Genomic DNA, 72,089 nt, shown 5'->3' with positions numbered 1-72,089 from the left:
AGGGCTTGGATTGCTTGTATATTTTCACTTCTGGAGGCATTTTGTTTGTTATTAAACTCGCTTTCCATACAAGCATGGTATTCTTTTAAAGCAAAGCCAATATTTCCTGCAATATGCCCTTGGCACTTCCACATACACTCTGTCTCTGATTCTTAAATGGTTTTTTACTACTGTTCACTTTTGTGTGCGCTGTTTATTTACTTTCAAATATACTTATATATTATATATCCTAGAAAATGAAAGAAACACAAATAATCACAACTCTAAAAAGATGAAAAGGTTAAGCAATTGCTTATAACTTAAAGGGTATAGAATTTGCTTTATTTCACAGTTCAAAAGGTGATCAAGCCTAAGTAAATACATGACATTTTATTTAAATGTTGTTATTGTTTGGAAAAATATCTAGGAAACATTTGACATACTCTGACTAAAACATTTAAACTATTTATGATAATAATGTACCCCAAGCAGACATCAAAAAGTAAAAACTTCATGGAATGATTAAAGTAAAGGCTCTGATCAGAATTCCTACCCATTGTCACATTCTGTCATCAGCATTTTATGAAGAATGGTGCAGCAGAAAAAGCACCTCCCAGAGGATATCCCTGTGTAAATCAGTGAGATGCTGACATGCATTTTCAACATCTAGACATGCCCCAAGCATATATGAAAGTTAAATAATGATTAAAAATAGTAAAACAAATATTGCTTGTTACATTGAAGCTCAGACATTTTTATAACTCAAGTTCTCAAAGTATTGTTCACTTTTGTAGAAGCAAACATCACTTGCAAAAAGTAAAATGATACAATGACCTTTTAGAAATACCTAAACTTTAAAGAAATACATGTGTTCTTACTTCCAGTAAAATAAATGAAGTGGAATCTTTTTTAGGACGGGTTAAACGAAATAACACATATAACTTTGAATCAGTTATATTATTGCCTTGTTTTTGAGGAAATCAACAAATAGCTTCACAATATTTGATGTTCAGGATGCTCCTTTTATTCTATGGGTTAGCAAACATCCCAACTTTTTTAACAATTAGAAAAAGTCATCCAAACTTTGGACATCTTCAAAATATAGTTCCTCCAGCAAAGCCTCTTTTATAGGGGATATCTTAAACCTGTAAGGAGTAAAGTTCAAAACTCATGTAAATAAAATATTCCTGCCGGAGAATTGTCTATATTCATGTTTACCAGTGCTCAGTGTTTAATACATTAATACCCATCAGGGACATAATATTATGTCACAGAGAAAGCAACACAATATATCATTGTAATCTCAATTCTTCTAATTTATACAACTAACTCACAGCATTTCGTTTCTTCCAATTTGGGTTTGATCTATTTAAAACTCTAATACAAATATAAATATACACATACATTTGAGTTTTCAATTCTTAGACATCAAAAAATTCAACATGCTACGGTTAGCTCCACAAACCATCCATATATACTTATCAGAACAGGTCCACATACAGGATTCAACGTCTTTTTTTTATTACATGCTCAGTATTTCGCCAACCTGATTGAATGTTTTAGCTTTCTTACATGTCTTTCTCTTCTCCCAAAATTCTAAGTTTAGGAGACACAAGACAGACTGGAAAGTAGTCTCATTGTGCACGCATACAGTATTCAGTGCGAAGCATACAATATTATAAACGTCTGTATATGTCTAGTAGGTGGGCCCTGCCCTGTACAGCAGATGCCTTGTCTCCCCAGAATGCCCCATCCACTTTTGTACCTGTTGGTACAGCGTCCTTTTATCCTGTGGTGGACCGCCCCGAGTCCCTTGGGCGCCCTAATGGTCAGATAGTGCTGTGGATTTGGTATATGATTACAAAGATGCTCCTGAAAACATCTGCCTCCTTTTCTGACTGTTCTTGTTAAACAGGATATATTGTTTTAACCAAACAAAGGACTGTATGTGATTTTAATTGGCAGGTTTATTCACATCTTCTGGGTTTACAAGGTTTCCGAACTAAAACAACTTTTGATTTTAATCATTTTGTCTGTTCGCTTTTTGGGTGGTCTTTTTAATATATTTTAGGAGGACTGAGGAGCCTGCTGTGTTGGTTCTTTGAATGACTCCAGTCAGTCCCTGCTGCCGGCTATGGCGATGGGACACATTGGAAGGGAAGCCACCTTCTCTCACTTGCAGCCAGGCTGCCCCCTTTCTACCACCAGCGCAAAGTACGTCTGTGTAGCTTCCTGTGTACCATTCTAGTTGTCTGCTGTGAATTGTCTTTTAGAATGAATCTGTTTTTATAATCCTAAAAGGTATTCAAAATAAATACAAAACTATCTAAAAAAAAAAAAGAAGAACAGGTCCACAAATAGTTACCTATTACTTGCATTCAATCACAAGCATTAATACAGTGATAAAAGTTTCTGGACTTCTCTATGGGATAGTGCCACTAATATTAGTAATCCAGTTATGTAACAAGCCCAAAATAGTTCTTGGGCAATATACAATTGGTTTCTGAAAGTGACAGTCAATTTGAATCTTCAAAAGGTACTGCGCCTTCATCAGGATTAAAGCACAGTTGAGTGGATCTGACATGTTCCAGATTTAAGATTTTAAGATGAACTTTTTCAGGGGATAGAGCATATGCTAATCCATTACTTATCAAAAATCCCTTTTGTTTTGAGTTAAGCCTATGGTAAAGAACCAACTTTATAACAGATAACACATTTCACACATTAAATTAACATTTAATAGATTCATACAAAGAAGGAAAAAAGAATACAGTTTACTGTATTTAATTATAAACACTTGGGTAGTTAGTAATGTCTGTGACCAGGTATATAACCCAGCACAAATACTTTACTTGTACTATGTGTGCCTGATGGGCCCCTATGCTGTTCGGTAAATGGGCAAAGAAATCCCAGAGCTACACGTGGATGCATCTACCAGACCTTGCAGTGTAAATGATTCCTCCTCCACTGAGGGTGGAAAGCTAACTGGTAGATTAGAAAAACAACCTTAGAGTCGAGGTAGACAAAATTAGGGCATATAGTTCATCCTTACTTAATACCAAAATGAGAATACATTGTATGAGGGCACCGACTTAGTGGCAATGTTTTGAGGTAGATATGATTAGGTTATGCTAGCAGCTATTCTCCAAGGAGAGTTGTCTATTTCAGGATAAATTAGGTTTGCATGTAGTCCATTTCTTATCTCCACAGGTAGGACATGCTATGAATATGAAAAAAAGTAATTAACTATGGGCTCTGATGGGTGAGGGCAAGCAAACACTGAAAAAGGTGCGTTGATTATTGTATTAGGTATGGAAATGGGAATCACTGTAACAAATCAAATTGACATATTAAAAATGAATCATAAGAAAGGTCAGCAGGAAAAAAATGACAACATAATATTAAAATGTATCATAAATACTAACAAAGAAGACGCTATTTAAAAAAAAAAAAGCACTCCAAATCATGAGAAGAAGTTGCTCAATGGAAACTATGGGCATCATTAAGAGTTCAGCGGTGCGGTAAAACAGTGGCCCTCATTACAACACCGGCGCTAAACCATGACGCTATTAGCACCATGGTTGGTGCCGTTGTTGTAATGGGTCCGCCATGGTTCAATGGGGAATTACCACCCCATTCCAAGGTTGGCGGGGTGGTAATTCCCCATTGAACCATGGCCCTTCCCCATTCCCATTTTCGCCCCATAGGGCTCTTTGGGAATGGGGAAGGCGCTAAGAACGGTACCGCAAATTGCGGTACCGTGCTTAGCACCAAGGTCCCTTTGCGGGTCCCTACTTTAACGGCTGGTGTAGACCAGCCGTTCAGGTCGGGTCCCGCAAAGGGACCTCGTAATCGGGCGCTAATGGGTTAACGGCGCCGCAGCCTTTTACGGCGCCGTTAACTCATTAGCGCAAGGGTCACAATGAGGCCCAGTCGCAGTAACAATGTTACCACCACTTCATTCGTTTTTGCCACTTTTACCACACCAATGAATTGTGAGTTTGGAGGTAAAGTGGAGGCTTTGTGTCCTGCAAAATGCTGGAGTAAATCCTCCACTTTACCACTAAATTAATGAATTACCATTGCAAATTACCATTTGTGGCAATTCCACCAAATTCCCCCTGAAGTCTTATGTACTTCGCGTGATAAATTCCATGTGACCAAGTTGCGGTATCTGAGTTTGGTGAAAATTCAGCATATTTACCACCAAATGATATCCAAACTCAAAATGATGCTGTCTGAATAGATTATCTGGGAACAAAGAAAAACATTTTTCATGGCAAGGCAGTATATAGTTTCATTTTTTTATGATTGTAGCACAAATAATCTTCAAGGTTTATGTCTTGCCCTGTTCCAGTAGTGCCTGTAGGGAGAACAAGATTGTATGTGAAAAAACATATACGCATACAGAAAATTGGTTTGCATCTGCTAAAGGGACATGTCTTCCATATCATGCACAATGACCAAAGCTTCAATTTATCTACATGTGAAAAAAGTAATGGCCTCCCATCCCACAATCATAAAGCTGAATCTATTTAAAGGCCAAGATGTCCCTGATAGGGTTAGCGATTCTATACCAGTATCAGGCATAATAAAGGACAGATGGATTTGCCTTAACACTGAGTGTCAAATGCTCCTGTGATGTGCTATTCAGTCAGAACAGTTTGAGAACTTGGAGAACAGGTTGAGAACTAATGGCAGAGTTGCTCTCATTTTCAATCATAAGCCCTCCTCTCAATGCACGTATAGAGATGTCTGACATGCTCCTACCTCAGAGACAAATCTAAATGTCATGAAATTATTTTGTTCTAAAAATTGAATCAATCAGGATTAAATAGATAGGTTTTTACAGCCACCTTGAGAAAACCTATCTATTTGGTTCTAAACTTGCTGTGTCATAGAGATGTTGGTATCATAGTTATTGTTGTCCTGTTTTTATGATTCTGTTTGTTGTTATATATTTTTTAGCGCACTGAGGCTCCTGGGTACTTTGCACTCTACAAGAACTAAATACTATTAATACGTTTTATTTTTTAATTTTATTAATTGTTTTAGTTGTAATAGAACCTTTTCAATGTGAATAACAGAACACAACAGTAAGGTATTCTTAAATCTATATTTGATACAACAATAACATGTTTATATATTGATTCTTGATACTAATATAGAATAAGATGAGCTTCAGCCAACAATACATTATCCTGCTAAAATCCAGGTAAAATGCATAATAAACAGTAAATTGACTCTAAAATAGGTATAGTGAGACTTGAGATAGACTGAATATGCTCAATACTATAGGTTTTTGCTAGACTCATTTGAAATTGGATTTCACTTAGCATAAATATTCATCTTTAATTTAAAAATTGAAGTATTAGCTCTGGGAGGTATACAGATGACATTTGATATTTAATTTGTTGATTCTGATATATATTCAGAATATACAATATATAGAAAAAATGTATTCACCCTGAGCATCTAGATTAAGGGCTTCTAGAAATCATATTATTGTGATATTCAAGGATACCTTTGTGTTGTTGAATATATATTCCCACATGTTTTCTTTAGTCATCTTTGTAAAATGTTTCACATTATTGAAATCTTAAATCTGTAAGTGCTATGCATTCAGTAAGTGTTGAAGGGTTTCTTTGTGTTGTATTAACTTGCAAAATCTACATGTTTTACCTAGAATTAGGGTCTTATTATATCTAACGGTTGGCATCTTGGTGGGCCAAATGTTGAATCACATTCTTAGTATGGCTTGTGCATACTTGATGTCAGGAAATATTTTTATATATGGTGGTACTTCATTTAAGGCTTTCATTGTGAATGCTCCTGCTTCAAACAATGAATATTGATTGCACGTTTGCCATGTTTTCAACCAATCCCACCGCCAAAGTTTCAATTTGGCTTTATCTGGTTAATTAAGTAATACTTCTGTTTAAATATTGGTTTGTTCTACGATATTAGATCATGATTGATGTCGAGTCAGGATGCAAGCCTAAGGACCTGAATGATGAAGAAATAAGAGACTTTGTGAAAGCCAGCATTTATGCACCAGAAGGAACAAAGTTTCGGAATCCAAAGAAGCACAGAAATTATGTGGGAAGATGGATCTATTTCAATCCAATTGGAGGATGTCAATTAATGACATGGAACAAAGATGAGCACATAAGAACAGCAGGAAGCTTGAAGGGAGTCATAAAGATATGGACCACAAAGAGATATTTCTTCAGACCTCTATGTGTGGATCCAGAGGATGAAGTGAAGGTGGATACAAAGGAAGAAGTGAGAGTGGTCAATGAATTGCCCTGAGGGTAAACATGTTATTTCCAAGTAGGGCTGAACACTGCAATGTCGTCCAAGTATGCCATTCAGAAGTCCTCCATCCCATTCAGAACCTGGTAAACCATCCTTTGGAATGTTGCAGGTGCATTCTTTAGTCCAAAGGGCATTACCTTAAACTGGTAGAGTCCTGCTGGAGTTGAGAATGCAGTTTTCTCTTTGGCATGGTCGGTCAGTGCTATTTGCCAATAGCCTGAAGTGAGATCAAATGTACTGAGGTACTTGGCTGAACCATGTTTGCCCACCAGATAATCTGTCCTGGGACCAGAATGGGCATCAGTCTTTGTGACTGTATTAAGAGCTCTATAGTCCACACAGAATCTCAACTCCTTGGATCCTGCCTTTGGCTCTAGTACAAGTGTGCTAGACCATGGACTGGTAGATGGCTCAGGTAAACAGTCATCAGTGAGAATATCATGCTGGCCCCAAGGGGTCAAGTCTGGTGATAGTGAACACAGGGAGGCAAACTGAATTAACAGAAACATGCACTCCTCCTGTTGTTCAGGTGTCAAATTAGAAGAGGGATTGACTCCTTATATCTTCTCGTCTAAGGGCTGTCCTCTGAGTAGGTCAGGTAGAGGATCACTCTCCTCCTCCTCTTGAGCTGAAGCTAGAAGCAAATCTCCTACTTCTGGTCTTGAGACATATGCTTTTAGACGGTTGGTGTGAAAGACTATGGGAGCCTCCTTAGGATTTCCTAAATCCACCAGATAGTTGACCTCTCCAAGTTTGCCCACAACCTTGAAGGGTCCTATCCACTTGTACTGTAAGGTCCTCTGCCTTGTATGAACCATAACTAGAACTGGCTAGTCTTGAGTAAACTCAACCATGTTTGCCTTCTGGTCATGCCAATGCTTTACCAGAGCCTGACCTGCTTTCAAGTTATCTGATGCTTCTGCCATCATGTGTGACATTCTCCTCCGGAGACCTATCACATAGTCAGTGAATCTCACTGGCTTGGGGAAGGAGCACTCTCCAACCCCTCCCTAATCAGGGCCAAGGGGCCCCGAACTGGATGGCCATAGAGAAGCTCAAAGGGACTAAATCCAACTCCCTCCTTAGGGACATCTCTATAAGCAAATAGAAGGCATGACAGTAGAAGGTCCCACTTTCCTCTATATGGTTCCTCTAAAGCACCTATCATGCTCTTCATTGTATAGTTGAACCTCTCCACCAATCCATTTGTCTGTGGATGGTAGTCAGTTGAGAACTTGTAAGTTACTCCACAGTTCTTCCACATGGCCTGCATGTAGTGGGACATAACACTGGACCCCCTGTCCGAGATAACTTCCTTAGGAAAACCTACCCTGGTAAAAATACAAAGTAGGGCCTTAGCAACAGCCTGAGCTGTAATAGTCCTCATAGGTATTGCCTCAGGATACCTAGTAGCATGGTCTACTACAACCAGGCTAACCCTGTTTCCAAAAGAGGTTGGAGTGTCTAAGGGACCAACAATGTCGATTCCTACCTTCTCAAAAGGAGCTCCCACCACTGGGAGAGGCATCAAAGGTGCCACATTCTTGGCTCCACTCTTGCCAGAGGTTTGGCAAGTGTGACAGCCCCTACAGAACCTATCTACATCAGACCCCAACTCAGGCCAGTAGAAATATAAGGAGAGCCTTTCCTTGGTCTTTTCGAAACTCAAGTGACCAGCCAAAGGTATTTCATGCTAACTCTAGGAACTAGAGTCTGCTGTCTAGAGGCACTACAAGTCTTCTGTAGTCCCCTGGGATAGACTCAGTCGGTTCACTGTAGAAGAGGCCATCGTCCCAGTACAACCTATGCTTCCCTGGCTCTTGCACATCCAGTTGGGAAGCTCCCTGTTGGCAAAGAAATTCAAGATAGGGCACTCTCTTTGACCTCTGCTGGAGTCTACCCTACAGGGTCCACCTTCTGCCAGTAAAGACTGCGGCTCAGGATGGTCTTCAGGATCCAGAACTTCAATAGGAGCAAGGTCCTCTTCCTGATTCCTCAGCAGCTGATTCAATCACACAAGGTTGTCCCACACACTCAGCTTCAGCTGGTGGAGGGGTCACAGGTGTGACTTTGGACAGTCCTCTCAGAGATGTCCTTGTTGGTAGCACAGGAGTGCTGGCTGTTTTCTTCCTGGAGGTTTTAGGTTCCCCCTTTTCCTCCTTCCTCTTAGAGATTGAAGTCAGTAAATCCTGTGGACTGGTGGTTATAGTTTCCTCTTTAATCATCCCTTTAGAGCCCTGGGGGTGCTTGATACAACTCCAAGAGTTTTGTAAGTCATTCCCCAACAGGACTCTCCCAGGTACTTCACTCTGCACACTTACAGGTATCTTGACAGTCATGTTATTGCACTGGATGAGAGCTGGTAACTGTGGAAGCATTTCGACAGGGCCTCCAGCAAGCTTAGTGAGGTATTTGGGTGCCTTAGCAACATCCTCTACCTTGAAGTATCTCTGATGGCAGGGGTCTCCTGACCATTCACAAGAAACTGTCTTTGTAATACTCTTTAATATTATCTGGAATGGAATTGTAGACATCTAAGTTCTGCTGATCCCACAGACCCAGGGATACTAAAGAAACACTGGCTGAGACTTTCATGGGTTCCTCAGCCAGTAAGTGAAAGTTTCCACTTGCCATTGGTACTTCATCCTCTGGGGAGAAGGCTAAGGATACAGTGTGGATCCCTGAAGGTTTACCCTCACATCTGGCATCCCCTTTGACATGGTCAGTTGACACACAGGCATAACATTTTCCAAATGTCTTTATGAATGGGCGTTTGTTCTGACCTCCTTCTGGTTTGGCACCAGGAGGTACACTAGCCTGATTCGGTTTCCCATGTGGCTTACCCTTGTTATGTTTGGGGCCCTCTTTTGGAGTAGAGGTATTAGAATTATCTTTGTTGTCTCTCTTGTGCTGCTTTCCCTCATCCTTCTTCTGAGGTACCCCAGAATCCTTGTGAGTAGCCCTGTTGGCAACCCACAAATCAGCAGCCCTTGCTAACTTCTTTGGAGCAATTTCCTTAGTGTTAGCCAAGTGATGTCTCAGCTCAGGAGAGCAGGCATCATAAACTGACTCCAACATAAACAGATTTCTCATACCTTCATAAGTGTTAACTTTGTAACCCTTAACCCACCCATCTAATTTCTTCAAACAGTTACACATCCAGGTAGCCCAAGGAGTACCATCATGCTTTTTGAGGGTTCTAAACCTCTTAAGATACTGGGAAGGGGTCCTCCAAAACCTAGCTATGAAAGCTAGTTTCACACTTTCATAATCCATTCTATCAATTTCTCCCATTTCCATTACAACATCAGATGCACAGGGGGTAGCCTAGAAAAGAGCGGAGGAATCAACTGATTATCTGTAATGTTCTGAATCCCATGGTTATATTCAAAAGTTGCCAGCCAATCCAAAATATCAAGCTTAACCTCATATATACTTACTGCATCCTTGGGCATGCAAGGCCTCTTAGGAAGGGAATACCTAGAAGACTCTGGGAGAGAACCATTCTCAGGAGACAACTTTTTAATTTCAAGTGCATGATTCAACTCCATGTCTCTGAGTTTACATTCTTGGTGCTTAATTTCAGTTTGGGCTTGGATTCTTTTAAATTCCAATTCAAGTCTCATCCTCTCAAGAGACACACATTCAGGACTTGGAATTGGAACTGATGGGGTCCCTGTGGTGAAAGGTTGAGGCCTATGAGCAAATAGAGGTAAAACAGGGCCTACATTTTGAGACTCTTCTGCCTCACCTAACTCATCCATAACATTGAGTTGGACTCTGAAACATTATCATCCTCATCATCATTTTCCACATTTGCTGCAGGGGTAGGTGTTTCAGACCCACTCCTCGTGAAGGTTATTTGAACAAAGGTAAGAGTAGTACTCTAAATGTAGCAACTATACTTTATCCTCATCATTGAACACCAGTGTTAGGCAGAATCACATGCAGTACCCTTTGGGAACACTACACATGATTAAGACTACAAGTGTCAGTACAATTTCACCTTTGGGACAAACCTGTACTAGACAGTAAAGTGGTAGCAGAGGCTGAGCCACCAGACTTATCTCATGAGTAAAGTGAGCAGTAAAAGAGGTTACACAAAGGGGCAGCAATAACAGTGGTTCAAACAAACACTTACTCAAGGTTTCTTGGTAAAGGAATATACATTTATTTACACAATCATTTTTTAAAACATTCCACTAGTAAGAGCAGCTCAATATCACAATCTAATATAGGTTACCAGACATTTGATCAAAAAAAATTGGTCAACCAGACAAATGGTTGAACCAATTTGGTCGAAAACCAAATGGTCGAATTTTTTTATTTTTTTTATTTTCACCCTTTTTTTTTTTTTTTTGGAGGGGTCCCCCCAACCCCCTTTTTTTTCTAAAAAACCCTTTTTTTAAAAACAACGAAAACCCGAAAAATAAATATATAATTTAAAAAAAAATTCGACCATTTGGTTTTCGACGAAATTGCCTCGACCAAATGTCTTTCGACCAGTTTTCGGTCGACCAAATGTCTGGACACCTCTATTATACTACAATACACAACCAATCAGTTTCTGAACCAGTTCAGCTCCCCTGAAGTGGGAGCAAAATGGCACTTCAGTTACTTTATAAAAAGGTAAAAAGACAAGGTTTAGAAGAATCAAAAGCACACATTCTTTGGTAGGGAAAATAGTTACAGTTCACTGCAACCAGCAATTCAATTCAATAGGCCTGGGCCAAAGTCAATGATTCAGAGTCTTGTATAGGATAGCACAGTTCTGGTAGTAAACGGTTAAGTCCTTGCCACAGTTTTTAGAAGTAGTTGGTCAGACGAAAAGTTAGATGTTGGTTTAGGGAAGGACAAACCTTAAAAATTGGGAAAGATTCACAAAGTTTCACTGCGGCCGAACACAGTTCTGCACCGCACTTGCACAGTACCCTTTGAATGAAGAAGAAGAGCTGTTGCTGAGGCAGTTGTTCCTGGCAGTTCCTGCAGATATCGCTGTTCCGCCGTGGGGACAAGAAGGAGGATGTCAGGAGAATCCTGCACTGCCCAGGGAAGAGGCCACAAGCTTGGCAAAACATCGGTTTAAGGTGTGAGTGCCTTAAAGACCACAAACTGGTATCCTTCCCACTGGCTATCCGGTTTTCAAAAACACTCTGAAGAAAATTCTACTACTATAGGGAAGGTGTCCAGGTGACTTGCGAGTTGGTTGTTCCCACCAAACTGAAGGGAAGAAGCCGGCCAATCATGCCAGAGTGCATTCAAGCCTCCTAGGAGACTAAGCACAGGGAGTTTCGGGCACCGCCTTCACATCCTGTCCACCCCAGACACTCAGGTGCCAGAGGAGGGCTTCAGCACTGAAGCCCACCAAAGGCCAATGAACAAAGGGACCAAACCTGGTTTGACACGCAGAGTTAAACACAAGAAGGACCTTTCCTAAAAGAAACTGCGAAAAAAGTCGACCAGAGTCTGTTTTTACAGATCGGTCTTGGGCGCCATATTGGAAAACATGGCTGACCCGATTTTTAGCTACCAGTGTTCGCGGTTGGGAAAAATCATGGTAGTTTGTTTAAAACCACTGCCACCAGCCATTTCAAGCAGAAAAGGGTAACATCTGTCTGTTACATGGGTGTTTAGGAAGATAGTGTGTGCTGGGTCTGTAAATATAAAAAGACTAGTAAAGTCAATTTAACTTTACATTCTACGGGAGACAGTAGTCAGTCCCAGAGAAGGTATTTAAACCTTGGGGAGTCTGAAAGACACCCCTGTGCCACTGCACTGAAGGTGCTGTGTGACACACAAGAAAAAGATGATGCCTATGAAGTAGGTGAGGCTCCACAGTCTATGAACACAAAAATGCAAAACACACAGCCAAACAAATGTAAGAGTGGGAAAAAAGGCTCACACTCTTACCAGGTAAAAATTAAAATCGTAGAAACCCAGCAAAGTTGCTGGGAGTCTCAAAAGGTAAGAAAATAGCAAATTCTTGAGAATTTTCCCTAACACTGGCTTGTACATCCTAGGCCCATATCTGTATGGTGTGCGCTTCCATGAAATTCATCAAATTCTACTGTCCGAAAAGACTTGGGGACTTGGGGTTAGCCGTGTTTTAGGCTTTCCCCTTTGCCCCCAGGTAGGTGCGCCCACACTTGTGAGTTACTGTTTTTGTCGGGACACCTGTGAGAATGCGGGAAGGGATGTCATGTGTTGTAAGCAGCGTGTTTCGGTTGGTAACCAGAGTGAAATGTGCGGAAATTGTGTTTTTTTCTCCCTAAATTTGGACTTTGCCTGGGGTTCTGGGTAAAACATTCTGTGCCGATTTGCGTAAGGCAGAACTCTGTGGATTCCCACGGATGTCCTCTTTTCAGAAATGCATGGGGTTCCCAGTTTTCCTTGCTGGCTTGGACACCCTAGCCCATATCTGTATGGTGTGCGCTTAAGCAAAATTCATCAAATTCTGCTATCCGGAAAGACTTGGGTTTAACTGTGTTTCAGGCTTTCCCTTTTGCTCCGAGGTAGGTGCACCCATACATGCGAGGTACCATTTTTGTCGGGACACCTGTGGGAACGTGGGGTAGGTAGGCCAGGTGTTTTTAGCAGCGTGTTTCGGTTGGTTCATCAGAGTGAACCACACATGTGAGGTACCATTTCCATCAAGACACATGTGGGAATGTGGAAAGGTATGACATTTGTTGTTTTTGCATGGTTTTAATAACATTTAGACCCATTTGTTGCTGCCCTTTGTCACACAACCCTTTCATTTCCCAAATGTGACCTACATTTAGTTGCTGCTTTAGGAACCATACACTTTGGTACCCTGCACAAGTCATCTAACCTTGAAAAGGTCTGCCTGTGCTCTTTCAAAAAATGTATGCTTGCCCTTCCTCACCACATTGGTTTTCCTAATTTACACATGCTAAATACGTCTGTTCAGGCCATAAGCATAAAACCCCTGTGTACCATGGCTCAGTTTTTGGCTTCTGGTATTGCTTGTTTTGTGAAACATTACAAAAAATGTTTGATTTCGTAACTGCAAGAGTCAGGGGAATGTAGCGGAGGGTTGTTTTTCTCAAAATTCATAAAAACCATTGCCGTACCAGGCCAACCATGTCCACCACATACCTTTTTTTGTGGTCATTTTCACGCTTTTTTCCAAACTATGGAATTTTCCCCTACCTCGTTGTTGCCTGACCTGTGCAAATCACCCCTTCCTAAACTTTGAATTTTGCCTACTTTACAGAAATGTATGCCTTTCTGTCCTCCAATTAATCTTTCCTACACTTTTCTTCCATTCCGTCAACGCATGTCCAATTGGCAAAAATGGCCAAGATCTCCGACCTATCACAAAACGGTGATAACCACATCAAAATAATTTATTTTTGTTTCAACTCAACCTGTTCCTGAAAGCCAGAAAATTGGGGAATTCAGCACAGCAAACCATTTGTTACTAGCTCTTACAAGGAAAAAAAACACAGGCTTCTTTGCACATCATTTTATTGGCATTTTTTGAAAAAACCCAAACTGTTTGCCCTTTTTGGTTATTTCCTCTCACCCCCCTACAGCAACTTAGGATTCTTGGATGGCGTTACAACCGCCTACATGTGGGGAAAAAAGGGCCAAATTTGGTTGAGATATCTCATGTAACAAAAAGGTTGCAAGGCATTGAATGGCGATATACCAAAATCAGCAAGAAAGGCCTTGGCACTGGGGTGGGGGTAGGGGGAACCATGGCAGTTAAAGGGTTAAAAAGGGGGGAGATGTCATGTTGACTTTTCCGTAGTTACTGGGAGGCAGGACGAGGTGGGAAAGGGAAGTGACGGCAGAGGGCGGGATACAGGGGTTACGAGGAAGTTTGAAATAAAGCAGAGCTCTGTGTCCACGCCTGTTATTCAGTGCGTGTTCCCAGGTAAATGGGTACCCCAGGCAAGCTCACCATAGTAGGAGGGAAAGAAAGGGGCACGGCTTCCAAAGGTGGTCCCTGGATTATGATGAGAAAGGAGAAAAGTGTAGATGTTTTCGCGATAGACAGATCTGCAAAGCACAGTAGGACATTCAATACAGGCTTGTGTAGCACAAGTGCAACCACAGATAGATTGTCCACAGAGATTAGATGTTATTGTAAATGCAATTACATGAACGGTTCTTATTTGATATGGCTAAGGGTGTGAGGCAGACATTCACAATGGTGTCCATTCTAACAACGAATTTGGGTCTACAAATGAACCATGTGTAAGTTCCAAAATGATGTGCTCTTATTTCTAACTGTAGACAGATTTAGGCTATCAGAATAATAACCAGAAAAATTGAAGAAACTTATATCACCTGCTAAGGAGGCACAGAAGACATTGATTTCTAAAAGGTCATAGCGTATATATCCCAATTCCCTCTTGTAGAAGTCTCAGAAGATATTGTTTTTTAAAAAAATGATATTTGCCCTGCTAACAACTTTTTGGAACTGAATTATATTATTTTTTTGGCAAAATGGCAACAGGAAACAATAATACAATAATACTATCACAGAATTGCGAACAACAATTTAGGACGATCATCCATGTAAAATGTATCTTAGTCGTGTGCACCTGTGCTCTGAGTGATGGGTTATTTTAAATACCCACATGTGTTTAGGGGAATAATTTATTTTCTTTAAAAGTACACAAGCGTTATTATGGTTGAGCTTACCATGGTGTAATTGATCTTTGTTATACAATGCAAAATGTAACACTCATTTTCCTTGTCTAGATATTGAAAATGTGTGAGTGTCCATCGAATATCACACCGTCAATTCCTTCAGAGCTTCACCTGATGGGATTATCGTGGATCCAAGACAAGTCACTATGGCTGGCCGTCCCATTGACCATGATGTACTCAGTGTCATGTACAGCAAACTGTGCTCTGATTTTAGCCATCATGCTGGAAAGAAGCCTCCACAAGCCTGTGTACATCTACATCTCTGTGATGGGACTTGTGGATCTGACGTTGTCTGCTTCTGTGATCCCGAAAGTTCTGGCGATCCTCTGGTTTGGTGCCAGTGCGATCAGCGCAGAGGCCTGTCTCCTGCAAATGTTTCTGTTCTTTAGCATCGAAGCCGTGGAGGTGTCGCTCTTCACACTCATGTCGTACGATCGTTATGTTGCCATATGCCACCCGCTGAGGTATACCACCATCATCACCAATGCATTCACAATCAAATCAGCGCTGGTATTTATCACCAGGAACATGATACTCTTGAGCGCCCTGCCTTACCTCACCGTGCGGCTGCAATACTGCAAGTCCAACGTAATTCCCAGTATTGTCTGCGAACACTTATCGGTCATAAAACTGGCCTGCGGAGACGTGACGCCTAACAACGTATATATGCTGGCGTTGGTGTGCATACATTGTCTAGGTGATTGCGGCATGATGGGAATGTCGTACCTTCTCATTCTCAGGGTTGTGCTGAGGCTTCGCTCCGTGGAGGCCCGCAAGAAGGCCTTCAGCACCTGCAGCTCCCACATTATTGTCATTGTGTTTTTTGTGTTGGCTTGCATCTTTTCATTTCTTGTATACATCATTGATTCAAATGCCCCGTTGTACGTCCAAACTATGTCGACCCTTCTGATCGGACTGGTTCCACCCATGATAAATCCAATAGTGTTTGGGGTGAGGATGAAGGAAATCCGACAAGGTCTCAAGAAGCTCACAGTAAGACTTCAACAACAGATGCTGTAGACCTGGGGACTTCTGGGATAACATTTAGATTATTGGCATATTCACAGGAGATCAGTCGACCCAACAAATGTAAAGTAACTTCTAGAGCTGTTTTTTTGCTTCATATTACTATATTTGAGGAAAGTGCTTCACAATAATTTAGAGAAAACAGTACAAACTAAAGCAGAGCACGCGAATGATAAGTACAAACTTGAGGGAAAGGGGAAACTCAGAAAGCAATACCAGGAGATAGTTTCAAGTTGAAGATAGAAGGAACTGAGAGAAGTGGGATATTGGGGAAAGAGGGGAAGGGACTTGTACATTTGAGTAGCAAGAAAAGAAGAGGAGTAAATCTGGATGGGCGCAAGGTTGAACAGGTGAGCGTGAGCAGGTTTTAGAGCTGAAGTGGGAATAAATAGACATCTGAGAAGAGCAATAAAACATCATAACCATGAATATATTGAAAAACATGCAAAGGAAGCAAAAGAGGAGGCAGATTAGTAAAGGTGCTCAGCAAAGGAGGCAATAGAGGGGATGGAATATGCAGAGGGAGAAGTTTAAAAAAGAGATTCATTGTGGCATTAAATATAGATTTGGAAGGGGTAAGAAAACAAGCAAGAAGACCTAGAAGAAGGGCAAAGAAATAGTCAAGATATGAGAAGATGAGTCTAGGGGTGAGTGATTAGAATCTAAGTGATTTGGCCGCGGCACAAACTACCGCAGCCGAAACGTTCGCATGAGAAAGGTGCAAACTACCAAAAGTTTGCACCTTTCTCATGCGAACACACATACATACTCACACCCACACACACAACACACCCATAACACCCTCCCACCCACACCCTCAGCACACCCCAACCCACACCCCCTACATAAACAAACCCCACTTACCTTCATCTTCATGCTGGGTTCCTGCAGCACCAGTTCCCTTTCACTTCCGTGATCGGGAACCGGCGCCACAGGGTCCTTTACTTTTCTTTTTCTTCTTTTTAAACGAAAGGCTGCACGGGTGTCCCCCACAGCCCCCGCTCACTATACCATAAAGTATAGTGAGCCGGGTGATGCAGGGGATACCCCCGCAGCCCCCGTTTCTTTTTTTTTCTTACACGGAAGGCTACGGGGGTGTCCTTCGCAACCCCCGCTCACTATACCATGAAGTGTAATGAGCGGGGCGATGCGGAGGACAGCCCCGCATCCCCCGTTTTTTTTTTTTACAATGCTACCACCAAGGGTTCGAACTTTTGGTGTTCGAACCTTTGGTGGGAGCATTTTTAGAATTTGTGTTCATTGCAACCATTTTTTGTCGGTCAAATCGGCCTATACCGAGTGATTGACGGTAGAGAAGATTAGAGAATTGCACATATTGAGCAGGTTGTAGAGATGGTAAATACTAGTCCAGGCAAGTAATGAATTGTGGTGAAAAAAGCAACAGAGAAATCAAAGATAATGCCTCTGTTGTCAGCAGAAGGGGATAGAGGTCAGCATGAGGGGGAGAGCAAATTAGAAGCAGGAGCACATCCACAGTGGTGGGGCATCCTAAGGAAAAGGGCATGTTCTTTGGGTTTTATCAGTCTTATGATGAAGAGAGTGAGAAATCATCCAGACAGAGTGTTGGCGTCCTGCAAGGAACAGGCGTGCGGGGCACCTCGGTGACGATAGTTCTGGACCGCAAAGAGATGATGAAGAACTGTGGCCCAGCAAGGGCGTTGAGTCGTCGGCGTCTCTGTGGTCCTTAGGTGGCGGGAAACCCACCGGCGGATGCTCCTCAGCGCGTCGACAGTCGGGCCTTCTCCAGCGGGAGAAAAGCGGGTGATGATGCAGACGAGAGCGTCCGATGATCAATTGTAGTTCTTAGGCAAACGGGAGCACAGCGGCTCCGGTCGGCGACGGCGGTCGTCGAAAGTGGCGGACAACAGTCCAAATGCTTCTCTTTGACATTCTGCGTCAGTCCCCGTCTCGGGTCGGCAGCCTGTCGAAGGTCTGTCTACCAGGGAGCTTTGGCAAAGATCAGCTGTGCACGATGGTCCCTCGTAGCTCGGGAAGAGGGCGCCTTACCAGGTCCTCTCTGGGTCAGTCCTTGGAGGCACAGCAGCTTTCAGATTGTGAAAGAGAGCAACAGCAATTCTTCTCATCCAGCAGGGCTTCAAGGTCAAGCTTCAGTTACTCCAGTTACTCGTCGTAGTGGACTTCAGCTTCTGAACACGATTCCTAGCAGTGAGAGGTCCCCAGATATACTGTTGATCTCCCATTCATTCCGCTGGGTCACACTCAAGCATCCAATCACGACTAAGGGCATTCAGGCAGGCAGGCAGCCAATCAGGCACATGAGGTATTCAGGCCATTCACTTCTTTCCAGACACTCACAACAGGTTATGTGTATTGGGACAAGTACCGAGCCATTCAACGCTCCAAGCTGCATTCATACCGGTTTCGGGCAGGGCTGTCTCAGTCATTGTGTCAACCACCAGATACTAGACATCCACAACACAGAATGCATATTCGTCATACACTCTATTCACCCAGGTCCCACCCACAGGAGGTACCCACACCATACATCACCGGGAAGGCTCCAGCTAGTCTGGCCGGGCCTTCACAACAACACCATATATGGCATTTCCACCCACCAGCCAGTCAGGGGGAAGGGACAGAGTCAGGTCTTCCCAGGACTTTGGGAAAACAAGGTAATGGGTAATAGAAAGCAAGAGGCCACAGGGGCCATCTTGTTTTCCATCAGGAATCAACTGATCCCAATGACAGGGCCAGGGTATCCCAAAATGGACGATACTCTGCGCACCTGTCAATTTCAACATGGAGCTGCCACCAGCCCATACCCTGCTCTGCGGGCCACCCACAGGTGCCCAAAAACATACACTAGGGGCACAGGGTTGTACCCCCATCCATGGGTGCCATAAGGGTATCCCACGGGTCCGTTCACCAAACCAAAAGAGAGAGAGCTGCACCGCCAGGAGTCCCACATGAACTCCTGCACGGAAAACAAGACAGAACACACAATAAAAAGCAGTAAAGGACAAGGATACGGAGGCCCTGTCCCTCCGATGCATTTCCAGTATCACACCGGCCCTCTGGGATATCTCAAGTTAGGTCTTCGCCAGTCCATCTTCTTGTTTTCACTGTTCTTCCTTCGTTTTTTTGATATTGGGGATGTTGCATGGTTGGTGTTCAAGGACAAGCTTTTGCACTCATTTCTGTCATTTTGGCTTTGGGTACAGCTCCCCGGAGATGAGTGGAGGGTAATGTTCATGGAAGCTTCGTCTCTCAGGAAGTCTTCCGCAGTGATTGGCAAATGTACTGGTGAAGTCTGTGAGGGACTTCTAACGAAATGACAAACCTGGATGGGTGAATTTGAGGATCCGTGGGACTCACTTGGTTTAGGAACTGACTCTCTATTCCTCAGCTGGGGGTCTGGGTCATTTCCTGAAGGAACTGGTGCCGGTCCTTGAAGATTGTTTTTTTTTTACCCGTGTTTGGCTTAGTTAGTTGGGCTGGTGTTCCTTTTGTGAAGCCTTTGACTGAATTCACCAAAAAAGGAAGATGTGTTTGTTTTTGAAAGGATTCTTCCAAGCATGATTTAGCCGCTCCCTTTTTGGCCCCTTCAAATAAGAATTGGCGGGGGGTTCAGTATTTTTCTTCAGTTTTTGATTTTTTGTTTGCTTTTTTCCGAAATCAAAACAAATTTTGTTGGAAGGCAACTTGTCTGCTGACTGTGTCTGGTCCCGCAGGTCTGTTCCTTTTGGGGTAATAGAATCTGTTTGAGACACAATATCTCTTGAGTCTTTAATTAGAATTGGTTGGGGCAGAGGAGTTGAAGTGGCAAGATTGGCTCGTGCTGGGTCTCCTATAATCTTGTTGTATATCACGCTGTCTACTTTTTCTTTAGCAGTTATGTACCCCTCAAAATATGTCATCTTAGTATGGGTCATTGCGATCAGAGTAGTTTGGTCCTTCAGCGTGTCATTTATGGCTTCATACAATTTTCCAAAAGGAGCAAGCGCAATCGTAAATGCTGACATCAATGTTGTTAGGTCTAATCTTTTGGGCGGTGTATCCTTTTGAGCTTCTTCTGTTTGGCCCGCCCCTCCGCTCTTCCTTCGAAGTGAAATATGAGGACGGCTGGACGGGGTAGATAGCTGTGGTTGGGTCTTAGGAGAGCGCTGCTCTTTACCCAGCAAGGAGGCAGAAGGGTCTAGGGATAGCTGGATTTTAACTGGGGACCCAGGGAGAAGGGTGTCCGGCCTCTGAGCATAATGGTCTTCAGCTCCTTCATTCCTTGTGATGTTGTTTGGGAGATCATCAGTAGTTTGTGGTGCAAGGGGGGGCGCAAAGACCCGTGGGACTAAGCGCCCAAGGTGTTTCAGAAGAGGTGGGAGATAGCCCCATTAAGGAAAGGTTGAGGGTAGTGGTTCGCGAGCCTTCAGGTGGTACAGGTGAACCAGCTTTCGAACTTTGGGATGGAGAAGAGTCTGGAAGGGTGTTTTCAAGATCGCCGGCGTGGGAAGATCTTGGCTCAAGTGGGGTTCCCTCTTTTGGTGTGTAGGGGAACTTGCAGGCTTTTGGACCTCCAGAAAGGTCCGACGTCGCATCCAGCAGTTCTCCGTCTGTCAGTTCAAGGAGGACGTCATATTTCCGTTTTCCTTGGCTGGCAAAGTATGCTTTTAGGGAGTTGCAAATCGCTGAGTTGGACAGGAGCTTTTCCGAAGATTTATTTTGTTTATAATGTAATGACTGGCCGATTGTGCCTTTCTTTTTCCAGTGAATTTTTTGATTATTTTTTGTTTTTTGAAGAGTGTTTTTTTTGGGAAAGGTAAATGTAGGCAGAGAGTCAATTAAAAGTACTTTGCTTTCTTCATTCGGCTGAGTTTGCGGTGTAATAGGTTGTTCATTGTCTTTTGACCTGGACCCTTCACTGTGCTGATCCTTGGCTTCACCCCCTTGAGGAAGTGGATCCTCGCTCTCGGCAGCGTGTACTAGGGCGTGCACCTCCTTCTTCTCTGATGACGCGCTCAGAGCCAGTGGGGCTTCCGATGCGCTCCCCTGTGAGCTCGAAGCAGGGGAGCCGAGCGAAGGCGACTCTTGGTGTCTGCGCGGAGGGGTTGCCTGACTGGGACTAGTCACATGGTCCTGTGTAATCGCCGCCATGCGGAACTCTGCGTTCCCGGTAAGTGATGGAAAGCAAGTCGGGTTAGTTCTTTGTGTGCCCTCTTGGTGCGTTGCTGGTGTCCCGGGCCGGGGATCCCCATGCAGTTCCCTCGCAGCCCACCCTTTGGTCGGTTGCACCGGGAACTTGTCCGCAGGGGGTTTCCCCGGCTCCCGCGCCAATTTCAACTCGCGGACCTCCTGGTCCAGTACAGATGGGTTCTTGTCAGGGGTGAAACGAGTTGGCAAGTCTTTGTCGCTGGGGTTATTTGAATACCGAACCAGTGAAATACAAAGACAGCACTTGAATAAATCCCCATACATGAAATGTCAGTATGGGGAAAGTTGAAGCAAGTGTTTCCCCAAGAAAATTAATTGTAATGAAGACATAAAAAGGCTAAAGTCGAACAAATACTCATACATGAGCTGTCAGTGTGGGGATAGTTGGAACAAGTAGAACCTCAACCCAATGCAGCAGAAAGCACAATGAAGTAAAATAACTGTGTTGAATTAAAAGAAAGTGAAGTTAAGAAAAGTCCTGGTGAAAGGAACAAACAGACAGTGAATATTGCGAGGCAAGATACTTGGCAGGAGAGCATACCAGGGGATCAATACGACTCAGACAGGGTTTCCTGCAGGAGAGTATACCAGGAGGTCCAAACAAGTTGTGCAGAGAATTAAAAGATCCCTGGCAGGAGAGTATACCAGGAGATCAAAGATTCCTGGCAGAGGAGCACAACAGGAGATCCATTAAAGTTGTATAGGGAAACTTATATTTGTTTTGCAAAGTATATGGTAAAGAAGCGTACCAGAGATACTTTTGAATCTTTAATGAATTATTATTTGAAAACAGAATTTTTTTCTATTCTTAAGAAACTGTTATTTTAAAGAGACACTTTTGCCGTTCATAAGAAACTTTAACTTGGAAGAGACATTGATGCCATTCCTATGGAACTGTTATTTGAAAAAGACATTTTCCCAATTCTTAAGAAACTTATTTGAAAAAGACACTTGTTCCATTCCTCATTCCTAAGAAGCTGTTATTTGAAAGAGACCCTTTTGCTAAAATACTTAAAGGAAGGGAAATCACCCTCCAGATCCAATGATTCCTCCTTGGAAAAGACTGTTTCTGTTGGAATATTTTACTTGCCTTGGTTATGAGCACTTTCTGACTAATGTAACTCAGATACATTCCTTGCACTCTTAGTTGTTCATTTTAATGTGAGATTAGAGTAGTGTGTTTTGGACACAAGAAACAGTTTATATATTTTACAACAAGACACAGACTGATTTAGGTTCCTAGATACGGAAACTCTATTTTGGATAGCGACAGAGAGGCCTTTATCCAACACTTTTATTTTAATAAAGATGTCTGATGTTGAAAACATTACAACTTTGTGTCCACCTCTCATTTCTGACCCCTCACATATGGGGTCAGATGTGGGATCTGATTCAGTTGATACAAATTGAAGATCCAACATGAGTATAGCTAATACTAGCCCAACATGTGTTACATCTGACAAAAAGTGGAATAGTGATACACCACCTACTAATGGATTTTATATCCAAGAAAGTGAGATAGCTAATCAGGTACATTTCTCTACCAGCCAATTGGGATATTTTAGAAAAGACCATGCAACTTGTATTCTTGTACACTCTAATGTAGGGGCTATATTCCAATTGTTATCTAGTCAAGCCGTTTTTCCAGCTAGGGAAACTGAGGAGTGTAACATTTACCATCTTTTCTGACACCCGGAAAGGATAAATGATAGTTGTTTTTCAGTTAAGGACACATTTCCCCAACGGGTTATCCCTCTATATGTCATGGCCAGAGCCCCTAGGAAATTGTGGCACCGATGGAGGCTCCACCATTGGCCTTCCCGCTACATTCACATTGAATGTGCCTTACCAGACTAGTTGTTTTTGGAGATGGCATCTGCAATCTGGCTTATCTCGCTTTCGGATCTGCTGTGCCTCGTGTGTCAACCTTCCAGGTTGTGCTATGGGTAAGAAGCTAGTTGTTTTCTTCTGTGCCCTTTTCTCTTCACCCAGCCTGGACTCTCTCTCCTATGCCTGGCTTATACCCGGCTGCCCTGCAACACTTTTCTGCCTGAAGCTTCCCGTGCTGGCTTTGTACCCTGTTTTCTCTTCCGTTTCCCTGTGCTCAAGCTTTCTATTAAGAGCACACCCACATTGTTCATTGCTACCGTTCATCGCAGCCTCTGAGTTCAGCCTCTTTATTACATCAGGCCCTAGGGTTTTTTCTGCCTTCACTGGCTTTTTCCCCATTTAGGCTGTTCCTGTGGTGGTGGCCTTTCAGTCCAGCCAGCCAACCCTGCTGGACAGAGTGGCTGCCTCTAAGGACAGACCTTTTTTTTCTTTGAGGGTCGAAGATCATCTCAGAAAAAGGAGTAAAGCAATCCAAGGAAGAAGACAACCTCGGAGACTAAATCCAAAGAATTAGGTGAGGATAAGGAGAGCATTCTTGAGACTATGCTATCCCTGGTAAAGAGGGGAAGTTAAAACTGTTACATCTTCTCTCTCGTGGATAGAAATTAATATTTATTTTTCTAAATCTTTCTCCAGTCCCTATAAAAAATCTACAGGGGCAGAATAATGGGACATTTGGTATATGAGGTTTTTTGTGAACCATCTACCCAAGAGAAGAATGGAGACCGTTGGAAAATAACAACCCAGATTTATTTTAATCCTTTGGTTGGAGAAACAGATTGTAAACCAGACAGAGAAAAGACTTTGGAGAAGGAGGCTAAATGTCCCAATATATCAATATCTTGGAAGGATTTTATCAAAGAAAAAGAAAATCCAAAATCAGAAAAATTACTGTTTTATATTAGGAGGAAGACTCAGATTCCTTTTGGGAAGACTATCTGTCTCCTAGAAATTACCATTCTTTAGAAACAAGATGTTGTAGTTGTGGGAGTTTGAGACATCTCACGCTGTGCTGTCCATCTTGTAAGTTAGAAATCTCTAAATTGTCACCAGAACAACACAAATTAGGTAATGGATATTCCTGTGGAAGCACTATGAGTGTCCATTCGGGAGAGAGAGAGTGCCTCTTGGGAAATCTAATACGATACTCTGTACTGGGGATAACAACCTTTAAAGAATTCCAGTTGTGTTACAAGGGAAAACCATTTGGCCCCAGATAGAGATGGGAAGTAGGGAATGTGCAATAAGAACTGATTTAGTTCCTCAAGGAATGAGATCACCTGGACGAAAAGACATAGGATGTATTCATGGCCAAACAGATGGACATCCACAAACTCAAATCTGTGTTACTATTCAGGGAAAGAGAATAGATTAGTAGCTGTAGTATCCAATCTACCAGCTCGACTAGTGTTAGGAAGTAATGTTCCATACTTTGATTAGTGGATCTCCGAAGTATCGCAAATAGGCATGAAACTGCATAAAGACACTGTTATTCCAGGGCTGCCAGAAGAAACCATTGCTGGTATCGACATCTCCAATCCTGAAAAGATTCAGAGAAAGGCTAACAAAACATCCCCTCTATATTTTCCCATTTATTCATGGGGGAAACAAAGGATTTCCTTTGACAAGCCCTGTTTGGGATTGGGAAACTCAAACTAAGAAACCTCTTCCTTATATGGGGGAGGCTATTGGTGTTCATCAAACCAATAACCCTAGAGCGGGGGGCCAGATTTTTAGGAGGAAGATATATGATTAATCATAGGTAGTCGTTATTAATTCCACAACAGAGATCTCCTCCCATGTGACCAGAGGATGGCAGCAGATACCTGATCCAGCCCTGGGGTTGGTATTATGATGGAGGATCATGTGGGAGGAGACAGTTGTAGGGGAAAGGTGGTGACCCCATCAGGAGAAACGCAGTATTGTTCTCATCACAGAGAAAATGACTGCATCATTCCTCATACTTTGATGGCTTGATGTTACCATACAAGTCCTTTCGGTTGTCAACCCCAAAAACCTCTTCTTGAAAAGCACTCCACGCAAAACATCATTCATACCTCATACACAGATAATATTACTTTAACATCTTTTATCTCTAATGATTCTCTGAACTGAAGTTTATAACAATATCACATTGGAAGTCACAGAATCTGTATGAACTCCAACTCCTAGAAAGCCTCAGGCACTGAGATGAGGGAGAGGAAGAAGGAGTTAATGAGGATCAAGAGGAACACCAAGTTAAACATGCAATCTAGTGGTTTTGAGGAGGTCAGCATGAGCAGGACATTTAGAAATAGTGTCCGCGTTAAAAATGAGAGACTCAAAGGAGAAGGAAACAAAGCCGGGGATTAGGGTAGCTGAGCCGAAGTAGACAGCAGCACAGGGAAAGACCCTGCTGGAAGGAGCAGGCATTTCTACTTTGCTGCTCACAAGCTTTCCATACCTGTGGGATGCAAGGCCATAAGGGACACTGCAGGCACAGAGAGAGTACCACGGAAGAGATGACAGCCACAGCAGGGCTACCGGGAACGCGGTTGTGCAGAGGGAAACGGTCATGCTGGAGGGTGAAAGTGGAGCTACCCAGAGAGCTGAAAGGAAGTCTGCATTGAAGAGGAGGCCATCCTAGAGCAGGAGCTTCACCGCAGCAACATGCCATGGGTCAGAGACGCTTAAGTACACCGGTGAGTCTACCTAGAGTGATTGGGGACTGCTGGGTGTACCGACAGGAACATTAACTAACAAAGATATTTGAATACCGAACCAGACAAATACAAAGACAACACTTGAACTCATCCCTATTCATGAGATGTCAGTGTGGGGAAAGTCGAAACATGTAGAACATCAAGCCAATGAAGTAGAATGCACGATGAATTAAAATAACTCTGTTGAAAGACAGTGAATTCAGGAAATGTACTGGTGAAAGGAACACACCAAACAGTGAACATTGGAAGGCAAGCTACCTTGCAAGGGTATACCAGGGGATCTATAAGACCCAGAAAGGGTTTCCTGGCAGGAGTGTATATCAGGAGGTCCAAACATGTTGTACAGAGAGTGGTAAAATCCGTTGCAGGAGAGTATACCAGGAGATCAAAGATTACTGGTAGAGGAGCATACCAGGACATCCAATAAAGTATATGGTAATGAAGAGTACCAGAGACACTGTTGCCATATTTAAGGAATTATTATTTGAAAGAGACATTTTGGCCATCCCTAAGAAACTGTTATTTGAAAGAGATACTTTTGTAGTTCTTAAGAAACTCTAACTTGGGAAAATCATTTATGCCATGCCTAAGGAACTGTTATGTGAAAAAGACACTTTCGCCATTCCTAAGAAGCAGTCATTTGTAAGAAACACTTTTGCCATCCTTTTGCCATTCTTAAAGACATTATTTGAAGTGGACCCTTTTGCTAACATGCTTAAAGGAAGGGAAATCACCCTCTGGATCCAAGGACTCCTCCTTGGAAAAGACTGTTTCTGTTGACTTTCTTTACTTGCCTTGGTTATGAACACTTTTTGACTAATAATGCAATCTTGGTTGTTCATTTTAGTGTGAGATTAGAGTAGTGTGTTTTGGATACAAGGACAGTTTATATATTTACCAATGAGACACAGAATGATCTTTAGTTTTAGGTGCCTAGCTGGAAAACTCTCTTTAGGATAGGGACAGAGAGGGCTTTATCCAATCCTTTTATTTTAATAAAGATGTCTGATGTTGAAAACATTACAACTTTGTGTCTGCCTCTCATTTATGAGCCCTCACAGAAGGCTTTTAAGAGGCGCTAGAACTGGGGCAAAAAGAGGGATTTAAGATTGGTACCAGAGAGGGAAGAATGCTGTTGAGGTACGCAAGGAGGGAAGGGACCGTAAGAGTTTAGTATGCACTGAATGAAGCCCCTTACATTGCCCCCGAATTGGCCAATTGTAGACGCTCTTCCCTGTGGTCTGCATTGAACTCGTACGAGGTTCAATATCTGTTTTCGGTATTTCCCAGCACAACCTCTGGGGACCGGAATAGCCATTTCCTTGGACTTTTTCACACAGAAGTAGATTTTAATTTTCCATGTGGCCTGAAGCAGAAAAAGGGGACATTTCGGCTCTGAAGCCCCGTTCACCTGAAACTCATCATAGCACATCAAAGAATTAAAGATTATGAACCCAGTCCAAATAGTTTCCTCTACTTGCTTCAGTTTGCTTTGTTTTCATACTTAAATTTCTCATTGCTTCCACAGTAATGAATGACTTACATGTGATGTATTCTTAGGCTTCTAGGAGCTAGAATATTACATGTGGTGCTGCACTACGAGAACACAAGATCACAAGACTGGTGCTTTGATATTTGCAGATCGTGGGAGCGGGTGCAGGGTTTCATTCCTCACCCAAAACCTGTGTGCAGCGTCCACCAGTGCTAATTCAACCAGGGCGGCTCTTGCTGCGCTGACTGTAGCATTTGCCTAATTCATGGAACGTTTTGAACGGTGCAAATTGACTTTGCACCAGGGAATGGACTGGGAACCAAGAGAGGCCCTGGAAATAATATTTGAAAGTGGCCCCATATCACACATTTTCAGCAAGCTCAGGACTTTTCCTTTGAGAACATTTTGAAATAAAATAGGTTACCACACAGAAGAGGCCCAGGGTGCAGAGGCCTAGCAGGACATCTCCAGAATTCCCTATAGGCCAGTCCAGCCCTGCTTTGCACTGCCAAAAAAAAGTTCCACCAGCCCTAATTTACAGGGCAGTGCAAAATGTATTTTTGCAGAGCAAAGTCACTTTGTCATGGCGATGTGGAAAAAAGTGGTGGTTACGAAATTACCGCCACTTTTCCCACTCCACCATACTATGTGTTTGGTCCTGGAGTGGAAGATATACCTCCACAATCATGCTGGAGGTAAATCGTCCCACTTTCCACTGAAAAACGATCATAATCGGTTGAATTACAGCAGCAGTAATTCTGCCAATGTTAATTTCGTTGCCATCTTCTATGGAATCCTATGGACTCCAAATTAATGAAGAATAACACCTCCACCACGTGTAATCTGGCAGTAAATCCATCAGACCAAGTGGCGGTAATGGGAATTCCATTGGGTAATATTCTGGGGGATTTACCAACAGAATACTGCCCAACTCGTAATGAACCCAATCTCTTTTTGAATGTCTAACAGGCAGACATTATGGGAAAAAAGCTAATCAGTTAAAAATAATGGGGCTTTACCTTGCGATTCAATATGTTGTCTTTGAAAATTAAATTGTTAACAGGAGCAACATTGTGTAATCCTTCAACACATTTTTTGGGTTCTTTCCATATATTTGGGAAGTCTTTTGACAAATTCCTAAGATCCCCTGGTGTCTGAAGGGAATGTACTGTTATCAGACGATCGCTCTCTTTCCATTACTTTATGGTTGCTGCCCTACAAGTGAGGGGTAGGAGATACATACATTGCGGCTGTGTGGGTATGAAAATGAGTAATGGTTGTAGTGGAAGTATTTATTTGATCCCTTGGGGTATATACTAGAGGGTCTGCAGCTGCTCTGCTGCCAGTGGAGATATAGTCTGAAGCTGAACTTGCTGAGGTAGGGCCTTCAGCATGCTGCTTATTTTACAGGGGATAGTTTTGCAGGCTGGTGAGAAATGCTTACACTGCTAAAGAAATCAACAATATCCTCTGTTGTCTCCTCCTCTTCTTCATTTCCCCTTTAGATAATTTTGGGTAAAGGGAGGCGATAAGTAATGGTTATATAGGAGGTCAGGACATGTTTCAGTTTACATTTTCATTTTTTCACCTTATGTTTGAGTTTTTTGTTTTAATATTTTAGACGTCCAACTCAGGACTCCAATTTCTTTGATTTGAGTGCCTGTTTCAAATGTAGAAGTTTAATTAACCTACTGCAGGAAACTGCTTATGTTTGTTGTCCTGCGTTATGGAATTCCATTTCTCTAGAGACTTGCTAGTGTATGACTGATAATGAGTAAACATAAAATAAGCTATCATGCCCTTAATTGGGGAACAACATTTCTTTGACTGCTCATTTCCAATTGTCACTTTTTGGAAACAATCTGCTTAAATATGCACCCTTTGAGAGCAGTTAATCACTATAACTGTAGAATTTCCGACTCTGCAGAAGTATGAAAAATATTTCTGCAGATTTTCACAACGTTTTTGATAGATTTCAACTTCTTCTAGGTATTATCAATCATACCTATGGTAATATTCACCACATGATCATTTGCCTGCATTTGTTCACTCGTTAATTTTCTCCATTTAGTTCTAACTGAGAAGAACATCATTCAGAGCCAGATTTCACATTGTTCAGATAATATATGATGTATCTTATACCATTTCAGTTAATTGACTTGTATGCATTTATTTATACAGATTTATGCTTATTCAGACCCATTCATGTTTCTATTTGCTTATTCCCTTTGAATATTTTCAGACTTACTCCCATTACCCCTCCCCCCCAGACTGCATCGATCCAGTTGCCTTATCAATAAAATGGCAGCCAAAGAAAAGACACCAAACCTATGGTCAGCCCTTCTCTAAAGCCCCAAAGCGATTTTAAGCAGGTCTCTTACACCTACAGATGTGCACACTGGGGTTCAGAGAGGTGCAGTCCACAACAACCATTGTCTTTCAGCAGAGCATGATGATCCAAGGTATAGGGCACCAAAACTGTGAATGCAAAACAAAACTCCACACCCGATACTAGGTAGCGTTGGGTGAAAAAGTCCATTTATTTCTTTGGATCTGTAGTAAAACTATCAGAGTATCCTTGTCCCTAAAACACTTTAATAGGGTTTCAGATAATGCATCTCCACCTACTGCACTTACTTGACATATTCACTTTGCTTCTGGTGGGCCTCATGGCTATACATAAGCACTTGCTTCTCTCAGTTACCACCAATTCATGTGTCATCCTTCCCATGCTATGAGTGACGCAAAGTCTCATGGTGATGTCTGATAGTCCACATGCCTCGTTCTGGGGATCAGCCACTTCCGAAACCCTGCCATCGTGTACTGTTTATTTACTTTGTTACCTAGTTCTCACAAGGGGTGTTGCTAGGCCTGGAAAAGATCTGGGGCTATGCTAATGTCGGGATTGTCGGGACTCGGGGCTAGCTAGCCTTTTCGGTGTAGCCCCTGAGCTTCTATCCGGGGATACAACCAAAAGACCCGGGGCTATAGCCCCCTCAGCCACCCCCCATAGAAACGCCTCTGGTTCTCACCATGATCTCACTTCACATTTGTACAGGCTTACGGTCCCTACCATGTCTGTGCATCAACAACCAATCGTAGGCTCTAGTGTCTTCATACAGAACGTTTCATGGTTACAGTGCCTCTCTGTTCAGGATGTCAAATACAATAATTACATGAACATTAAAAAACATTAAATCATTTTACACAGTACTATGGATAATGTGCATAGGGTTTACAAATCCGCTGATGTGTTAAACACCCACTTATCAGACTCTCTCAGTTATAGTCTCCTGCTTGGGTCTGAGCTGGGAATATTCATTTGCCACTGGACTTTGTGTTTCTCTTTAACAGCAGGGTCTTTCTGCAGATGTTGCCAGTGCTATCCTCTATAGAAGAGTGCTCCATTTGTGAACACGCTCCTAATATGGACGTTCCGCAGTGCACTTCTGTGTTGCATAATGAACATCTCACTCCAAGAATCAGAGAAAGAAACTACTGCCCAAAAATGTGTGTGACTTTAAACGTGTGCCCAGGATCCATTTACAAACATGGTAGGCACAGATATAAGTGAGTCATGTTATTTTATCTAGCAGAGGAAACCAAGCTGGAGTCCGAGCCCTGGGTTTGACAGGTATGTGTTTTCTATTCCTCCTGTACAGATTCCTATTCCGGGTGACACTGCTTCTGTTCCTTTCAGAGTGTTCATTTATCTTCACACTGTGAGCAGTCAAATTATGAACAGCAGCAGTTGACCACTCCACACTCATCCCTACCATTCTTGTGATGTTAGCGGGTGGGATGTTGGAAGAAGAGGGCAGGCCTTGTATGTCTTTGCCAGCTGAGGGGAGATTTATATATCATGCAGTTTTGCACTCTGTTACCTTTATGGCAGCTGAACTCAGAATTGTTATCCGGACTGTGGCCATGGGGTAGTGAAGCAGAGTAGTTCACACATGAGTTCTTTAGAGGACAGTTGGTCTGGTTTATAGGGAAATCTATTTAAAAGAAAACATGCAGAGAAAGTTGCCATGTTAAAAACAAACATGTAAACTTCGGCCTGTGCACAGCATTTGGAAAACACACGTGCAAGCAAGATGTGCAAAAAAGCACCCTGTAACTTAAATTAAAACGGGGAACTGCTTAATCTGAGGAGAAAAATAGAAGCAATTGAAATTCACAGAAAGAAAAACAAATGTGCCTTTTCTTCTGCTGTTGGTTCTATTTGCCTTCACAGAAATGAGAATGTAGGGCTATGAAACCTGCAGATATTGTAAATGTGGACCATTGATGAGAGTTTGATAAGCCAGTACAATGGGTAAACTGCTGTGTTTCTGGCTGATACTGAAACTGCACTGGTTACCTGGCCACCCCTCTGCTTTCGGGCCCAGCCCTGCCAGGTACATGCCTGCACTGCCTCCCTGGTAACCCCTGCACCTGGGGACTGTTTTATGTATCCCTACAGTCCCCCTACCAGCACTTATGTCTGCACTTACCTTGCACTTGCCGCCAGCGGCGTTTTTTTTATTTATCTTATTTATTTTATTCTATTATCCATGTACTGCACTTTCCCTGCCCCTCTTTCCCCCACACCTTTCCCTTTCCCCCTTCCCATCCACTTGTGCGATCTGACTGACACCTGGCCTAGTAAGATCACTGCCTGTCTTCCCTCTGTTCCCCCTCCCTTGCCTCTTCGCGCCTTGAAACACTTGTGTACAGCCACGTTATAAATGCCATATCATATCATATCATATCATATCATATCATATCATATTGTGGGATGTTTTTACCCATGCATCCAAGCCCTACCATAAAACTGTGCAGTACTGGCATGGAAAACAGCATGATGGCCAGAACTCCTCAGAGAGTGCACAGGGAAAACATGAAGAATAGGCTGCCACCCATTTTTGCCTATGTTGTGAGCACAGGAGGGCACTGCCTAAAAGGGCTACACACACAGTAGCCTGAAACCATTGGGAATGGCAATGCTGATTGCCAAAAAGCAACTCAGAACTGTGGGGAATTAATCTTCTTAATCCCAAAAATGGTTCCAATACTGGTACTCACCACTATCAGAAAGCCGGCGTTTTAAAACCACCAGACTTTTGTGTAAAACTGAACAAATGAAACAAAACCAGGCCAAGAAAAGACTTGCTAAGAGGTGGATACAATGTAAAACTATATTCTGAAATGACTTGAAGGAAGTAATTATGTATATGTAAAAATTGTAAGTTTGATTGAAACTGGGAACTAAAGTGACATTTAGCTGAATTCTGCCTGACAACTACCCCCGACAGGAGAAACCTGCTCAGCCACTCTTCCCAGGACTAGCTGCATCATGCTTCCCCACCTAAAGCAGTTGACACCTCTCTGATTAGATTAGGGGTGGAGCAACTGGGAACTGGAAGGGACAGAACAATGCAACTTCCTTGACTCAGGCAAATGTTATATTGGGGGCGTTGTAAAGTGGCTTCCTCTTGGGGGAAACTGGGAGGGGCAGTGCCTCTGCCAGCCAGCTGAGCTTGGGGGAAGTGGATAAACCAGTTATTCCACCATGTGATGTGGGAAGCCACACCCCTTGTTGACCAGGGCATACTTTTAAAAAGATGGATAATTCATAGTACGGACCTGTCAAAATTATATATATAATATCATTATTCTTGTGATTTTTTTTTAAGAGGTGTTAGGACCCTCTGGTATGTTCCTGGGGATAGTAGCGGAAAAAAGGTTGCTACTCCAAATGTATGCATGTTAAAAATCTGACACTTTATCATCTGTAACCCATATCCCTGGTGCACATTTGTGTAAAATCTGGAAAGGTTTAGAGGTCGTTATCTGGATGAAAAGGGGAGAATTCTGTCATCAGTGGACACGACATCGTACAAAGACAGGGATCGGATGGTTTGGTGCTACAGAAAATATGTTAACTGGACCTATAATATTAGAAAAATGGTACATAGATAAATATGTATTTGGGTCAGAAATAGATTTGTGTGCAAATTGACCAGGGGAGGATCCTCTGACCCATAAACAGACCTCATCATGATGACAATCCATTTCCTTCCCCCAATCATGGGAGAGGGGAGAATTGGGCCAATGACAAGTAGAGAGGGGCAGGCTCAGTTATGCCAGGCACACACCCATTTTCAAAACACATAAAAAGAGACTTCTGGGACAGGTAGAGACATTAAATTCCATTTGATGCGGAGCATGCTGACCAACGACTTCACATCCAGAGATCCAGACTTCAAATCCATCAATCTCCAGAACCTGTAGCAGAAATTAACTCCAGAATTTGTAGCAGAGAGGCCTGAATCCACAAGCTGAATCCTCTTCAGCAGGCCTCAAAACCAACCAAACTATTCAACAGCCGGGCGAGCTGTTTGAATTTTTGCCAATAATTTTTGCAAGAACCTGTAGCAGTATCCAGAAAGCAGTGCTGTATCCGGATCACGAGAGAACCACAAACCAGACTTTTGTGAGCAGATCCGGTGCTTGACAGACCCAGAGAGCAGAGCTGACCCAGATAGCCGGGACTTCAGAACCACCCGCCGGAAGTCCCGTCCAACCTGACCAGACCGTGACAAGGCCTATTTCAAATTGATATTGTGAGTACCTAGCAGAACTGTGCAGAACCAATCCCATAGTTAAAATAATCTAATCCAAACTATTTTAACCTAAGTAGAACAGCCTCCTAGAAATCGTGTCATCTGTCATTTTTAAAGCTGCACAACTGTCACCTGTCAATTCTGCAGCTGCAAGCTGTCACTTGTCATTTTGAGTTTACTTTAAATCTGAAAAACTACCTTTATTAAATCGTCCGTATCTCTGGAACCGTTTGGGCTAGGAACGAGATTTAACTTTCCTCTACTTCCTTATACTTTTACCGCAATCGCGATTCACGCACTCGCGAAATTTACTGCGATTTGCGATTTTGGCTCAATTTCTCCACTTGTCAGAATAGCAGCTCCATTCTTTCTTTTGTTAAAATCTGTTTGCAACTTGGTAATAACTCATAGAGCATTGTTAAAGTGAGCCTGAACTAATATAAAGTAGCCATCACCTACCCTGAACCTCTAGAGGGAATTAAAAGCAATTTTAGCACCTTTTCACTTCCTTGCAAACCACATTAAAGTAATTTGCCTGTGTTTAAAACTCATCCCTGTTTTCTCTAAGCTTGCTGGGAGAACTGGAACTGTGTATTGCATTATAAAGTGTGATTTGGTGGGATTCTTGAAGACTGTGTGCTCTCCTTCCATTTCTTGTATTGCATAGGGGGGAGTGAATTGTCAAAAGAAAAAGTGATCATATTACCTTTTGCTAAAATCATAACAAGTTATTTCTGTACTGCATTTTATTCCACCTTGCGTTTCCTTGAACCATATAAAGCATTCTTTCCCACCTTATTCTTCTGTTCCTATTCATAAGTTACCTCTTACTGACTACTGCTCATATTCACAAGTGTAATATCCATTATCAATTTATTCATAGAAATGTGATATATATATATATATTGTTTAAATTTTCAAATAAACCCTTTTCATTTGCAAAACAAACCTACTTCTTGGCTCAGTGGGGTCAGGGGGATTCTAAGAGGGGGGTGTTATACAAGGGTTGTCATCCAGAGTACTGAACTGGATATACAAATACATCAATGAGGGTTTTCCTCAGCATCCCAGACTAGGCATTGACTTAGCTGTAGTGTTGATTGAATATCGCTTACAATATCATATCATTATGAAAACGTGAAATCTGGTATTCTTTTCAATCCACCAAACCCACCCCTTACAGCCCAGCAAAACAACAGAGCTGATAGGCCTTGCATTCTCAAGGAACTGGATTTAGTTTGAAGCAGGGCCATAAAGATAATGACGCTCTCTGGAACTAGGTTACTGGAAGGCCGAACCTGCTATCAATTCTAAGGGGGTGTTTTTATGGGGTGTATCTGTGTGTGGTGGAATTAACCTTTCAAAAGAAATAATAGGAATTCTGCTTGACCAGTGGATCTTTTTTTCCAATCTGCGATTTCAATCTCCCAGGCGTTCCTGAGGACAGGAATCTTGACACTTGTAAAAAGAGAAAAGCGACTGAACTTGTCCCTGAGACCTGGTTGAACCAGATTCACTGCATATCGAACTTCAGGACATGTTGGTGCTGCCTTTAGCACTCGATCGGGTCTTCGAACCAATGCGCATACAACCTCCAACCAGCTCAATGCTGCATCATGTCCTCATAGAGCCCGTCACCTGCTCGACTCGAATCACTGCTCATCAACGGACCTGACTTTTAACCACTGGAGTGTTACCCATTGAATTGAACCAACCGTTACTGAGCAACTTGACATGACTCGACCTTGAACCACTGCCTTAGTGAACTGCACATTAGAACAACAGGATCACCACTTCAAACCATCACCGACCTTTGACTTGAACCTCTGAACCATCATGCATCAACGCTGCCCAGCAGCTACAATACATCTTAAACCCACTCGATCTGGAATAGATCCTGGTAGGCACTCCAACCTGCATTTCTGAATGCTGCTTTTGAAGTACTCTGAGCTACTTCAGCTAAACTTGCTCAACTCCTGCTTGCCACTTCGGCCAACACAATCAGCTGTAACCAAACTGAGCTGCGTCTGCTCTGACTACTGCTCAGAGCTTAGTTTGAAACTTTCAGACTACCAAGAAAGTTCTATTGACCCCTAACTGTCCACTGGTTACATTTTGTGCCCTAGAGTCTGGCTAGGTCACTTGCACACCCTTTTCACCTAAATATATATCCTTTTCAAAAGAACAATGTTGTTGGTGAATTGCCTTTCACCACTGTATTCTTGCCCAGAGGTCTGCATTCTTTCTCTCTCTCTTGCATCTTCCCTCTTCTTTCCACAGTGGGGGCTGGGGGTTTGTAGAGTCTTTCTATTTAGTTTTCATGCAGATGGTGTGTTTAATTAAAGTATGTATATTTTTATTGAACCTTGAGTGGACATTCCCTTTATTCTTGACCTTTTTTAGTTTGCTGTTTGGATTTGTTACTGAATCACATGGATGGCCTTCCCTTCGGCCCACATTACCACAGAAGGTGAAGGAGGGATATCTTTTCACTGTTCCTGTTTTACCTTTATGATTGGGATCACTGTTGGTTTGTAGAAGTTTGAGGTCTGAGTAAGTGGTTTCACTAGTAGATAGCTGTGTACTCCTGTAGAACAAAAGTCATTTTGTCACACTGGTAGCAGCGATTCAGACTTGAGTGAGACTGTGCCTACAGCTTAGTCAGCCAAAATAAAAGTGTGCAGTTAACATTATATTGACTACCATGGAGCTCGACAGGAGTGTTGTGCAGACCTTGAAATCAAGCATCTTGTGTGAACTCTGTCAAGAGAGGGGACTCATGGCAGTAAGATTAAGAAGGTGAACTGCTCCAATGCCTCCAAGCTTTTGAGGAAGCTACGGGGGTTGAAGATTCACAGGGGACAACTAGTGAACTGGAACCTGTAGCTCAGCTGCCCACGCATCTGGGGATATAGCAGCGTCTGAGTAGACTGACATTGATAGCGCTTCACAGCATTCCTCCCAGAAGGCGAGGAGTGTGATATCCCGAAGGTCTCAAGCATCTCACAAGTCACATGCACCCGCTATATCCCATGCTTCAGCCATGTTCCAAGCTTCAATTAGGTCCTGAGTGAGCCTCACTGAGCAAGACCCAAATGGCTAAAGGTATCTCTTGGAAAAGAGGATAATCGCACTGGCTGAGAGGAAGCAGAAGGCTGCAGAAGATCTAGCAGAGCAGAAACAGAAGTTTGCAGAAGCTGAGAGGAGGAAGCAGGATCATGTTATGCTACATGAGATGGAGCCTGAAACCCAGAAGGAGGCCAGCAAAGTTTCCAATGGGGAGGGAGGGTTCTCAGTGGTGGGACCCAAAGAAAGCCTATGGGACACCTCCCCAAGAACTTAGTCTAACCTTATGAGGAGGGGACATATATATTTGACTTTCCATCTCCAGGAGGTGGAAGAGGAGTTTGTGGGATGCAGCGCTTTTGAGCTGTCTACCGACGGTTGGAACTCATGTAATTATTCCGTTGGCTCCTGAACAAAGGTCTAAACTTAAGGCTGTCATCCTCAGGATGTTATGAAAGACAGCAGAATAATACCTCAAGAGCTTTAGAAAGCTTTAGAAAGATCATCAAAAAGGGAAGTCAAACCTTTGAGGAGTTTGCACATCAATCTCTGAAATATCTGAGTGGATTGATTACAGGTAACAAACTTGACAAAGTTGAGGGCATGTTTAATTTGATTGCATGTGAGAGAATCCTTAAACATTGTGAAATGGATTAACACCGGCATTTAGTGGACACGACTATCACAGAGTATAGGAAGCTTATAAAGACAGTCGACAGGTATTCACATCCAGGAAAAGGATTTTTTCACAAAATCCAAACCAGATGAAAAAACTGAGCAAAGTAAACCCAAGGAGGGGAAGGAAAAAGATCCCCCCTCCTACTAATCAAAAAGGACCCATGTAAATTCAGGGTAAACTAGATTCACCTACATCTTCTGCTCCCAGAGAAAGGAAGAGTGAGGGCCCCCCTGGCAGTGGACTGCCTTGTGAGTGGAGATCAGAGAAAAGGGGAGGAAGATCCTTCCTGCAATGGTAGACCCAAGGCTGATGTATGTTAATGCTACCCTTATGGAGTGGGCAGAAGAGGAGGAGTTTGTAAGTGTGCGCATCTTAGATGATGAATTCGTAGAAGGACATGGGGTGGCCAAACATACCCTAGTGTCTCTGAGATGGGCAGGTATTGGGTCTCCAACAGATGCAAAGGTCACTGCTAATAATGAGATTTCTTGGTGGACCATATATTCATAAATGGGATCAGAGACCTAGCCCTTCATGATACTGCTGCGGTTATCAGCGCTGCCCGACGACAGTGGGTACAAGAGGATCCGATCCTTCCTGGACCTCCCATGTTAGTCAGGGGGTTTGATGGCCTTACCGGTACCCATTAGCTAATGAGGAGTTCATTTGGAAGGGTGAAACCATTCAGCTTTGCGTTGGTGTCAAAGTGTCAATTCGGTGGACTGTTCGTTAGGGAATGACAAGCCAGATTCTGAAATCATTGTTGGGATCACACAATCTAGATCCAATGAAGCAGCATGGGTAGCCACTATCGTGGCCATGGGCTGAAGATAGTGAAGGACTGCCTCTGCATTGCAGCCTAGTCCAGAGAGGTGCCGGCACCTGCTAGAGAGGGCCTAGTGGACACTGAGGTACCTACTGCGGTGCCATAGAACCATTGCACGGGGTGAAGGACACAGTAGTTTCAGAACTCAAGGGCCTCCCCAAACTGAATGATGTGTCTTTAGCTGGAGGTCCAAACAAGGCTTGCGTTTGCCAAGCACATTGCAACTGCCCTACACTGGCGGATCTATGTGAGGGGGAAGAGAAATAGGCCCAGGGAAAGCCTATGGTATATTGAGCGTGTACTGGGAGAAGTATTCCTGTACAGTGATGCCAAGACATCTGAGGCAGGTGCCAGCTGGCAGTCGGTGGCCCCCCAATTCCACAGAAAGTTCCTACTGGCCTTGGTTCAAGGCATTCTGTTGGCAGGTCATTTAAGAAACTAAGACAGCTGATTTTTACTGGCCCCCGATGGAAGTAAAAATAAGAGAATGTGTCCAGTCCTGCCACACTTCCCAAGCATCCTGCAAGGCTGGCAGATCTGCCAAAGAGGCTCCCTTAATTCCACTACTAGTGGTTGGGAGGTCTTTCAAGAGAATAGGTATGGACATTGTGGGTCCATTGAATACTCAAACCGCCACAGGGGAACTGATACACATCTTGGTAGTAGTGGATCACGCCACTCAGTACTCTGAGGCTGTACCTTTGAGAATATTAAAGCCCCGATGGTGGTGAAGGCTCTCATAGCCATATTCTCTCATGTGGGATTCCCTAAAGAACTTATTTCTGACAGGGGATCCAACTTCATATATGCATATATGAAGGTCACGTGGGATGAATATGGAGTAACCTACAACATCTCCACAGCCTTTCACCCAGAGACAAAATAGGCTTGTGAGCGGTTCAACAAAACCCGAAAGGGCAAGATAGGTGGATTGGAAGAGCCCCTAAGGAGAACGTTGGATATTCACCTTCGATACCTGGTGTTCTCCTACTGGGAGGTTTCACATAACAGTGTTGGGTTCAGTCTCTTCAATGTCCAGTTTGGCCATCCGGTTTGGGGTCTCCCACATCTGGTGTGGGAAGTATGGGTGGGACATCGCCAAACTCCTTCCCAAGACATAGTGGACTATGTACTTGGCCTTCAATCCAGAATGGCCAAATACAGGGAACAAAGCACCAGAACCTGAATACTAGCCAGGATCTTAAGAGGCACTTTCATGATCAGAAGGCTTGCATGACCGAGTACATGCCAGGCCAAATGGTTTGGATCATGCAGCCAGCCAAGCCCAGCATCCTTCATAACAAGTGGGTATTACGTGGCGCATGAGAAAAACCGGTGAGGCTAAATACCTCATTGTTACCAAAGCCCCAAGGGAGATGCATCACAGGTTCCATGCCAACTAGCTGAAGCCTTATTACAGCCAGGATGACCTACTAAAGGCTCTGGCCACTAATGACCAGACTGAGGAGGGGATAGACAACTTAGCAGGCATGCTACATAGCAAGCCCACTGATGAGTCCCTGGAGAGAGTCTGGATCTTCCCAGACCGGACTAAGCAGCACTTGTGAGACTGCCAGAAGCTGCTGGAACACTTTGCGGGTCTGTTCTTGCTGGCTTCAGGAAATATTTATTGGTGCATTCATGATATCAATACTGGGGACAGTAACCGGGCGAAGAGCGGAATTCATTGGATGTCTGACAAGGTCAATGACACCATCAAGAAGGACGTCTTCAAAATGCTAGACTTAGGAGTGATTAAGCTATTCTGCAGTCTGTGAGCAAGCCCAGTGGTACTGCTCTCTAAAGTACTGTCACTGTAAAACAGAAGTCCTCTTTTGCGGGGAATACCAATGGCTCAATTCTGTCACCAAGACAGATGCACACCCCATAATGAGTGCAGAAAAACTCATTGATAGGTTGGGCGATGCCAAATTCATGAGTATCTTTGGCCACACAGTGGATATTGGCTGTTTGGCAAAGGAGAGGTCAGCATTCTCCACCCAGAAGGGCACTACAGTTCATGGTTATACCCATTGGCTTAGAAAATGCACCTGCCACATTTCAGAGGATAGCAAACTAGGTGTTGTCAAGATTGGAGTACTTAAATGTTGCCTATCTAGATGACCTTGCAATGTTCAGTCATACCTGGGAGGACCATCTATCCCATCTGAAACAGGTGCTGCAAGCCATGCTGAAGGCTGGCTTGACTAGCCAGGCCTGCACATGCCGAATAGTTTAGGGACTGTAATTTACCTAGGTCACCAAGTGGGTGGCAGTAAGAAATAGCCTCCCCAGGCCAAAGTCCAGGCAGTGGTGGGTTGGGACATCCCCACTACCCAGAAGCAAGTGAGAGACTTCCTGGGCCTCATGTGTTATTACAGGCCTTTTATCAAGGGGTATGTGACCTTTGCCCTTCCCCTGAATTATTTCACCTCCAAAATGTTGCAGAAAAAAGGTCACCTGGACCCCAGCCTCTCAGACATCCTTTCAGAGCTTGAAGCATGGCCTGTGCAAGGCCCCAGTTGTCAAGATCCCAAACTATGGGCAATAATTCATAACACAGACAGACGCCTGCAAATTCAGAATTGGTGCAGTGCTAGTGCAGCTAACCTCTGAGGGGGTGGAACAGACTTGTGCATACCTATGAAGGTGCTTGACCAAGCAAGTGTGTACCTAGGCCACAATTGACATTTACAGTGGTTTGGGTGGTATGCAAGCTGAAATCCTACATTTCTGGGTCTCATTTCACCATCCAGAAAGACCACAGACCACTTAGGTGATCTATGGCCATGCAGGGAGAGAAATCCAAGTTATTTGTTTGGGTCATATCCCTAAAGGGAATGGACTTGGACATCCAACACAAACCTGGGCTGCGCCACTCCAATTTGAATGACATCAGTAGGTATTTGCGCCCGGAGGATGAGCCAGACCATTAGTAAGGGTGAGTCCCAATCTTTTTAGCTATGGGATATGTGAAGGATTGCCATCTGCCAAATGTGAAGGGTTTGGAAGGCCTGGTATTTTTTATTTTTATTTAAACATAAATTGATGGGTATCACTACATATTATCCCCACCAAAAATATAGCTGTACATATGGTCTTCTGGAACAGCCATAGGTGATATTTCTGGGGGGATCATTTTGGGGGTTTTTGAGAGTGGGGTTTGCCAGGGTGTCCCCCGCAGGTACCATGCCTTAATATCGCTGCAAAAATATGGCAATATTTTTGTATGCCGATATTTTTGCAGGGATATTAACACATGGAACCAATTGATGTAGGTAGCACTCTTTGAAAGAGGGTAGTCTGCTTGCAAGACCCCATGCTACACTAAACTCCAGACCAAAAGCATAGTACCAACCCGGGGCAGGCTGAATCGGTATCCCTTATCTGCAGCCCCTGCTCGCCCAAAACAAACAGAGGTTCAGGGCACATGAGAGCTGCAGTAACAGTAAAAGGCACTACTGTGCAGGAGCTGTATTTAATATATTCACCTCTGTTCCAAAACCCCATAATTGTGAGTTTACTGTCCTGGTGGCACATTATCTATATATATAAAAGTGAAAAAAATGTGTTTGTGGGTTTGTATGTTCCCGATACAATTCCACATTGTTCCACCAACCTGCACCAAATGCTGCATAGTGACGTGTTAGGAATCTCTGGCTAAAATCAGCAAACATCAATGTGGTTAAAGAAGGACCAGTCTCGACACAAGGAACAAAACTTGAGGTCCCTATGCGACCTGAAAAACCACATTTCAAGGCCCTGTATGGTTTCAGAGATATGTGTAGCGCAGTGCACCACAATGAACTGCACCACGCCACGGTGAGGCAACAGGTGGGGAGAGAGCACAGAAGGTCCCAGTATGCACACCAACTCTCACTCTCCCCCAACATCTGCTCCGGGGTAGGTCAGCCAGCCACACATACCCATCCTCAGTGCAGTTTACTTCAGAGTGCAAAGCACATAAAGTGATAAGCGAATCGGTATAGTGACCTACAGGATCATTGATTTCCAACAATTGATGAGAGTGTTATCATGTCTCTTCTACAGAAACCGTTCTGATGAACAGGCAATTTATGCTAGTACTTTAAATATAAGCCATACCTGAGTTAGGGTATGCAGATGGTGTTTTATAGAACTGTTGCATCCACATACAATTGATATCACATATGTGTTCTCTCTATGAGTCCAGCTGAGCTGTGGCTATGTGTTTTCCCCCAGCCAGGCTGTCCTTGCTGCTGCCAGCAAGACTTTAGCCTTTGGATTTTTCACTCATTGTTCCTTTGTGAGGGCAGGTACCACCCTCTCCAGAGAGACAGCCACTCCCCAGGAAGTTGTCCTGGGAACAGGAATCAAAGAGCACACCCATTCACAAAAGGAATTGCCTCACACCCAAGGTGCTACATACCAAGAGGGCCTTTGATTCTTTTGAGAAGGGAAGGGCGGAATTAGTGTGGACAGATGGAGTTCCTTATAGCTGAAGTGAGCCACCCCCAGATGCTTTGTTACGCTCACCTGGTATCCACAGGGACACCCCCCAGCCGGGTTACTCGCTGATATGCTACCCATCTTTGCCCTGATGTGGTCTGCAGGGAAGGTTCTGTCTGAAAATATAGGAGGACTGTGTTCAAGACTGACCGACTGGGGTAAGTATCTTCCCTCCACCCCCGTATGATTTCAGTCCCTCTGGCGTCCTCTCCTCACCTTGTGGTAGAATTGGGCGTGCTCGCTGTCCTGCCTTCTTTGCAGGGGCGCGTTGTCTTTCATGGTCTCACTTCACCATCCAGAAAGACCACAGACCACTTAGGTGATCTATGGCCATGCAAGGAGAGAAATCCAAGTTATTTGTTTGGGTCATATCCCTAAAAGGAATGGACTTGGACATCCAACACAAACCTGGGCTGCGCCACTCCAATGAGAATGACATCAGTAGGTATTTGCGCCGGAGGATGAGCCAGACCATTAGTAAGGGTGAGTCCCAATCTTTTTAGCTATGGGATATGTGAAGGATTGCCATCTGCCAAATGTGAAGGGTTTGGAAGGGTTTGGAAGGCCTTGTATTTTTTTATTTTTATTTAAACATAAATTGATGGGTATCACTACATATTATCCCCACCAAAAATATAGCTGTACATATGGTCTTCTGGAACAGCCATAGGTGATATTTTTGGGGGTTTTTGAGAATGGGGGTTGCCGGGGTGTCCCCCGCAGGTTCCATGCCTTAATATCGCTGCAAAAATATGGCGATATTTTTGTATGCCGATATTTTTGCAGGGATATTAACACATGGAACCAATTGATGTAGGTAGCACTCTTTCAAAGAGGGTAGTCTGCTTACAAGACCCCATCCTACACTAAACTCCAGACCAAAAGCATAGTACCAACCTGGGGCAGGCTGAATCAGTATCCCTTATCTGCAGCCCCTGCTCGCCCATAACACAGCAGAGGTTCAGAGCACATGAGAGCTGCAGTAACAGTAAAAGCCACTACTGTGCAGGAGCTGTATTTAATATATTCACCTCTGTTCCAAAACCCCATAATTGTGAGTTTACTGTCCTGGTGGCACATTATCTATATATATAAAAGTGAAAAAAATGTGTTTGTGGGTTTGTATGTTCCCGATACAATTCCACACTATTCCACCAACCTGGACCAAATGCTGCAAAGTGACGTGTTAGGAATCTCTGGCTAAAATCAGCAAACATCAATGTGGTTAAAGAAGGACCAGTCTCGACACAAGGAACAAAACTTGAGGTCCCTATGCGACCTGAAAAACCACATTTCAAGGCCCAGTATGGTTTCAGAGATATGTGTACCGCAGTGCACCACAATGAACTGCACCACACCCGGGTGAGGCAACAGGTGGGGAGAGAGCACAGAAGGTCCCAGTATGCCCACCAACTCTCACTCTCCCCCAACATCTGCTCTGGGGTAGGTCAGCCAGCCACACATACCCATCCTCAGTGCAGTTTACTTCAGAGTGCAAAGCACATAAAGTCATAAGCGAATCGGTATAGTGACCTACAGGATCATTGATTTCCAACAATTGATGAGTGTGTTATCATGTCTCTTCTACAGAAACCGTTCTGATGAACAGGCAATTTATGCTAGTACTTTAAATATAAGCCATACCTGAGTTAGGGTATGCAGATGGCGTTTTATAGAACTGTTGCATCCACATGCAATTGACATCACATATGTGTTCTCTCTATGAGTCCAGCTGAGCTGTGGCTATGTGTTTTCCCCCAGCCAGGCTGTCCTTGCTGCTGCCAGCAAGACTTAAGCCTTTGGATTTTTCACTCATTGTTCCTTTGTGAGGGCAGGTACCACCCTCTCCAGAGAGACAGCCACTCCCCAGGAAGTTGTCCTGGGAACAGGAATCAAAGAGCACACCCATTCACAAAAGGAATTGCCTCACACCCAAGGTGCTACATACCAAGAGGGCCTTTGATTCTTTTGAGAAGGGAAGGGCGGAGTTAGTGTGCACAGATGGAGTTCCTTATAGCTGAAGTGAGACACCCCCAGATGCTTTGTTACGCTCACCTGGTATCCACAGGGACACCCCCCAGCCGGGTTACTCGCTGATATGCTACTCAGCTTTGCCTTGATGTGGTCTGCAGGGAAGGTTCTGTCTGAAAATACAGGAGGACTGTGTTCAAGACTGACCGACTGGGGTAAGTATCCTCCCTCCACCCCCGTATGATTTCAGTCCCTCTGGCGTCCTCTCCTCACCTCGTGGTAGAATTGGGCGTGCTCGCTGTCCTGTCTTCTTTGCAGGGGCGCGTTGTCTTTCATGGCCGAGTACGGTCCAGTTACTTCACCGACGCCGGCCCGTTTGATATTGTTCAGGTAGGTCTTATTGCTGTTCTTTAGTTTTGTTGCTATCCTGCATGCCTTTCTTTGTATAATATGTCTCGTTTTTTCTCCCTTATGTATGCAGAGCTTCAGCGCAGCAAACTGGCTTGGTTGAGCCCCGCTGGTAAATGATGGCGCATTAAGAGCGCTATGATGCGGTAAGTAAGCGCTATGCGCAACGCTGCAAAGTCTTGCCTTTGCTAACCTGTGTTTTCCTTCCTTGTAGGTCGCGGTGGTCTTCAGCATGAGTGGAACGTCCAGAGTGGTGCCAGCTGAGAGGCGACCAGCCAGGTAAGCCTTTTGAGCAGTTCGCAATTTGTAAATGTCTCTACTGCTTTCTTTAATGTTGCCTCTATCTTCCTAATTTCAGGTCGTTCTGTCCGGGAGGCGTGCAGATTCGAGGAAGCTGTTCTCAGTAGCTGTGAGTGTTTAAAGATGAAGACTGCCGGTAAGATGCTGCTGCTAATGATGTTTCTTTTGTCTCCTTGCAGGTTCTGCTTCTCTGAGGTTCGAGGGAATAGCTGGACACGGTGAGCGTCACGTTGCAAGTTGCAAAGTAACGCGAAGCGTGTTGTCTTGCTCGGGTGTGGTTTAAATAGCCCCAACAAAATAGTCCAGGTAAAGTAGTCCCTAGGCTACCACACCCAAAACACTGGACCGGATAGCTTGGTTCTTAGGAACCAAGCTATGTGGATGCCTCCATGTTGGCTGACAATACAATAAAGTAGTTCCCAAGCACATTGTTTTTCATGGTGTATTAGTCTGGCTCCATAGGCGCCAGGGCTGGCCCCATGAGGGCTTTTGAAGAGGATGCCAGGCTCTAGAGGCCCGAGTCCTGAGTCCACCTGGCCAATGGGTTTGCCAAAGGGGGTTTTGGACGAGGGTCGTGACATGCTTAGCAACTACACAGCAAAGGCTCTCTTAGATTTTTCGACCAACACGCTTTATTATTATTTTTCATCTTAATCCCATACCTGTGGACACAGGATGATAGTGCCATGTTTGGTACCTGCTGATTAACCCTTCAGGATTTTTGATTTATATGCCACTAATGTGAGTTTGCATTAACATAGCTGTTAGGTTTCACCAGTTCATGATGAATCTGTGCACATATCAACTTTATCTGACATTGACAATGGTTCACATGGTCTCCCGTCCAGATGCACCATTGAAGGAGATTTACCCTGATGCTTTGTACCCCTATCCTATGCCCCAAGTTTATCTAGTCGTGTGTGGTCTGTGCTTGAAAGGTATAACCCACTCATGCTCCAAGCTGGTCGTGGTTTCCAGGTGACCAGATTCTGGATATGAGGCTGCAAGTCAGGTACACATGCAAGACATCTGTAGTGGCATCCCACCTGCTGATTACACAGTAATCTGCTATGAAACCATCAGACATTAAATCTGCAGAAAATGTACCCTGATATCTAGGAACCGGCCAAATGGCAGCCATCTTGTTGAAGGAGGTGTGCTAGTAAACCCCCTTCAACAGACGGGATACCGATTGTTTAGAGGGAATATTTGTGGATACACTATGAGGCCTCAGACGTTTTCAGCACTACAGAAACTAATGTGGAAAGAGAAAAGGAAGTGGCACCTGACCATGAAACATGGGGTTTAGGGCCCCAAGCAAGGTAAAGATGGTAACAGCACCAGTCCTGTAAAAAGCCTTGTATGCTGGTAATGGTGGCCAGACTGCAGGCACGGCTGGACCATTATCCGGAAGAGGAAGTTGCCTGCTTGATGGGACAAGGTTTTGAGATTGGTTTTCAAATTCTCTATGGTGATTCAAAGTTTGTAACTGTTCAACAAATCCTTATAATACTCCAGAGGAAGCCCCTTCATAGCAGTGAAACACATGTTGAGGTTTTCTAAACTAAAAAGAATATTGTAAAATAAATGTTCATCAAAGTAATTATGTTTTAGAATCAGATTAATAAAACATATGATGAAATAACAAAATTGAATACATTTGTATAGAAAACCTCAAGGGACTTAACACACAATCAAACGATCGACATCCTGTCCCATGGTCCATTATGTGTTCATGATGTTATGTTACTGAGATGTATACCATGTATCTCCCAATCAGTGCCGTGCTGTCTTTCTCACCAGCCTCTCTCTCTCTCTCATGTATGCCAATATGTCTTACTCTCTCTGTCTCTGTCTCTCTCTCTCTCTCTCTCTCTCTCTCTCTCCCTCTCTCTCTATTTCTCTCTCCCATCTGCCGCTCTCTCCTGTGTGTCAATAGGTCTGTCTAGCTCTCTCTCTGCTTACCCCTCTCTTTCTCTACATTGGACACATCCCTTTGTCTCTCTCCTTCTTTCTGAGTCTGTCCTGATAAATTCTGCTTTCACCATCACTGTCATGTGGCTAATGCTGGATTTGAATTTTATTGACTTCATTCATTCAGGGTGCGTCACTCTTTCTCAACTCTCATGCTGGACTTCCTTTGCATCTTGTACTCATGGTGGCCCTGAATCATGCTGTTCCCATCTTCATCTTGTATCCTGGCTTGCAACATTATGTGTTACTACTCACTTCTGCAATTGTATTCACTCTCCCCTCTTGCTTCTCCACTCTTTTGACTGCTAATTCTCTGTTCACTCCACCTTTCCCTTCTCCCTTTTCTTATCTCCTCCCCTTACTATCTTCTATGCACTTACGCTATCGGAATTGTCCCTGGACCTAGTATGATAGCAACCTCGTCTGTCTCCTCCCCCTGCCCTTACTGGTTTTTTCCTCCCCAACCCCCCTCCAGCACTATCTGAAATGTTGTCACGCCTAGTATGATAGTTGCTTGTTTTGTTCGTCCCCTACCTTTCTGCACCCCTCTCCCTCACCTCTTGTTTTTCTCCGGCTCTACCAGAAATATCGTCAGGCCTTGTACGGTAGTCGCCTGTCTGTTTCCATTTCCTCCCCACTCACCCCCTCACTTCCTTATCTATGTCTTAGCACTTGCACTATCTGAAATGTCGTCAGGCCGAGTACAATAGTTAATTTCACATCCTTACTGTTCATGGCCTGTAAGAATGTCATTGTATTTTCCCTTGTTCCCTCCCTTGCCTTGAAGCACTTTGAAACACCTGCAGGCCGATTCATGGAATAATTAGCGCCGCGCAAGTGGGCAAAAACGTGCGAATCGCAGTGGAATAGCGAAAATCGCAGTGCAAGTGCGAAAATCGCACGAAAAGCAGCGCACATCGATTCATGGAAGTCCGTGCACGAGAAAACCAGCGGATGTGCGATAAAAAAGTGCGCGGCGCACGTTGGCGCACAGGCCATCTAACAGCGTGCGCCAGGTCACAGCGAAAATCGCACAAGCCACAGCGAAATTCGCACATAGCGCGGCGCACGCAACAAAAGTAGGCGGAACACGGGCGTAACACTCGGAATGGGGAACAACTTGCCAAAACGTGGGCGTCATGGGGGAAGTACAGGGCACAAGTGCGCGGAACACCCACACGCTCGCCTAAAACACGTATTCATGGAATAGAATAGGGGAAAAAAGCGCACGCTCAAACCAGCGCACAGGCACAAACACGACCGCCACAAGAAAGCAGGCGGTAGCGTCTCTGTGGCTGTAAGAAATGGGCGGCAAAAGGTGCGCCAACAAATAGCACCTATATACTGCCATGATGAATGTCCTATACTGTGGCCCTCCAGGACAAATGACGTGCAAAGGGGTACCCACAAACACGGACACCCGCTGACAAAAAATACGTCTGCGTGTATACCGGGGTGCGCGGGAAGTCTCACACGCGATTTCAGCAGGGGGGGTCCGCGTGAAGTTTCTCACGCGATCGGGCCTGGGGGAGCGGGCTACGTGTATTTCAGGGGTTCGCGTGAAGTTTCTCACGCGATCGGGCCTGGGGGAGCGGGCTACGTGTATTACAGGGGTTCGCGTGAACTTTCTCACGCGATCGGGCCTGGGGGAGCGGGCTACGTGTATTTCAGGGGTTCGCGTGAAGTTTCTCACGCGATCGGGCCTGGGGGAGCGGGCTACGTGTATTTCAGGGGTTCGCGTGAAGTTTCTCACGCGATCGGGCCTGGGGGAGCGGTCTACGTGTATTTCAGGGGTTCGCGTGAAGTTTCTCACGCGATCGGGCCTGGGGGAGCGGGCTACGTGTATTACAGGGGTTCGCGTGAAGTTTCTCACGCGATCGGGCCTGGGGGAGCGGGCTACGTGTATTACAGGGGTTCGCGTGAAGTTTCTCACGCGATCGGGCCTGGGGGAGCGGGCTACGTGTATTACAGGGGTTCGCGTGAACTTTCTCACGCGATCGGGCCTGGGGGAGCGGGCTACTTGTATTACAGGGGTTCGCGTGAACTTTCTCACGCGATCGGGCCTGGGGGAGCGGCCTATGTGTATTTCAGGGGTTCGCGTGAAGTTTCTCACGCGATCGGGCCTGGGGGAGCGGGCTACATGTATTTCAGGGGTTTGCGTGAACTTTCTCACGCGATCGGGCCTAGGGGAGCGGGGAACCACTCACCGTCTGCCTTGCGTGTAGAAGAACGCGTAGCCAACACCCGCTGTGAAGTAATAGCGTATGAACCCCAACGGATGGAAAACATACGCACCGCACGAAAAGCACGTACAGAACATAAAGGCACGCGGGATCACCAAGCCCTGCCAGGGCAACGCCCGTGCGCAAAACGTCACAGACGCGCTTACGCTGTAAGGGCCTTTGGTCCAATGAAATCGCGTACGCGTGCTGACGCGCTTACGCGCTAAGGGCCTTTCCTCGATTTTCACGCTGACGTGCAGGATTTTCACGTGCCAAATCACTCCGTATCAAGCTGGCCACGCGAAAACACACGGAAGACCACGCTCCTGCCCAGAAGGCCGAATTACTGCCCCCCAGTGCCCCGAGCAGCCTCCCACGTGCCATCTGCTGCTGCCTGCCTGCCTGCCTGCTGCCACCGTGCCCTGCCATTTGGTGCCTGCACATCAGCCATCTGCAGGTGTCCAGTTGCTGTGTCCACCCCTGCTGGAACAGAAGACTCCCGACTCGGATAACATCGCTCCACAGCCCAGCCCCAGGACCCAGTTGCCCACCCACTCCTGCCCCTGGGGTTGCCATGTCGGGCACATCAACATCTGGCACCAGTGGCAACCCCCGGCCAGAGGGGCAGAGGGGCACCAGCTTCACTGCCACCGAAGTTGGTGTCCTGGTGGAGAAAGTCCTGGGGCAGTATGATGCCCTCTTCGGATCGTCCCGCGCCAACAAGGAAGGACGGGAGAGGATCTGGGCCGACTGTGTGGTTGCCATCAACGCGGAGGGGGTGGCAACCCGCACCATCCAGAAGGTCAAGAAGCGCTGGGAAGACTTGAGGTCCAGGACCCTCATGAAGGCCCGGCGCCTCGTGGAGGGGGGCCGGGGCCGCAGGAGTTCCATCCAGTTGAGGGTCCTGGAACGCGCACACCCAGCGCTCCACGCCCAGGTCCTTGAGAGGGAGACCCGTCTGGAGTTGAGCGGTAAGTGGCCAAGCATTGCTGTGTGAGACAGGGCATGTTGCAGTGTGCTGGTTGTCTGATACTTGCCTGCATGTGTGACATAGGCCATGTACGCATGTATGTGTGCAGGGACATCATGGGAATGCATGTGCGACCTGTAATGTGTGAACCGCACGGTTGTTGCATGTGTTTGAATGCGACATGGGGAGCCCTGTGCAGATTGCACACATGAGAGCATGGCAGTCTCTGTTCCTGGACATGGGCGGGGGCGAGGGATGGGTGCTGATGCCAGATACATATGTGGTATCCATGTCTGTGTGCCTGACCTGCATGTCTGTGACTTGTGAGTGCCATGGATGCATGACACATGTCTGTGACAATGTACAGATTCACTGATGCAGCCTAGTCATCCTTGTATGCACTGTGATTGGGGTGTACGGGGCCAGATGGATGTGACTGAGGTGAAGTGTGTGCATGTGATAGGCATGACCCATGATGCATGCGAGTCCCATTACATTGTATGATTCGAGAGTCCATTGGACATGCATTGAAATGTCCATGGCACGCACCATGACTGTTACTGTGTGTGTTTTGCCTGTACTGACACATGTGTTGTGGTGTGACATGATGGAAGTGTACTTTGACAGTGGCACTCATCTGCTATTGCTTCCTGTCTAGGGGACCATTGTACAGTACCCTGATGCTTGTGTTCTATGTCTCCCTCTACGCAGCGGCTAGTGAAGGAGAGGGCGGAGACGGCGCTGTGGAGCAAGGCGGCGGGGATGCCCCCACGGCTGCAGCGGAAGGGGTGGGTGAGCCCCCACAGGGGCCTGCTACGGCGGTAGACGGCGAGGAGCCATCCAGGTTGGTGGTTTCCACAGAGGAGGAGGAGGCCGCCACTGAGGCGCACATGGGGCCTGGTGGGGGCATCCCTGCTGGTGCAAGTGGTGCAGTCCAGGGGCAGGGGCAGGAGGCAGCACAGGTCACCGTGGAGGGGCATGTGCATGTCGCTGTCCCTGAACCTGTGGGTGCACCAGCAGGGATGCCCCGTCCCAGGCCCGTCCGCAGGTAGAGGGGATGTCCATGGGGATGTCCATGTCATCTGACTCCCCTCCACCTGCGGACGAGGGGACCCCTGGCCGTGTGGAGAAGGTCCTGATTGGGGTCGCGATGCGCACGGCTGTGATTCGTGATGCCGTGCGTGCTTCCCAGGAGGAGCACGCACGTCATCACGAAGAGCACCGTGCCGACGTGGCCCAATTGGGATCGGCCATGTTCGGGGGTTTCCTGCATGTGTCGGCCAATCTGGCGGCCCTCTCCTCCTCTGTGGAGACTATACGCCAGTCGTTTTCCTTGCCGTCTTCCGGCCCAGATGCCACCAGGGCCCCCTGTGGACCTGCCCTGACCAATGCAGCCAGCTCGGTGGGGATCCCATCCCTGCCACAGTCGGGAGTCAGAGGTCCAGCAGGGGTGTACAACACAGCAACTGGACCCCAGCAGATGGAGGATGTGACGGCATCATCGGGCAGGGCACGTGCACGACGGCGTCGGTGGTTTCCATCATCAAGCTCGACGTGGGAGGCATCATGGCTCGGGGCCATCAAGATCAGAGGGGCAGGCATCGGCCGGAGGGCAGGAGAACCCTGGGATGGTAGTGTCTTCCGTGTGGGAGCAGTTGGTCCAGCGGATAGGTGCGGAGCGGCAGCGGGCAGAAGAGGAGCGGGTCACCATGGTCAGGGCGGAGTTCTCCATGCATCGGGCGTTGAGGCGGGCTGAGTGCCTCGAGGAAGCTCGCAGGGAGTTTGAGGTGAACATGGGGTTATCCCTGCGAGACCTCGGGGCCAGGACAGAGTCCCGCCTCCAGGACATCGACATGGAGTTCGATGATGCCCTGGCCGGCAACATCACAGAGTGAGCCGCAGGACTTGCCCGCTGCCATTGTATATAGTTCTTTAGTTAGTGTTAGGTTTCCTTTATTTTTTGAGATTTTTTTGGACCGCTCGGACAATGGCCACTTTTCTGTATATAGTTTTTTTATTAGGTAGTAGTAGGTTTCATTTATAGTGTTGGGCTCATGGACCCTGGAATATTCTTGTGTATAGTTGGATTTTTTAATATACATTTTTTGGATTTATATTTGTGTTCACCATGAGGCAATGGTTTTTCCTTATTTTTTTTCACCATGATTTTGCTTTGGACAACATTAGTTTTTGGATTCCTTTGTTTTTTGTATTTTTACATTACTTATCGGACATGGACAATGTATTTTGTTATCCCCATTGTTGTATGTTTGATTAGTTTACTTCATTTTCTTCGAGAATACATGTTTTTATAACTTTCTTTTGTGGTATTTTCTCATTGGTTTCATGCATGTCATGATATGGGTTTTGACATTCACTTGCACCCATTGTGTATGTGTGTGTGACGGACATGTGTTCATTTACATACTTGCCATTGGGGTTGTATCATGTAATTGCATTTGCTATGTGGGAGGATGCAATCCTTGGCTGGGTGTTTGTGCTGGGTATGCTGCCCATTACTGCCATGATTGTGTATCGTCAGGACCTGGGGGCAGGGGGACATGGTTGGGGGCCTGCTGGCAGGTGCCCCACAGTGCTGGGGGGTGGGGGTGGTGGGGAACATGAGTTGGACATGGGTGGGGGCCTGCTGGCAGGTGCCCCACAGTGCTGGGGGGTGGGGGTGGTGGGGAACATGAGTTGGACATGGGTGGGGGCCTGCTGGCAGGTGCCCCACAGTGCTGGGGGTGGGGGTGGTGGGGAACATGAGTTGGACATGGGTGGGGGTCTGCTGGCAGGTGCCCCACAGTGCTGGGGGGTGGGGGTGGTGGGGAACATGAGTTGGACATGGGTGGGCGCCTGGTGGGGGCTGCCCATGGTGGCTGGGTGGTGGGGGTGGTGGGAGACATGAGTGGGGGCCTGGTGGAGGGTGCCCCTGGTGGCTGGGGGGTGGGGGTGGTGGGAGACATGAGTGGGGGCCTGGTGGAGGGTGCCCCTGGTGGCTGGGTGGTGGGGGTGGTGGGAGACATGAGTGGGGGCCTGGTGGAGGGTGCCCCTGGTGGCTGGGTGGTGGGGGTGGTGGGAGACATGAGTGGGGGCCTGGTGGAGGGTGCCCCTGGTGGCTGGGTGGTGGGGGTGGGTGGGAGACATGAGTGGGGGCCTGGTGGGGGCTGCCCATGGTGGCTGGGGGGTGGGGGTGGTGGGAGACATGAGTGGGGGCCTGGTGGGGGCTGCCCATGGTGGCTGGGGGGTGGGGGTGGTGGGAGACATGAGTGGGGGCCTGGTGGAGGGTTCCCCTGGTGGCTGGGGGGTGGGGGTGGTGGGAGACATGAGTGGGGGCCTGGTGGAGGGTGCCCCTGGTGGCTGGGGGGTGGGGGTGGTGGGAGACATGCATTGTTGATCAGTAGTGCAAGGTGACATGTGGGTTGGCTGGGGGGCATGCCCATGGTGGATGGGCTGCCTGCGGGACATGAGCAGGGGTGCAGGGTAGTCCCCCGTGGTGTGGGCTGCCTGCAGGGGCTGTGGAGGTTGTGGAGCGTACACCTGGGAGGACCCACACGGCCAATTCACGTGTAGTACTCCCCAGAACCCCTGAAATACACATACCCTGCTGAAATCGCGTGTGGAACTTCCCGCGGAATACACGTACCCTGCTCGCACTTTGCCAATCGCGTGTGGAACTTTCCGCGCACCCCTGAAATACACCTACCCTGCTGGAATCGCGTGTGGAACTTCCCGTGCACCCCTGGGATACACATACCCTGCTGAAATCACGTGTGGAACTTCCCGCGCACCCCTAGAATACACGTACCCTGCTTGCATGGGGCCAATCGCGTGAGAAACTTCACGCGAACCCCTGTAATACACGTAGCCCGCTCCCCCAGGCCCGATCGCGTGAGAAACTTCACGCGAACCCCTGTAATACACGTAGCCCGCTCCCCCAGGCCCGATCGCGTGAAAAACTTCACGCGAACCCCTGTAATACACGTAGCACGCTCCCCCAGGCCCGATCGCGTGAGAAACTTCACGCGAACCCCTGAAATACACATAGCCCGCTCCCCCAGGCCCGATCACGTGAGAAACTTCACGCGAACCCCTGAAATACACGTACCCTGCTGAAATCGCGTGTGGAACTTCCCGCGCACCCCTGAAGTACACATACCTTGCTCGCACTGGGCCAATCCCGTGTGGAACTTCCCGCGCACCCCTGAAATACACGTTCCCCGCTTGGCGATTGCTGTTTGCCAGCCCGGTGAACTGGTCCAGGGTTAGCGCAGCCCTTTGCGATGATTTAGCGATTTTGATGGCTTTTCCTTGCGCAAGGGCGTTCTTCGGGGCGTTACTGGCGCTGCTGCAGGGTCGCTGCGATTCTCTGCGCCACGGCTGGTTTGGGAGCCTAAAATCCATGAATACGCTGTGCGCGGAAATCGGTTTTAGCGCACGTGCCTGGCGCAGACAATCGCACACGGACACTCTGCGCCAGCCGCTTGCGACACTTTTCTGCGAAATTCTATGAATTACCCTCATTGTGTATAGACGCTATATAAATAAACTATCATTCATTCTCTGCTGTACTGTACAATATGTATCTATTTCTCGCTCTACTGTATGTCTCTATGGCTCTAATTCCTTCTCTCCTTCTCACTCTCCCTGCTAATCTGTCTACACTCTATGTGCCTCTATGTCTCTCTACATCCTTCTCAGCTGTACTGAACAATTCGTCTCTAGGTCACGCTACTGCATGTCTCTATGTCTTTCTTACTTTCTCTCTCTCTCTCTCTCGCTCTCTTCACACTGTATGTCTCTCAGAAAGAGAAGTACCGTTGGAGTCAAAGCATGAAAGGAAAGTAGGGGAAGTCAGATGTAACAGTGTCTCTTAGAATAGCGTGCACATACTGCGTGGTTGTTACGAAGCACCTACATGTGCAAACTTAAGACGCAGCACCAGTGCATTGCCTCTGACACCATCATAATAATAATAAGTTGTGCAGCATTTTTTAGCGTGGGGGTTTGAACCTGATGAAGAATATGTAGAGGGATCTTTTAGCCGTCGCTCCAGTGTTCCCCTCGGCCATCCAAGCCACAAGATTAGATGCAGCGCAATGATCTAATGCACAATGCAGGTTTTCAGGATGCAGAAGCTTTTGCTCATACTGCACTGCCTATGTGTGTTTGTTTGTTTATTTATTTATAGCACGCGCCAGACCCGAAGGTACCACTATAGTATCAGGAAGTGCAACACACATTTTTAGTCTGTTTATTTCAATTTTTCACTTCTGTAATAATTAAAATAAAAAATGCAATGGCATTTGCAAAAAGGCATTGGCAGAGGTGGCGATGGACCCCAGCTTTGGTGATTGCTCTTCATTCAGAGTATCATGGTGTATCCACATGCCAGCCCAGTGCCTTACAAGTGAAGCCTGCAGAAGCGCACATGAGCTTTAACGAATCCTCGGACATAACCATGCACTCCGGTTGGGCAAATCCTTGTGCACCAGCAGCGCAGTTGTCATTTGGAGCCAGTGTTGGTAACAAGTAGGTTATGTTTTCTCCATTGGCTTGTGCTGGCATTTAAGGATGTTATTATGGATCAAGAAACACTGTTGCCATATGATATGATATGTCATTTATAACACGCCTGTACACATGTGTTTCTAGGCGTGACAAGACAAGGAAGGGTAGACAGAGGGAGGACAAAAGAAATGATCTTACTAGACCTTGTGTCTTTCAGATCGTGCAAGTCCGAGGTGTAGGGAAGGGAAGTGCGGGGGGAGGGGTTAGAGTGCAGTGGCAATACGAGGTAAATGCTGGCACGGTGTGGGGACTGTAGGGTTGCAGATACAGTCAGGACCATCAGCATGGGAGAGAGAGAGAAAACAGAAGCGTAAAGGAAGGTCTTGAGTTGCTTCCGGAACCTGAGGTGTGTGGGGTATATTTACCAGCTCAGCAGAACTCCCCCAAATCACCAAACTGCACTTCAGCAGTTACTAGCAGAATGGATGTGTTGGCTCTATTGAGCACTATTGCCCTGTATCAAAACTGTGTTTGGCAGTCATCAAAATAACTGCTGCATTGTCTTTACCATGCACATATAGAGCAAGATGAAACATAGAACACCACGAGAATTGCTGCAATTTATTTTCTTCATTTGCATCAAAAAGAAGAATTCAAAAGCAGCATAGTGCAGTGCTGCTATGCTGCCAGCTTGAAAACTTCCAATTAAAGAAAAGGAATTGTTCTGCATTCAAATGGCTTTGCAGTGATGCCATTTGCATTCTTTCAATATTACACAGTTGGTTCCAAAAAGACACATTCATGGCCATTTCTTCAAGCTATACACAAGCAAAGGAGGGCATTCCTCCCTGAAAGGCATTATGTGTTGAGGGAAATCTATGAAATAGCAGAGAAAGTCACTCCAAGCTGCACAACAAACGTTTTACTTTTGCAAACATCTAACAGTTCAAACTCTTCAGAAAAGCTCTCTCTCTCCTTTTGCTTGATGTCAGTTTCAGAGAACCCTTGTGTTGGACAGATTTATGTGTATTAGAAATTGACTAGGGCTATAAATAATGTTCAGAATATAGATGTGAGAAAGAACTGTATTTCTAAAAGTGACATCCAAGAAGAATTAACCCATGTGTAAACAGATGCTTTTGCCAAACAAGAAAATGCCTTTTAAAAAGTGAAATGTTAAACTAAGGCCATGTGGTTGCATACAATTGTGAGGGGAGATGGGGGTTTGCTGTAATATATATATATATATATATATATATATATATATATATATATATATATATATGCTATTTATTCCCAAAATACTTGCTTTCTGGTTAAACAAAGAAAATTCAATAAATAAATAAATAAAATGACTGTGAGGCCAGCAGAACATGCCTAGTAGGCGCTTGTTTCAAAGGGCTCTGCCTCCCCTGCGAACAGAATCACCTTCCGCAAATGGACCAGCCCTCTTGGGCACATGAAAGGGGCCAAGGTGGAGAATCTAGCACCCTCGTCAGACGGAGCGGCATTGCTTCAGCATGAGACAATGGACTGCCATGGCACACAGGTGTGAATTCCTGGTGACACCTCCCCTCAACTCAAGCTGAAGGACTTCAAAGGTGAATCCATGGCAACACAGGAGTAAGCTGACCAGAGCATGACATTTGGCTGGGGGTTGGAAGGAATGCCCATATTTGAAAAACAAAGCCAGCCCTTTTGATTTCAGGGACTGTTAAGATCATGTCATTTATTTCAATAATCAAAAGACATAGTAATGTGCAATTATGACCGTTTAATGTTTGTGCCTTTAAAATAAGACGTTTTAGGTTTTTCTAGCATGTTGGGGAAGCAAACGCCAGGAAAATACAATTTCTGGGGAAAGCATACATGGTACAGCTTTGAAAATTAATGAAAACATGCCCTGTGATAATATGTATACATAGGTACAATTGTAGAATTTTAGGTCCAATGTTTTCCATGGAAATGGTGAAAGATTGCCAGAATGACTAAACAACATTGTACAAACCTGGGAGTTGGAATGGCATGTTCTGTGTAAAATATGGAATCTGCCTATGTGATTTCAAAAAGCGTAAAAATTATAAGAAGGCACATGTTTCTGTCATAGTTGATTTTGGCAGAGGTAACTGTGGGATGTCCTTGTACATCATAAAGCACACACCATAAAACTGATGTCATGTCCCTGAGTCCACCCGGCTGACAGGGAGGCGGTGACATCCACAGCTGACTGATGTGATTTGAAGAGGAATGTCCGCTTGAGTCTGCCCCCTTAGGAAAATCCTCTGATGTCATGCTCCTTATATAAGGGGGAGGCGTAGGGAGCTCTGGACTCTCTTCTGACTTTTCCAGTTCCAGCGCCTCCAGTGATTCAGACATTCCATATTCACCCTGCAAGATTCCAGATTCCACTGCCAGGCCAGTGGTAGCTAATCCCGATCCTTGCAGTACCTCTTGAAATTGCAGAACCACAATCCAGAATTAAACCCAACAAAAATACCAGTAATTCAGGGAGAAAGGGGAAAGGCTGAGAAACCCTTTTGGGGTTGATCCAGTGACCAGACTACTTTTGCCCTGCTACATGTTTTTCCCAGCTGATGTGCCTCTGTCTACAGAGACCAGACTAGGCGCAGTTGTTCCTCTCCAGGAGAGCCACCGCTGCACCATGACCAGATCCTTGTCCCGCTGTCCAGATACCCACCCCCACACTCTACAACATATTCACCCTCCCGCTATTCAATGATCTCGACTGTCGCAACATAACGTACACCAACTATGCTGATGACACACGGTTACTACTCCCAATTGCTGGGACCTATGAAGAAGACGCAGCAGCACTAACCAAAATCTACTCAGCCATCCAGACCTGGATGGCCACCAACGGCCTTTGCTTTAACGGGGATAAAACAGAGATCTTCCTATTAGGTAACAGCGAAACTCCCAACAAGCTCCCACCTCAATACAAAACCTTCAACATTGACAACTCCACCATTACAGTCTCCTCGACTGTTAAAACTTTAGGTGTCCATCTTGACTCCTCACTATACATGACTCGCCAGGTTAACGCCATAGCCTCCTCAGCCTCACTCACCACTAAAGTGATCAATGCAGTTAAACCATTTCTCTCCACCAAAAACTGCCTCTCCATTGCCAGAGCCACAGTAGGTACAAAGCTGGACTACTGTAATGCCCCATTCTTGGGCACTTGTGCAAAAAACCTGAACAAACTTCAAATTACCCAAAACAATACCCTCAGGGCAGCACTGAGCATTCCCAAAAGGGAACATACCTCTCAAGCTAGGAAAGATGCCCACTGGCTACTGGTTAAGGAACGCATACTATTCAAATCCATGGCCATCACTCACAGATGCCTCTCATCAGACACCCCACCCTACTTATCTGAAAGAATCACACTCAACTCCTCTAACAGACCCACAAGAACTCACCTTTCCAATCAGATTTATGTTCCCACATTCAAAAGCACAAATGTAGGGAGGTCCAGTTTTCAGCTTCTTGCCCCCAAAAACTGGAATGCCCTGCCCGCCACACTAAGAAATGAAATATCCTACTCCACCTTCCCCAAAACACTAAAAACCCTACTGTTCTGCTAAATGTATCTACTGTAGATGTATCTGCCTGACTATACATGCTCTTTCTCTGTAACCCACCAAAAGCAAAAAGTACGTTCTCCTTCTGTATCTTCAGTTCTACATCTGTTTTATTCCATGCTTTGGCAACACTGATGTGTTTCATATGTTAAGTTAAGCACTCTGTAACAGCGCCACAATGCCCCAGGGCCACTTGTGTGCTTCATAATTGCAAATAAATAAAAAATAAATAAAATACCCGGTTGGCTGTCCAACATACCCAATTCAAGAGCTTCTTGTAAGTATCACCCCGCTCTAATATCAAATCGCAGCATATCCCATCCTGTTACCTTGCCATTGGTTCCACCCTGTAAGAAATCCTATAAGCATCCTAGTAACTTCTTAAAATTGTCAGAATCCTCTGTGCATCCTGTCCTTTAATCTCCATGTGTTAATGCCATTCTTTCCAATCATTTCAGTCCATTGTATAAGTCCTTAGTACTATTTGGAATAAATTAATTAATACCCACATAAAGAGACACACAGCGTGAGGGGGTTAAAATTGCAGCTTAACCCTTTTCACGGGCAGCGTTTCTCTTGTTGATAATCGAGTCACGAAAATATAGTTTTAGTAGAGCAGGTCATTTTCCTTTTGAATTCGATTTTCCCTGTGTACTCCTTTTATTACAAAATCCGAGTTTCTCTCCCTCCTAAGAATCCTATCCTGTCACCCATCAAAAGTAAACCATTCACTGTAGTCTCATCCCTGTTATGTGCCTTTGTATCTTAGCATAATAAACAATTTTCTATTATGTCTGTTTAGCTCATTTTCCAAGCTGTTTTGTCATTTTAAACCAATGAAAGGACAAAGTCGATTTTGTCAACTGTATGCCTGTTGTTAGTACATTGCCTTGTAGTTTGCTAGTGTTCTTACTTATTTGATACAGCCATACTCATTTCTACTTCATTCATTCAACCGCACATGTAAAATAACGATTTAGTTATTCTGAGTGCTATTTTGCTCAATTTCGAGGGTTTTTATTCTGGTTTTGCCTCCCATTCAAGGTGGAAGGTCAGATTTTCATTCTGTTTGTTTCATAGTATACCTGAGTCCTTACTACTCCTCTCTACCCACACAAAGTTGGTGAACAGGGGTTAAAGGGAGCATTTCAGGGGGAAATAACTAACTGTGGTGCTATCTGAAAATAATCCCCGAAAAGTCATCTTGCTTTTATTCAATTGTGCATTGTGTATCTTATGTTCAAAAGTCAAACTAAGTGTGTTCTATCAATTTACAGTGTAACTATTACCACACTGGTGATTGCTGTCCAATATTGAATGTGTTTGATTTTTATTCCCAATTAAAATATATAAATAGTTCATTATCACACACCGGCCTGGTTCATGGTCCATTGTGATACAGGGTGTATGTTAAGGGGGCTGTGAGATGGATTGGGTGCCTTCTCAATGCTGAATCCAAATGCATACATTTAAAAGTGTTTTAATTGTGCGCTGTTTCTGGCCAGTATCAAGTGTCCTGGTCTGGAGTGTGACGCCTCTTTAAAATCCTTAACAAAGTGGGGGCTTGTTTCCGGGATTTCCACCCGTGACAGCTTAACACAGCAGGCTAACCTTCAAGGTAGCAATACCTTGTGGGATTAGAAAACTGTGTTACACTGTAAAAGTGCCTTAACAAAAGTTAGACCCTAAGTATCGGGCCTGTGTGTAAATATAAAGTAAAATCAACCCTGAACTAGACAAAAAGACTACCGAATACAGATTAGCCTTATATAAATAATTTAGTAAAGGAAGAACACTCTTCATATGACCACAGTAGAAATAAACATGGCTAGGCAGCATCTTCTGCACAAATTATTTGTCAGAGAGGAACGGGCAGAGCAAAATGAGCAAACATGTCTATAAGAAATGATGCAACAGGTCACCGCCATGAATACAGATGTGTGGCAAGATGGTAGTCTGTTACATCAAGCCTTGAGTGAGTTGTACATGACTCCAAGTATTAAAGAAGAGCAGATTAAAATGGTCTGATTCACAGCTTACATGTATCTCCACGGGTTATGCAGGAAAAATATGAAGAAGATAGAACCCTTGCACAAAACCAGTATGAGCGCTTAAACCAAACCCAGACTGAACTAAAACTAGTAGAGGAAAAATTGCAAAAGAGCCAAAATTCTAAGGTAGAATTTGAAAACTACATCAAACAGCTAAAAGAGAACTTGGCTGTACAACAACAAAATAATGCAGACCAAGAGGCCCAATTAGAGGCATTAAAAGTGGAGTGTCAGGAAAAGGTTTACTCTCTGGGAGAGAGTCAACAGAAACTGAATCAACAAATAAAATATGACATAGCCTGTTCAGAGCAGATAACCACTTTATTAAAACAGGTGGACAAATTGGAAGAGGAGAATAATCAATTAACGCTTAAGGGACTCTGCTTCCAAACAGAATTGAACCAAGAACGCCAGACATTATGTACCATCAAACAACAGCGGGATGACCTGGCTGAACAAAGGGGCACGCTGTATCAAGAAAAAGATGCCCTATGTCAGAAAGTAAGCAACCTAAAAACAGATCTACAGAAAATAGAGTTAGACATCCAGAAATTAAATAAACTACAAGTAGAATATGAAAAGTTATTGGGGCACACCAGACGAGTAGAAGGTGCTCTAGAAGAGAACACTCAAGCTAAAAATGCGCAAAATCAGGAGATTAATCTCCTATAACAAAAATTGTTTCAGTATTCCCAGACCATACAGGCAGCACAAAAAGACAATGCAGCCCTCAGTGAGGAAAACAGTTTACTTCAGAGTCAGGTAGCAGCTCAAGAAAAGGTCATAGAAGTAAGTCAATCCCTGATAGCAGAGCAAAAGGTTCAGGCCTTTGCCTACCATCAGGAAATAGGGGCTGAGAAGGAGAAACTTGAGCAGTTAGAAAAAGAGTATGCTAGGCTAAATCCAAATTTGAGGGACCCCGATCAAGTAGAGATGGACAGGGCAACCCCTGTCCACAGTGTGGTGCCCTCTGTGCTAAGGGCCTCAAACCATTTACTGCCTTGTATGCGCAAGACACTGCTGACTTCAAGTCCACTGCTTCACAAGAAATGGCAAGCATGAAGCAGCCAGATTCAAGTAGGTCCAGCATGACTGAACAGGCAGGCCAATGCCCATGAGAGATTGATGGACGGGCATCCCTGTACAGATTCCGAGATGTTATGGCTGAAATATCTGATCAGGAAGACTCCTATGAGGAGAAACTCAGGGAGCTAAACCTACAGATGCATCACTTACAAAGGAACTATTTGGTTAACTTTGCAGAAAAACAGCATGAGTTGAGGCCTCAAAAGAGCATTCTGAAAACTTCCAACCAAACAGGGCAGTGGGGGAGGAGGGGATTCTACACCAACCGTGGAAGCATAGAGGAGTCTGAAGACCACTCTCCAGTTTGAAAGAGGGAGTCCAAGGGGATTGACCCAGAGAGCCCATCGTACAACAGGGGAGAAGAAACTAGGCCCCACCATTATGAGAGCAAATCACAAGCTCAAAGGATCACAGAGCACCTAGAAGATAAAGAGGGGACCTCAAACAGTATTCCCTCATGCATTTTGTGAAGAGCAGTTCGGTAAGAGCAGTTACCAGCAGTGTGGGCTTCTGATTCCAGATACGGTATGCTGGGCTGAGAACTGGAACTTTGGCCGACGGACTCTATCTGATGACTCTAACCTATTGGTATTTCTGTTGCTAGGTTTCTGTTGTGTTCTTGTGGACAACGTGTTGAACGATTGCACAAGCTTTTGCTATGTGCTTGGAACTGACCAAGTGGAACGCTTGCATGAGCTTTGCTGCATGCACTAAAGCTGCTAATTGGATATTCATTTGTTTGGTTGAACAATACAGTTCTGACTCCGCAACCCAAAACACCTTATACTGCTAATGCACGTACATTGTGCTCGCACATTTCGTGAAGAGCAGTTCGGTAAGAGCAGTTACCAGCAGTTACTGCGGGTGCTGAGGGGATGAGCGGCAATTCTTACCAGTTTTATTTTTAATATTATTTATTTATTTATTTATTTGTTTTGTTTTGTTGTGTCGTAAGTACTTGATATTGTTGAAATCAGTTGAAGTTTGTATTTTGAGGCTTTAGGATTGAAGAATTTAGTTGTAGTTCTAAATGGTTTATACATTAAAAACAGGCATGCCGCCAGTCAGTGTAGCTACAGCCATTATTAATACGCCACAAGGTACGCCGTAAACTACGGCGAAAGAGTTATATCCCTCCCGCAATTCTAAGATGGCTGCGAACACCCGGCCGACGTTGCTAACGGCTGATTTCAGAAAATTTTGTGCGGCAGAGTCAAAAAAAGACTGCCCAGACAACTAAGGAACCCAAATCCACGGGCTTGGCAAAAACCATAGACATTAACATGAAAGATTGCATAGGACCATCAAATATGATTGTCTCCCCCACTGATTCCTTGGTTCAAGCAGAAGTCTTTGCATTAATGGCCATGCAACACGCACCCAATGGTATATAACCAGAGTTGAGAGGAGCGTGCTCCGAGGAAGTGGTCCGGAAGTGGCTGCCTGCTGTACCTGCTGGTAACGTTGTGCGTGGAGTTCCAACTCTATTCTTCAATTTCCTATGTACTTGGTCCAGGCATTTAAGCACGGTTCAAAAATCACCTCCAATATATTTTACTAGCCTTCATTGCAATTATAGGTTCTAAATATGTTATACCCATTTTTTTATAGGCCACGTCCCTATTTTTGGGTAAACTCATAAAACCACCAGAGTGCGCGCTCCTGCGCATGCTCTGAGGAAGTGGTCCGGAAGTGCTGTCTGCTGTACCTGCTGGTAACACCGTGCGTGGAATTCCAACTCTATTCTGCAATTTCCTATGGACTTGGTGCAGGCATTTAAGTACGGTTCAAAAATCACCTCCAATATATTTTACTAGCCTTCATTGCAATTATAGGCTCTAAATATAATGTTATACCTAGTTTTTTATAGGCTACGCCCCCATTTTTGGGTAAACTCATAAAACCACCAGAGCGCACGCTCATGCGCGCGCGCTCCGAGGAAGTGGTCCGGAAGTGGCTGTCTGCTGTACCTGCTGGTAATGCCGTGCGTGGAGTTCCAACTCTATTCTTCAATTTCCTATGGACTTTGCGCAGGCATTTAAGCCAGGCCCCCATTTTTGGGTAAACTCATAAAACCACCAGTCGCGTGCTCCTGCGCGCACGCTCCGAGGAAGTGGTCCGGAAGTGGCTGTCTGCTGTACCTGCTGGTAACGCCGTGCGTGGAGTTCCAACTCTATTCTTCAATTTCCTATGGACTTGGTGCAGGCATTTAAGTATGGTTCATAAATCACCTCCAATATATTTTACTAACCTTCATTGCAATTATAGGCTCTAAATATAATGTTATACCTATTTTTTTATAGGCCATACCCACATTTTTGGGTAGACTCATAAAACCACCAGTCGCGTGCTCCTGCGCGCATGCTCCGAGGAAGTGGTCCGGAAGTGGCTGTCTGCTGTACCTGCTGGTAACGCCGTGCGTGGAGTTCCAACTCTATTCTTCAATTTCCTATGGACTTGGTGCAGGCATTTAAGTACGGTTCAAAAATCACCTCCAATAAATTTTACTAACCTTCATTGCAATTATAGGCTCTAAATATAATGTTATACCTATTTTTTTAATAGGCCATGCCCCCATTTTTGGGTAAACTCATAAAACCACCAGTCGCACGCTCCTGCGCGCACGCTCCGAGGAAGTGGTCCGGAAGTGGCTGTCTGCTGTACCTGCTGGTAACGCTGTGCGTGGAGTTCCAACTCTATTCTTCAATTTCCTATGGACTTGGTGCAGGCATTTAAGTGCGGTTCAAAAATCACCTCCAATATATTTTACTAACCTTCATTGCACTTATAGGCTCTAAATATAATGTTATACCTATTCTTTTTATAGGCCACGCCCCCATTTTTGGGTAGACTCATAAAACCACCAGTCGCGTGCTCCTGCACGCATGCTCCGAGGAAGTGGTCCGGAAGTGGCTGTCTGCTGTACCTGCTGGTAACGCTGTGCGTGGAGTTCCAACTCTATTCTTCAATTTCCTATGGACTTGGTGCAGTCATTTAAGTGCGGTTCAAAAATCACCTCCAATATATTTTACTAACCTTCATTGCAATTATAGGCTCTAAATATAATGTTATACCTATTTTTTTATAGGCCATGCCCCCATTTTTGGGTAGACTCTTAAAACCACCAGTCGCGTGCTCCTGCGCGCACGCTCCGAGGAAGTGGTCCGGAAGTGGCTGTCTGCTGTACCTGCTGGTAACGCCGTGCGTGGAGTTCCAACTCTATTCTTCAATTTCCTATGGACTTGGTGCAGGCATTTAAGTATGGTTCATAAATCACCTCCAATATATTTTACTAACCTTCATTGCAATTATAGGCTCTAAATATAATGTTATACCTATTTTTTTTGTAGGCCATGCCCCCATTTTTGGGTAAACTCATAAAACCACCAGTCGCACGCTCCTGCGCGCACGCTCCGAGGAAGTGGTCCGGAAGTGGCTGTCTGCTGTACCTGCTGGTAACGCTGTGCGTGGAGTTCCAACTCTATTCTTCAATTTCCTATGGACTTGGTGCAGGCATTTAAGTGCGGTTCAAAAATCACCTCCAATATATTTTACTAACCTTCATTGCACTTATAGGCTCTAAATATAATGTTATACCTATTCTTTTTATAGGCCACGCCCCCATTTTTGGGTAGACTCATAAAACCACCAGTCGCGTGCTCCTGCACGCATGCTCCGAGGAAGTGGTCCGGAAGTGGCTGTCTGCTGTACCTGCTGGTAACGCTGTGCGTGGAGTTCCAACTCTATTCTTCAATTTCCTATGGACTTGGTGCAGTCATTTAAGTGCGGTTCAAAAATCACCTCCAATATATTTTACTAACCTTCATTGCAATTATAGGCTCTAAATATAATGTTATACCTATTTTTTTATAGGCCATGCCCCCATTTTTGGGTAGACTCTTAAAACCACCAGTCGCGCGCTCCTGCGCGCATGCTCCAAGGAAGTGGTCTGGAAGTGGCTGTCTGCTGTACCTGCTGGTATCGCCGTGCATGGAGTTCCAACTCTATTCTTCAATTTCCTATGGACTTGGTGCAGGCATTTAAGTACGGTTCAAAAATCACCTCCAATATATTTTACTAACCTTCATTGCAATTATAGGCTCTAAATATAATGTTATACCTATTTTTTTTGTAGGCCATGCCCCCATTTTTGGGTAAGCTCATAAAACTACCAGTCGCGCGCTCCTGCGCGCACGCTTCGAGGAAGTGGTCCGGAAGTGGCTGTCTGCTGTACCTGCTGGTAACGCTGTGCGTGGAGTTCCAACTCTATTCTTCAATTTCCTATGGACTTGGTGCAGGCATTTAAGTGCGGTTTAAAAATCATCTCCAATATATTTTACTAACCTTCATTGCAATTATAGGCTCTAAATATAATGTTATACCTATTCTTTTTATAGGCCACGCCCCCATTTTTGGGTAAACTCATAAAACCACCAAAGCGTGCGCTCCTGTGCGCGCGCTCCGAGGAAGTGGTCCGGAAGTGGCTGTCTGCTGTACCTGCTGGTAATGCCGTGCGTGGAGTTCCAACTCTATTCTTCAATTTCCTATGGACTTTGCGCAGGCATTTAAGCCAGGCCCCCATTTTTGGGTAAACTCATAAAACCACCAGTCGCGTGCTCCTGCGCGCACGCTCCGAGGAAGTGGTCCGGAAGTGGCTGTCTGCTGTACCTGCTGGTAATGCCGTGCGTGGAGTTCCAACTCTATTCTTCAATTTCCTATGGACTTTGCGCAGGCATTTAAGCCAGGCCCCCATTTTTGGGTAAACTCATAAAACCACCAGTCGCGTGCTCCTGCGCGCACGCTCCGAGGAAGTGGTCCGGAAGTGGCTGTCTGCTGTACCTGCTGGTAACGCCGTGCGTGGAGTTCCAACTCTATTCTTCAATTTCCTATGGACTTGGTGCATGCATTTAAGTACAGTTCAAAAATCACCCCCAATATATTTTACTAGCCTTCACTGCAATTATAGGCTCTAAATATAATATTATACCTATTTTTTTTATAGGCCACGCCTCCATTTTGGGTAAACTTATAAAACCACTAGAGCGTGCGCTCCTGCGCGCGCGCTCCCAGGAAGTGGTCCGGAAGTGGCTCTCTGCTGTCCGCTGCTCGCAGCACAGCAGATCAGCGATCCAGGACTTTGTTATTGTGTATATATGAGGACCGATTGAGTTGATGCCAAACGCCTGCTTCTAAATGCCTGAATTTACAATTCTGTGAAACAGAGAGACGACGTGGCTAGCAACACTGAGTTAGAACGCACTCTCTTAAATAATCACACGCCATTCGCTTGCTGCATACCAGAGGTGGTTTTGCACGAGTGTTTAATTTACTGCGTGTTACTAGACTGTTCATCGCGTTGCTGTATCTGATGAAGAGAGCGTTTCAGAGACGCACCGCGAAATGTAAACAGGCATATTAGAAACGTGTACCTCCTGAAGATTAACATATTACGTGTCTATACTTTTTAAGGGGATACAAAATTAATCCCAAGTCTCATTGTTTTGAGCTTATTTTTGCTGAAAGTATTGAGATACCATGGTGAGCAATACCCGTAGTGGTAAACAAAATAAGCATACATCTACCTTAATTAAAAAGGGTGCATTTAAATTCAGTAGCCACATATTTTCTTGGAATGTATGTGGATATCATAATTTCTTCTCAGCATTAAGGTCTAATAATCTATTCAGTAAACCAGCAATTATTATGCTGCAGGAGACTATGCTGACAAAACAAATGACAATGAATGGTTATTGTGTCATATCTAGTCCAGCGAAAAGATGTGGTAAGGGACGCCCGTCTGGTGGCTTTGCAATTTTGATAAACAACAGGATAAACACACATTATATGGTATCACATTGTGCATCTAATCTTTTGGCTGTAGATATTCAACTAAATGCAGGAAAGAAGGAAATGCTTCTGTTTATAAATTTATACTTTAATTCACAGACATTTGATATTGACGAAGTTATGAATACCTTTGATGTAATTTTTGAAAATGCTGTTGTGAGTAACAAATAAGAAGGTATTATTGTGGGTGGAGATTTCAATGCAAGTTGTTTAGGTCATTTGCAGGATATGCAAGTGCGTGTAACCTTTTTTAATCAGAAAAAAGCTATGATAACTGGTATGCGATGGAAGGATTTTTTCAGGTCTTGGAATATGAGATTTGTCAAACTACATCAAGATACTTTACAGCACACGTGGAATCGATACAATAATGTATCAACAATTGATTTCTTTGTTTTATCAGAGAGTCTCATAAATCTATGCTCACTAATTAACTCCACAGATGTGGGTGTGAGTGATCACTGTATCATATCTATAAAAATAGATCTGCCGTGGGGCGATCTGGCTTATGTTCCCGAATTGGCCCTAGCAGAAGTAGAGCGTCTCTCGGTCACTATTCGTTGGAACAGATACTTATGCCTAAAATGTGTCAAATGTCTAACAGGATTAATTAGATATAATCCATCAGTGGTCTATTCAGTACAGAATCTTGCTACTATTGAAAATTATAACAATGATACTATAAGAAAAACTCTAATGTGGCTATTGGAAAGCCAGGTGAAGAGACTGTCACCACACCCACATCACTATGACATTCATATCGCAGCATTTAAGAAACAAAAACATATTGATCTAAGACACCTTAAAGCTCAAAAACTATGCTTCTTTGAGCATATGCTAAATAAAAAGAAAATTCTACACACTTTTAGTAACAACTGTAGAAGGCATCGTCAACTTCTTCACCTACATGATAATCAAAAAATAATAAAGTATCTGTGCAAACATAACACGTAATCCATATAGCAGATGTTCAATAAACCTGGACAAAGTATTGCAGAAACTGCGTTGCCTAATGCAATCTCTGCCACTATTTGGGAAGCCTTTGTTAAGATGGATTTCTGAACTCTGTCCTGGAGCGGCAGAGGTTCAGAAGGCCAGCCTAGTTTCTTGGAACAGGGTAACCTCTGGACAAGCCAGACCAATAAGGGTAGCGATCGCGGTGGTCAAGACTAGGTCTCAAGAGGGGTGAGGGTGACTGAAAGCCCGCAATGAGCACACAAAGCAAGGACGCTTACAAATTACTCCAAGCAGGTGTTATATTAAAAATATAGACACATTTATTACAAGGCCTTTGTAACATTGACCATAGTAAAGAATCACGATAAAATTCAAGTAAACCAACACATCACAATCAATTACCGAAGGGTCTAAAGAGTTAGAAGCACGAAATATGAAGACCACCTAGATGGGGAGGAAAACAGGCAGTGCAAGTAATTGTTAGACCCAGTTCGCCTTCAGAGGCCACCTAACTAGAAGGAAGTCCGAGCCCTACGAAGAGTGGAGCAGAGTGCTCAAAAGTACCTGCAGACGCTGGTGCCACCGGGCCAAGGGGAGTCTCTTCAAGGAAGTCAGGCAGTTCAGAGCGGTGAACAAAGGAGGGCGAACAGATCTCTGCTACTCAAGCGCGGCCTCCACTTTTGGGCAGATGCAGAGCGCAAGTGCTCCTAGCGTTGCCACTCACCGGTCCCCGATGCAGGCAGACCCAGGCTTCTCCGCGTCAGTTTCAGTGCTGGCAGGTTCAGATACGAGCAGGGGACGTCTCGGCGTCGTGTAGATTCCGCGGCAACAGAAGTTAGAGTTGAGGATTTCCCAAACGCAGTGAACCCGCACAGATTGTTACCACAGCAGGGCAACGAAGCGGCTGTGTGGATTTCAGCCCAATGTACACTTCTCACTTCAGACCTGGGAATGTCAAGTGTACGAATCATGTGAGAGTGTCAAGGACTCGGAATACAGCAGCAACCTGACGGCGGTGACAGATCAAGACTCCTGGGTAAGCTGGTCAGTCCACTGGATGGCCCAGAGATGCTTCCGAAGGCTTACGTGCAGGAGATGATGAAGATGCCGAGAATAGTTGTTCCCACTATTCCAAAGGGTCGAAGTACCAGTACAGGCCTTCTCGTTCGATCAGAAGCAGAATGGTTTTACAGGGCAACAGCAGTGCAGAGGAGCAGTCCTTCAGCGGGTCATCAGCGATTCCTCGGTTCAGCCTCTTAGTTGCAGGATACTTGGCTCCTGTATCCGTTGTTCGTGTGAACTCAGGAAATTGACATGGTAGTAGTGTTTCCAGCCTCCTCTTATCCAGAGTTCCCTTCGCGCCAAAACGGAGAGGACCCAATGGGATATCTGCTCACAAAACACTCACACCATACGTGGACCTATCACGGACCACGGTGGTCCCAGGCATTCAAGACACACTAGACTCTCTGGCACCCAAGATGTGTATTGGGACCAGACATCCCAGCCCACATCCTGGAGGCACACACAAGGCATGCAGAAGCCTGCGAAAGCATCTGTGTTTCGCAGGAAAGTACATGCCCAAATAAGGATGGCCCTGGGTCGGCTCGACCTGGGGAAGTGAAGGGGCAAGACGGTCAACGGACAGGACAAAGAACCCTGTGGCATGGCCATTTGGAAGCCAGGCCACCCATTTTGGCCAAATGCAAGAAGCGCGGTTAACAGGGCAAAAGGGAGTTCAAAAACACAAAGAAACAATCGCTGCCACCAGTCCCGTCTGTGACATACTTGCATAGTTCATTATGAATCCATCGAGAGATACTTGGGCCTGTAGAATTACTAGAGACCCAAGAGTGCAGTAATGTAAGTTACGGTGCACTCTTGTGCCATGTTGCACGAAAGCTGCAACATGAGAAAAGAACTAGGGAAAACAACGTTTCCCGGTACTGACTGTCTTAAGGGCATGTCAGTTTCCCCCTAAGAGTGGAGCGAAAGCCCAGAGGAGGAGTGCGGTGGAAGGCTGCACTTCTCTGGAAAAGTCTAGATCAGGGTGAAAACAACAGCAAAATGTTTAGGGGTTGCCACATGGAAGGAAAATTACCTACAATTAAGAAATCTTTCCTAACAGCCTTCATTGCTGAAAATTTCAAAATGCCAACATGCTTTATAACGCAATCTTTTACAGTTAAAAGATTAGACACTCTTGCATGCTTCCACTGGTCCACCGAAGATATCATCTGG

Source organism: Ambystoma mexicanum, chromosome 7q (assembly GCF_040938575.1).
Source record: "Ambystoma mexicanum isolate Mex_15411 chromosome 7q, UKY_AmexF1_1, whole genome shotgun sequence".
Classification (NCBI taxonomy): Eukaryota; Metazoa; Chordata; class Amphibia; order Caudata; family Ambystomatidae; genus Ambystoma; species Ambystoma mexicanum.
This window is presented reverse-complemented; position numbering follows the sequence as displayed.